At 47.0% G+C, this 71758-nt stretch overlaps 1 protein-coding gene and 1 pseudogene across 1 annotated transcript; one reads left to right on the top strand and one right to left on the bottom strand.

The window, feature by feature from the left end:
- The first annotated feature begins 16574 nt into the window (after positions 1–16574).
- On the top strand, positions 16575–31106 carry LOC130493427 (class I histocompatibility antigen, F10 alpha chain-like). The gene is made up of 8 exons (XM_056867162.1): positions 16575–16644; positions 20637–21230; positions 24059–24328; positions 25766–25975; positions 28057–28317; positions 28749–28829; positions 29525–29557; positions 31102–31106. The coding sequence occupies exons 1-8, from the start codon at positions 16575–16577 to the stop codon at positions 31104–31106; spliced, it is 1524 nt and encodes a 507-aa protein (XP_056723140.1).
- Positions 31107–35117: 4011 nt separating this feature from the next.
- Positions 35118–45597, bottom strand: LOC130493432 (zinc finger protein 420-like; annotated as a pseudogene).
- Between the last annotated feature and the right edge of the window lie 26161 nt (positions 45598–71758).

The following is a 71758-nucleotide window of genomic DNA, read 5'->3' on the forward strand; positions in this document are numbered from 1 at the left end:
TGTTAGGAGTTTACAATATGCAAGTAAAGTCTTTGGGAGCCAACCCACCATGCTCTGTAGCACGTTCTCCATTTGTCAAGATGCAGCACACTAGATTTAATTATACACAGAGACATATTCTGTTTACTTAAGAGACTCAATGCGAATGGACACTGCGAAATTCTTCTCGTCCTCAGTCTTCCCAATTTGCAGGGAAACTGGTTTCACCCGACAGGTACTTGAAGCTCCCATTCCGACAAAGGAAGCTTTGACTCTCAAAAGCTCATACTTCACCCCCCAAATCTTGTTGGCCTCTGGACTCAAATCTAGCTCTTCCACGGCAGACCACCATGGCTACCCTCCGAAACCTATGATGCGTCAAGGACTTTCCCTGATAGTCTCCTAGCACTGATGTGCAGCAAAAAACTTGTGTGTGTGCGCCTTCTCCTATGTCCCCCTTCCTGATTTGGTGCTCCAAAGCAGCTCCTTCAGTGGTTTGGGCATCAAACTAGCCTGGCCTTGACTGGGTCTCTCACACCAACCCATGCTATTCTGGTGGGGGGAGAGGAGAGGAGAAGTACAGTGGGCTAAGAGCCAAAAAATGATATATCAGTATCAGGCAGAGTGGCAAAACTGCTTTATTTTTTTTCTGAAAGGTGTATGTCCATGTATTATATTTTAATTTGATAACCCTCTCTGACTGGGAGTTTAAGCTTTTTATGATGTCATCAAGATGGCTGAAGACACTTTCCTGCCTTTTCCAATTTGAGCTCCAACTCGTGGGTCCACCTTCAACTTTTAAAGCCTTGTTGGATTGCTAATTAATCCCCCTACAAATAAGCATTACTAACAATGCCTCTATCCATTCCTGTTTTTGTGATGTACGGCAGAAATCAAAGGAAAAGTCGATGTTGACCACATTTTTATGGTTTATGGCATATGATGCTTCACCTAATCCAGTCATCACCGAGAGACAGAGTGGTGTAGTGGTTAGGAGTGGTGAACTCTAATCTGGAGAACCGGATTTGATTCTCCACTTCTCCACATGAGCAGTGGACTCTAACCTGGTGAACTGGGTTGGTTTCCTCACTCCTTCACATGAAGCCAGTTGGAGGACCTTGGGCTAGTCACAGTTCTCTCTGAACTCTCTCATCCCCAAAATATTGTCGAAGGCTTTCACGGTCAGAGTTCATTGGTTCTTGTAGGTTATCCGGGCTGTGTAACCGTGGTCTTGGAATTTTCTTTCCTGACGTTTCGCCAGCAACTGTGGCAGGCATCTTCAGAGTAGTAACACTGAAGGACAGTGTCTCTCAGTGTCAAGGGTGTAGGAAGAGTAATATATAGTCAGAAAGGGGTTGGGTTTGAGCTGAGTATTGTCCTGCAAAAGTATTGTCCTGTAAGTATCAAGATAATGTGCTAATGAGGGTATGGTATGTTAATATGGAACCATTGTATCCTGAAGTGATCTGTTAATGTGTGTAATCCAAAGCTAATCTGTATGGCTATTGTTGAATGTTGTCTTTGTCTGGAGGTTTTTCAGGGCAGGAAGCCAAGCCTTATTCATTCTTAAACTCTCCTCTTTTCTGTTAAAGTTGTGCTGATGTTTATGAATTTCAATGGCTTCTCTGTGCAATCTGACAAAATAGTTGGTAGAATTGTCCAGTCTTTCAGTGTCTTGGAATAAGACCCTGTGTCCTGTTTGTGTCAGTCCATGTTCAGCCACTGCTGATTTCTCAGGTTGGCCAAGTCTGCAGTATCTTTCATGTTCTTTTATCCTTGTTTGTATGCTGCGTTTTGTGGTCCCGATGTAAACTTCTCCACAGCTGCAAGGTATACGATATACTCCTGCAGAGGTGAGGGGGTCTCTTTTGTCTTTTGCTGATCGTAGCATTTGTTGTATTTTCTTGGTGGGTTTAAACCCACCAAGAAAATACAACAAATGCTACGATCAGCAAAAGACAAAAGAGACCCCCTCACCTCTGCAGGAGTATATCGTATACCTTGCAGCTGTGGAGAAGTTTACATCGGGACCACAAAACGCAGCATACAAACAAGGATAAAAGAACATGAAAGATACTGCAGACTTGGCCAACCTGAGAAATCAGCAGTGGCTGAACATGGACTGACACAAACAGGACACAGGGTCTTATTCCAAGACACTGAAAGACTGGACAATTCTACCAACTATTTTGTCAGATTGCACAGAGAAGCCATTGAAATTCATAAACATCAGCACAACTTTAACAGAAAAGAGGAGAGTTTAAGAATGAATAAGGCTTGGCTTCCTGCCCTGAAAAACCTCCAGACAAAGACAACATTCAACAATAGCCATACAGATTAGCTTTGGATTACACACATTAACAGATCACTTCAGGATACAATGGTTCCATATTAACATACCATACCCTCATTAGCACATTATCTTGATACTTACAGGACAATACTTTTGCAGGACAATACTCAGCTCAAACCCAACCCCTTTCTGACTATATATTACTCTTCCTACACCCTTGACACTGAGAGACACTGTCCTTCAGTGTTACTACTCTGAAGATGCCTGCCACAGTTGCTGGCGAAACGTCAGGAAAGAAAATTCTCTCATCCCCACCTACCTCATAAGGTGTCTGTTGTGGAGAGAGGAAGGGAAGGAGATTGCAAGCCTGTTTTATTCTCCTTAAAAGGTACAGAAAGTTGGCATATAAAAAACCAAACTCTTCTATACTGACACAACTAAAATTATAGAATCATAGAGCTGGAAGGGACCTCCAGGGTCATCTAGTCCAACCCCCTGCACAATGCAGGAAACTCACAACTACCTCCCACCCCACACACACAGTGACCCATACTCCATGCCCAGAAGATGGCCAAGATGCCCTCCCTCTTATTAACTGCGAAGGTCATAGAATCAGCATTGCTGACAGATGGCCATCTAGCCTCTGCTTAAAAACCTCCAGGGAAGGAGCACTTACCACCTCTCGAGAAGTCTGCTCCACTGAGGAACCGCTATGTTAGAAAATTCTTCCTAATGTCTAGACGGAAACTCTTGATTTAATTTCAACCCGTTGGTTCTGGTCCGACCTCCTGGGGCAACAGAAAACAACTTGGCAGCATCCTCCATATGACAGCCCTTCAAGTACTTGAAGATGGTTATTATATCCCCTCTCAGTCTTCTCCTCTTCAGGCTAAACATACCCAGCTCCTTCAACCTTTCCTCATAGGACTCTCCAGACCCCTCACCATCTTTGTTGCCCTCCTCTGAATAAGCTTGTAGGTTCTTCTTTTGCCTTTCCAATCAGCCATACCATGAACAACTAGATTCGAGTCCAGTAGCACCTTAAAAACGAACAAGATTTTGGGGATGTCTGAGGGAGATTGGACTCTCAAAAGCGTATACCCTGAAAATCCTTTTGGTCTCTAAGTTGCAACTGGACTGAAATCTAAATTTTTAACTGCAGACCAACACTGCTGCCCTGTGAAGTATATTAGACATCTAGTCTGGCGGATGCACTAAGGCCAAAGGAGACTTTTTTGTGTGCTGGCAGCTGGTCATTTCCACAAAGCAACAAAAAGTTCTATCAGGGCACCAAGAACCACCTGAAGGTTGAAGACCACAGCTGTCTTACTGTATTAAATTCCAGCGCTCCTTCATCTGCTGAAGTGCAGATGTCGTAATATGGGCCGCTGGTAACACCCAGTCTTCAATGTGGGGCTCTTTATTTAATCTCAGAGTTGGAAGAGACCACCAAGGTCATGAACACCCAAGGACACAGGAAGATGCCTTATACTGAATCAGACCCTTGGTCCATCAATGTCAGTATTGTCTACTCAGACCGGTGGTGACTCTCCAGGGTTTCAGGCAGAGGTCTTTCGCATCACCTACTTGCCTAGCCCCTTTAACTGGAGATCCTGGGGATCGAACCTGGGACCTTCTGCATGCCAAGCAGATGCTCTACTACTGAGCCACAGCCCCTCTACAAACATCTAGGTCATCTAGTCCCACCTGCTGCCAGTGCAGGAGCTGCATCTATAACATCTCCCACAAGTAGGTCTCCAATACTTACTTTTAACAGGGGACTACATGACAGTGCGGTCAATTAGGGTTGTCATGTCCTCCCTGGCCACTGGCAGCCGATGGGGGGGGGATAGGATTGCCAGATCCAGAGACCTTTTGCCTGTCCAGCACATGTTCTACCACTGATCCACAGCCCCTCCCTGCATGGTGCAAACCACGGCTGGCCCCACAATGCCACAGGATGGCTGACTTGGATCCTCTCCGTCTCAGGTAGGGTTGCTAGGCCCCCCCCTGACCACTGGCAAGGGTGAAGGGGTAGGGTTGCCCGATCTAGGTTGGGAAACTCCTGGAGATTTGGGGATGGAGGGGACCTCAGTGGGGTGCAATGCCACGGAGTTCACCTTCCAAAGCATCCGTTTTCTCCAGGGGAACTGATCTCTGTCGTCTGGAGACGAGCTGTAATTCCAGAGGGTCCCCAGGTCCCACCTGGAGGCTGCCACCCCTTGCTGTCATCAGCATCCTCTCCAGTCAGGGTGGGGACCACCTCGCAGCCGGTCTGCTTTTCCTTCAACATCGTCTGCACTGGCTTGGCTTCCTCCCGCACCCCCCCTACCCAATTCCCCAGCCTTTCATTTGCACCCCAAATGCGCCACCAGAACTCACTAGATCGCTCCGAGGACGCCGATGCAGCATGCATGCATGTATGCATGCATGCATGCATGCATGCAAGCAAAGCAAAGGCCTCTTTCTCACCAGAGGAGGCGGGGCAGGAAGTGGAGGGGCCCATTCACATTGCCCCCCCCCTTTTCTTTGTCCTTCCCACCTGCCTCTCTAGGACTCGGGTCTCCCTTCCTTTAACCCTGTTCCCCCAAGGAGGGAGACAGACCCATGGAAGCGTTTGCAAAATGCTCGCTCCTGATTAGCATGGATCAGTAGGGAGCGGGGACGCATTTCCCAGGGCAACCGTTTCCAATTTGGAGGGGCTGGTTTTTAATCCTGATCCAGTGCCTTTAGGTTTGCCCTCCTCCCCATGAATTTCTCAAAGACTCACAATTGGCACTTGGGGAACCATCGTTTGTCACAGCTGTCACAGTGGCTCCTTAGCCTTTTTTTTTCCTCCCATCTTGTTCATTTCTTCATTCATGTGCTATAACAGTTCTGTTAATCTGATGGAACTGATCATTAGGGCAATAGATCATTACGGTGCTGTAGCATAAAATCTACTTGCAAACAGTATCCCTCCAGACATCTGGCAGCTTCCCTCCCCGTTCTTTTCCAGGTAATTAACAGAAAACATGTCTATGTCTTCAGCCCTCAAAAGGGCTGATGAAGCCATTATCTCAGTTTTGTTTCAATACTATTTTGTCACACACACATACACTCCAACTCACCAAGTATCCCTCTTTGTGATCCTGCTGTGAGCTCAAGTTTTCCAAGTCTCCATATTCCAGCTCAGAATGACCTGCATCCCACCTCTGTTCATTCTGGACCATCTCAAACCAAAACGCTCTCCCAGTGAGCATCTTCAGTTACAAGGACGCCAACTAGATGGGGGGGGGGGAGGGAAATGTCCCGTCCCGCTAATATCACCTGTTAATTGATGCATCTCAAGCCAGAGGCCAGCTAGGGGTACTGATGGCAACCCTACTACATATGTAAGTGCTGTCAAGTAATCAAGTTATGGCAACCCCAGCAAGAGGTTATCAAGGCAAGTGAGAAGCTGAGGTGGCTTGCCATTGCGTTTCTCTGCAGAGCCTTCTTTGGTGGCCCTCCCATCCAAGTACTGACCCTGTTTAGCTTCCAAGGTCTGATGAGACAGAGCTATACCATGCTACCTTCTCTCCACGGCAACCCTCCTAAAGACCCCATATTGTTGTTCCCTCCTTAAATGTTTACATTAAACTCCTTGATCATATTGATGGATTATGAGGGCTTCGTTATGCCCAAATCCATGTTAAGTTAGCAGAGTACACAAAGGCTATTGTGCGCAGAGAAGCCCATCTAAACCTTTTTGTGCCAGGAACAATTTCTCAGAGCCCTTTGTCTGTTCAACTAATATACTTCATTTATTGTAGGAAATCCATTTCTAGATAGGGCAGAATAAAACATAGTTATCCATTCTAATTGCCTAGGATGAAGGGAGATCCAGGACTTGCGTCCTTCCCTCATGGTAGCAAGATGGAGAAGAAGGCCTCCATGTGTGAGGAGGTGAGGAAGAAGCAGGAAGGAAGGAAGATTCCCTGAGAATAGCAATCTATACATCAGTAGATTGCAGTAGAGAAAGGATGCCCGAGTGTCTTGTCCCCTCTATCTCTCTGACTCACTAGTCTTGTCCCCCTCTGGAGTCTGAGGTAAGAGACAGCACAAAGTCCTTCACTTCCAACACATACAGCTACCCGCAGCTCACTAAGGAGAGCATGAGCTAAACCTTAGAAAAGTGCCTGCAAAGGAAATGGCTCTAGGTGACTCACACAAGTGAGCCCAGTTGCATGCAGAAAGGAACATAAGAAGAGCCCTGCTGGATCACACCTAAGGCCCATAAAGTCCAGCATTCGGTTCACACAGTGGCTGATCTGCTGCCTCTAGGAAGCCCACGTGCAGGATGTCTAGAACAGCATCCTCCTGCCCGTAATGGGAAAGGGGGAAAACCCTCAGTAGCTGGACTTCAGGGATGAAACTGCCTTTTGTGTAGCCAGTTTGGAGGGGGGAGTGAAAGATGAGTGTTTTGCTCACAGGTCCCATGCTGTGAGGGTTCCCAACCTCCCTGTGCAGGTTCCATAAAATCACTTGCTCAGACGGTCATGCAGAAACAAGGTACTTTATTGAAAGCTTCAGGTTTGACTAGGCCCTACAGTTCCAAAGTTGCAAGTGCTAGCAATTGCACAAAGGCAGAATTATAACCCCTACAGGAAAGCAGATGTCAAGTACATGTTATGGGAACTACAAGATAATTGTGCATGGCACAGGAACATCAAAGATCTCAGGAAGCTCGTTACTGCTATCTACACGCCAAGGCCAAAGCTGGTGGGAGGGGGTCAGGGAGAGCGAGGGAGGAGGATGGCGGGTAGAGACATTCCAACCTGGGGCCTGCTGGAAGCAGCGCCTGAACCAAGGAAAGTCAAAAGGCCTGGACTGCTTTTACGAGCCCAGGCGGGAGCACACAGAGCAAAAGCTGACAGGTCCTCACACATGCAAAGGGAGAAAGCAAAGCAGCGTTTGAACCAGCTGCAGGCATCAGCCAGTGACTGCATTCTGCCTGCCCATCTGGGGGCAAAAGGTCATTATAGAGAGGGAAACAGCACAGAAATGGCTGGTCCAGCAGCAGGTTATGGGCACCGTTCCTAGATGGAAAGGCTTAAAACATCTGGAGCTTTTTTTTAATTAAGGAGGGAAGACTAAAGAAAGACAAGTGTATAAAATTATGAACAGTATGGACAGAACAGATAGAGAGGTTCTGCCCCTTCCCGTAACGCTATGGCTTGGAGTCATTGAACAAAACTGATAAGCAAAAGATTCACAGTGGAGGGGAGGAGGTCATGGCTCGGTGGCAAAGCATCTGCTTGACATGCTGAAGGTCCTAGGTTCAATCCCCGGCATCTCCAGTTAAAAGGTTCAGGTAAGAGAGGATGTGAAGGACCTCCACCTGAGACCTTGGAGAGCTGCTGACCATCTGAATAGATAATATTTACCTTCATAGAGGGATGGTCTGATTCAGTATAAGGCAGATTTGTGTAAAATGGAATAGCTGATTCACACAGCACACTGTTAAACTTATGGAACTCCCTGCCACAGGATGCTGTTGTTCACTTTTCTTCTTCTTTAGCTATAATGGCTAAGAGTTGTTGACTGTCCTATCCTTCCATGAATTTATCTAAAACCTTTGAAGCCAGAGGAGAATACTTGCCTCTCATGCTTGCCTTCCTTCTCTGATTGTAAGCTTCCTGGGGACACGTGGCTGTCCACTGGTGGAAGTACCACGCTAGGCCAGGTGGGCCCATTAAGACCCCTCCTATGATGTTCTCAATTGAGAAAGGGTTGTGTCTTCCTTATGGAGAGAGAAGGGTGCTGCTTACACTTGATTTTATTTACTTCATTTATTCCCCATCTTTCTCCCCAAGTGGGACCCAAAGCAGCTTACATTGTTCTCCTCTCCTCCATTTATCTTCACAACAACCCTGTGAGGTTGGCTAGGCTGAGTGGTGTGACTGCCCCAAGGTCACCCAGTGAGCTTCCATGGTAGAGTGGGGATTCGAACCTGGGACTCTCAGATCCTAGTCCAACTTGTTCACTGCCAGTGGATGTAGTGATGGCTGTGCACATAGATGGGTTTTTTAAAGGAGGATTAGGCAAATCATGGAAGAGAAATCAATCAGTGACTACTAGCCATGGAGGCTAAGGGGAATTCCATATACAGTAGGGTTGCTAGGTGCCCCCTGACCACCGACGGGAGATGGGGGGATAGCATTGCCAGATCCTGGTTGGGAAACTCCTGGAGATTTGGGGATGGAGCCTGGGAAGGACAGGGACCTCTGTGGGGTACAATATCAGAGAGTTCATCCTCCCAAGCATCCGTTTTCCCAGGGGAACTGATCTCTGTAGTCTGGAGATGAGCTGTAATTCCAGGAGACCCCCAGTTCACACCTGGAGGCTGGCATCCCTAACATACAGAGGCAGCAAACTTCTGAATACCAAAACTGGGAGGCAACATCAGGGGAAGGCCTTGGACTCGATGCCCGTGCAGGGCAAGTAGTTGGCCATTGTATGAGACAGGATGCTGGAATAGATGGACCACTGGTCTGATCCAGCAGGGCTCTTCTTCTGCCTGTCATGTACAATTGGAAAGGCAGAAGAGTCCTCCTGTCCTTTCCTTCGCAAGCAGCCCTCTTCTCTCCCTAAGAAAGATGCATGGCAGATCCTTGGTAGCTGGCATCCATTCATTTTCAAAATGCCTCTTGTCTTGAAAGAAGGGAAAATGTAGGCACCGTACTGCTCAATTATACTGTTGAGATGGCCGCAGTGAACAGGAAGGCTTGGACCAAATTTTGGGGACCAGTTAGGTCACAATGAGTGATCTAGAGGGGTTGAGGAAGTGCTCTCCAGAAAGGATCCCAAGGGGGAAATTGTCCTCTTGCAAAAAGGCAGAAAAATGAGTCAGAGCAAAGAGCCTCAAACAACAGCCAAAAACAAAGCTAAAGTTGGTTCCGGGTTCCTTATTCACCATTCCTCTTCCCTTATTCTCGAATCCATTTTTTTTTCATTTAAAAGTTCAGCAGCCCAAGATATCATGTGTAAATTAAAATAATGCAGTGAAATATGCTGAGTCAACCAGTCACTAGCGGGCTAACCAACATACCCAAATTCATTGCTGGATCTACTTGTACGCAAGAGATAATGAGAGCAGATTTTCCAGAACATGTGGAAATTTCTTATCAATGTTTGGGCAGTTGATTACCCCTGCACTTTTGCTCTTTTAGGGCACATAACACGCTACATTTTTGAAAGAGATGCGTGTTCTTACTGAAAGAGCCCCTGAGGGGAAAAATTCCTCAGGAAAAAAGGCGAGAAATGTCAGCAGAGAGGGCAGCCAGGAGAAGAGCAGAGGATGGCCCGGCTGGGCCGTTCTCGCATGCCTCCAAGAGTCCCAAGGCAAATTCACAATGGAGTAAAAGAGCTTCAGAGCAGTTTGTGGGAAACAAAAGCTCCCTTCTGCTCTGCTGGAGTCTCCCCCCTTCCATCCCATACTGTAGGAAGCAAAGCAATCATGAAAGGAGGCCTGAATTTCATACCATGATTCTCAATAACCAGCCAGTTGTTGGCCTACCCACTTCACGTTTCCATATTAAACATAAGATTTTAGAGTGGCAGACCACAACCTTGCAGGGTTGTCATTCTGATAAAATGAGGGGAGGGGACTGTGGACACCACCCAGAGTGCCTCAGAGAAAGTCTGGTTTGGAAATAAAATCCAATTAAAAATGGAGATTCACAGGAGGATCCTGCCCAAGTGAGCTAGGAAGTATTGGAATAACCACCTGGACAGAGAGATCTTTGACCATTCCAGTTTGGTGCTAGTCTGAGCCTGAGAATAGGGATGCCAGCCTCCAGATGGGACCTGGGCATTCCCCGGAATTACAGCTCATCTCCAGACTACAAAGATCTATCCCCCCTGGAGATAGTGGATGCATTGGAAGGTGGGTTCTATGGCACTGTACTCCACTGAGGTCCCTGTCCTCCCTAGGCTTCATCCCCAAATCTCCAGGAGTTTCCCAAATTAGAGTTGGCAATTCTACCCACCCCATCCCCCACTAGTTGCCAGGGGGCACCTGGCAACCCTACTTGAGATGGAGAGGCTCCAAGTCAGCCATCATGCAGCATTGTGGGGCCAGCTGTGGTTTTGCACCATTCACCACGTGGAGAGGAGCTGGGCAGGTGAAAGATCCCAGATTCAATCCCTGGCATCTCCAGTTTAAAAGGACCAGGCAGTAGGTAATGTGAAACACCTCAGTCTGAGACCCTGGAGACCCACTGCCAGTCTGAGTAGACAGTACTGACCTTGGTGGACCCAGGGTCTGATGATTCAGTATAAGGCAGCTTCATGTGTTCATGTGTGTATTGATGTGTATTGATGCACCCAGGCAATAGACAAGTAAGACCTTCTTCTCCCATCACCAGGTCTGTGATTGGAAGGGGGCTGTTGCAACAAGCCACAGCCCTGGACCCAGACGGGGTGGCCTAAATGGAGATGGTTTCCCCTGTGGTATATGGAGCAGGAGAGGAACAAAGTCCTTTGCCTATGGCACCAAAAACCTTTGGGCTACCTTAGTTAGCAAATATGGAAGCACCGTAGGAAACATAGAACTGGAAGGAATCATAGAATCATAGAGTTGGAAGGGACCACCAGGGCCATCAAGTCCAACCCCCTGCGCCTGCACAATGCAGGAAATTCACAACTACCTCCCCCCTCCACACCCCTAGTGACCAGAAGATGGTCAAGATGCCCTCCTTCTCATCATCTGCCTAAGGAATGTCAAGGGTCATCCAATCCACCCCCTGCACAATGCAGGAAATTCACAACTCCCCCCACTCTCCCAGTGACCCCTGCTCAGAGGAAGGCAAAAAACTTTCAATCTGGCCTGGAGGAAAATTCCTTCCTGAGCCCAAAGTGGCAATTTGTATTTCCCTCGGCATGTAAGAAAGGGCCACAAGAGCAGAGCTCTGACTCATCCCTTCCTGCCCTCCCTCTCATGATCTGCCTAAATTCACAGAATCAGCCTTGCTGACAGATGGCCATCTAGCCTCTGCTTAAAATCTTCCAAAGAGTTGTTTTTTAACCTCTAAAGGGGAAGGAAACCTGTGGTGATTGAGAGTGCCGTCTCTCCATCATGTTTACCAGCTTCCTGGTGGGATCTGGAGATCTCCCAGAATTAAAAAAAAGATTTCCAGATTACAGAGATCAGTTGTCCTGGAGTAAATGGCTGGACTCTATGGCATTACACTCCCCTGAGATCTTTTCCCTCCCCAAACCCCATCCTATCCAGATAGTGGATGCTTTGTTATGTGGACTCTATGGCATTGTACCCCACTGAGGTCCCTGTCCTCCCCAGACTTCATCCTCAAATCTCCAAGAATTCCCCAGCCCACAGCTGGCAACCTTAGTCTCTACACAGAGCCATCTTTCCTAGTGGGTGAAAGGAGAGATCTATCCGTCGGTCTAGGCACAAGGGCTTCACTGATCAACAGAAGGAAACATCTGTTATGGGAAGGTCTTCCACAAAAATATGCCTGCTGTAGGGCAGTCTGCACAAGGGTGCACACATAGGGGTGGAATGGAGAGGGCAACAAAGATGGTGAGGGGTCTGGAGACCAAGTCCTATGAGGAAAGGTTGAAGGAGCTGGGTATGTTTAGCCTGAAGAGGAGAAGACTGAGAGGGGATATGATAACCATGTTCAAGTACTTGAAGGGCTGTCATATTGAGGATGGTGCCGAGTTGTTTTCTGTTGCCCAAGAAGGTCGAACCAGAAACAACGGGTTGAAATTAAATCAAAAGAGTTTCCGTCTAGCCATTAGGAAGAATTTTCTAACAGTTAGAGCAGTTCCTCAGTGGAACAGGCTTCCTCAAGAGGTGGTAAGCGCTCCTTCCTTGGAGGTTTTTAAGAAGAGATTAGATGGCCATCTATCAGCAATGCTGATTCTGTGACCTTAGGCAGATGATGAGAGGGAGGGCATCTTGGCCATCTTCTGGTCACTAGGGGTGTTGGGGGGGAGGTAGTTGTGAATTTCCTGCATTGTGCAGGGGGTTGGACTTGATGACCCTGGTGGGTCCCTTCCAACTCTATGATTATATGATTCTATCTATATGATTCTAGTTCTAGCCTATCACATGCAAGAGAAAGTAGGGTTGCCAATCTCCAGGTGGTGGCTGGAATTCTCCTGCTATTGCAACTGATCTCCAGCCGATAGAGATCAGTTCACCTGGAGAAAATGGCTGCTTTGGCAATTGGACTCTATGGCATTGATGTCCCCCCCTCTCCAAACCCACCCTCAGGCTCTGCCCCAAAAATCTCCAGGTATTTCACAACCCCGAGCTGGCGACCCTAGATCCAAGCATGGATTGTACCAACTGGTTTGGCATATTGGGACATTTTCACTTCTCTCCCTAAAACCTTGTGAAATGAAGTCTGTCTCATAAGAGCAGAACACCCCAACTTATATACAATTCCCAACCATCCGGAGCCACACCCCCAAGTCCATGGTTGAATGGCCAAAGTCCACAGTCCAACAGGAAAAACAGACGATGGAGCCTGGAGCAGGGGCCTCAAGCTCAACACAGTTCAGCACAGCTGAGTTCAACAGTTCAGTAGTTCAAATGTTCAATAGTTTGAAAGTTCAGCAAAGACCTTGCACCAACTAAACTCATTATAGTTTCCACATAGGAACAGACTTGTGTGGGACAGTGTGGAGGTACCAGGTCCACCCTGGCCACCGGCAGGGAATGGGGATAGGGTTGCCAGATCCAAGTTGGGAAACTCCTGGAGATTTGGGATGGAGCTTAGGGAGGACAGACACCTCAGTGGGGTTCAGCCCTATACACTCCACCCTCCAAAGCAGCCATTTCCTCTAGGGAAACTGATCTCTGTAGTCTGGAGTTGAACTGTAATTCTGGAGGATCCCTAAGTCCCACCTGGAGGCTGGCATCCCTATGTGGAAGGGACCAGAGAGAGAAGTCACCGAAGGCTGACTGAGGGATAAGAAAGCAAATTCTCTCCTGAAGGCTGAAACTCTTGAAATGAACCCCAAATACATGAATGTGTAAAGTGTATTGTTTCTCTGCATTGGCAAAATCTTTACCCCAATATTACCCATTGCAGCATCCTGGCTGTATCCCCAAGACCTGACTTTGTTTTGGGCTACGTGAACTGGAAGGGGTCAGAAAAAAGTCAGAGGGGTCTTTATCAATTTATTGATTTATTAAAATATTCATACCCTGCCTTGTGGCTCAAGGTGGCTTACAATTCCAAACATTAAAAACATACACAATAAAATAAAACACCATTTAACTCTCCCCTTTGGGTTGTTTTAGCTCCCTGAAAACAGGCTTGGCTTTAATGTAAAACATGTTCATAGTTTTAAACAGCCGTCTGTGTTAAATTTCAAAAACAATGAGATGTGTGGGCTTACACATTCTGGGAAGCCACATCCCAGGGGCTCAGGAGATCAGTTGCTTGATTCCAGATGTTTGTGTTTACATAAGAACATAAGAAGAGCCCTGCTGGATCAATCGGGCTAGCCTGGCCCATCCAGGTCAGGGCATACTTTGGGAGAGTCATAAAAATTTATTGAATATCCACCAGCTTGCATGTACTCTCATCAATGTTTATATTAATTTCTGATTTGGTCTGCAATAACTTGCTGGCCAGTTCTCTGATTAACAAACATTGTGTGCCCAATGTTTATCCTAACTCTGAAGGATATAAACCACTATTATGTTCTCCAGTCTGATGTCAAACCCAGCGTAGAGCTCGTTTGGGGGTGTAGTTGCCTCAGTTCCTTGTCTACCACAATTCAATCCAATGGGACCCCGTACTTCGAAGCTAGAGAACAATCTAAGTCTCTTAGCTGTACAGCTCCTCCATTGTGGGGGTGAGCGATACAGTGTGGCCTATTGCTTCTTTTGGGGTGCAGCGGACCCTAATATCTTAATCTTTTTTGCCCTAGGACACCCCATGTTGGAGCGGTTTTGTACTGACACCAGGTTTTAGGTCCTGTTCCAGGTCAAAGTCCCCAGAGTCTGAGGGGGTCTATGATTTGTTGCCATACAAAGCTATCTGGGGGCCCAGAGCATTTTGTTTGGGTTACTTATAGCCCCTTCCCTTTCTATTCTTATTTATTAGGAATTATATGGGGATTTCTGGCTGCCCACAGGCCCTGCTGCAGCTTATGTGTTGCTGTGGAGTGCCATCTGCTATTTCTGTTTTCATCTATATTTATATCTATGATTATATTTATTATGGATTTTTTGACTTTGTTTATGGGGCTGTTTCTTTTGTGATGTGCTGTTTTAACGATTTTACTGGAATTTTATAGAATTGCCTGTTATGACTTATGAACTGCCCTGAGCCCAGCTTTGCTGGGGAGGGCAGGATATAAGATTAATAAAATAAAATAAATACATAAAAAGGGCAATCAACCGGATGGGACATTCAATGAACAGTACAATAAGATTTGAACTGAAGAACCCTGAAAACAAGCAGAAATCTCAAACACAGCTGAAACAAAACATGAGCTTTTAAACATGATATGTTAAGTGGTGTAGAAACTACCTAGTATGAAGCATACTTATAGTGACAGGTAGTAGTACAGTGGTGTAGGCCACAGTATCTATCCCTTTACCAACCCAACTTTCTGGCTATTTCCATACAGTTCAGCCCCATTTACCTGTGCAAAAAAGCCCTCTTGAATAAATCTGTTTTGCATAGTTTGCAAAAAGCCAGGAGAGTGTCATCAGCAAATATGGAGGTAGGAACTACAGGTAAGTACCTGGGAACCCATTTCAGCCTCCAGGGCCTGGTGATGTAGAAAATAGTACATGTGATGGAATTAGGGTTGCCAGCTCTGGCTTGGGAAATTCCTGGACATTTGGGGGTGGAGCTGGGGAGGAGGAGGAAGAAGAAGAGGAAGAAGAAGAATGTCATACATTCCCCCCTCCAAAGGGGCCATTTTTGCCAGGGGAAGTGTAGTTCAGATATCAGTTGTAATTCAGGGAGATCTCCAAACCCCACTGGGATGAAATATTTGTAAGGAGGGCTCATTCCCCCCTCTTCTGTTCAATGAAATCCTGTATCCCCCCCATCAGAAATTAGAAACATTAACCCCTTTGACCTCACAACACTGAGTTATATTGCTAGGTTTGAGTCCAGTAGGATCTTAGAGACCAACAAGATTTTGGGACTATGAGCTTCGGAGAATCAAAGCTCCCTTGGTCAGAAACCAGCTTTGTTCGATGTTTTATATTTATCATTGGTCCAGATCCTTACTGATTTTGCTGGCTTTGGGTGCTTCTTCAGGTCTCCAAGCAGAGGAAGGTCAGACCAGAGCCAACAGGTTGAAATTAAATCACAAGAGTTTTTGGCTAAACATTAGGAAGAACTTCCTAACAGTTCCTCAGTGGAACAGGCTTCCTCGGGAGGTGGTGGGCTCTCCTTCTTTGGAGGTTTTTAATCAGAGGCTAGATGGCCATCTGACAGCAATGCTTATTCTGTGGAGGAGGGCAGGAAGGGTTGCATCAGTGCTTGGCTCCTGTGGTCCTTTCTTACATGCCCAGGTAGTGCCAATCGACACTTTGGGGTCAGGAAGCAATTTTCCTCCAGATTGGCCAGAGATCCAGAAGGGTTTTTTTTGCCTTTCCCTAGGCTGTCAAAGAGAGGACATTTTGGAGGACTTTCATTCATAGGGTCGCCATGAGTCAGAAGCGACTTGACGGCACTTAACACACACAATGGGGGAGTGAGGGGGAGAGTGAGTTGTGAATTTCTTGCATTGTGCAGGGGGTTGGACTAGATGATCTTAGAGGTCCCTTCCAACTCTATGATTCTATTATTTTATTTATACTTTGCTCTATCCCAGCCAAGGTGGCTCAGAGCAGGTCACATCAAACATTATTCGCATACAATCGGTGAAGGCTTTTCCCTGCTATCTGGAGACTCAACCCGGTACGGTGTTCATGCCAAGCAGGTCTTCTTCTGCCCCTGAACTGGGGCCTCTCCCCCCCCCTTTATCAAACCCTCTTCCTCATTTATTCTCCGATTTCCCCGAGGGGGGGTGGAAGGGAGAGAGAGGGAAACTCTTGGACGGAGGGGCTCTCTCGGAGGCACTGCGGAGCCAAACTTTCTCCTGCTCGGACTTTCTCCCCGCGCCTGTCCAACCCAAAGGAGATCTGCTCCGAGACGGGAGCGCGATGCTTCCTGTCAGCCCGCAACCGCCCCCGCCGTCCCAGCTTCATCTTCAGCCGATTCCCACCCCATCGCACCCCCCTCCGCCCAGAAGGCAGATCTGGGGCGACCAGAGGCGCTGGCTTGCGCTCCGGATGGCATTGGTGCAGCCGCCGCTGCTGGTCCTGGGGGCGACCGCCCTCCTCCTTCTGGGGGGCTGCTCTGGTGAGTGCCACCGGGGGGGGGTAAACCCCCCCTCCCCATGCGCTGGGGAGGTTGGGGGCAGAACTGGCACCCACCTGAACAAGTGTGTGCATGTGTGCATGCGTGTGTTCTGGGCATCGGGTTGGATGCAGCGACACCTGGGCGCAAGGATCGTGGATTTGAGCCCCCTCCCCGCTGGGCGGAAGGGGACTTGGGGCAGGTGAGCGGCAGGCACCCTTTTGCCTTGTGACAGCAAGGTAGACTTCCCCTGACTATGGAAGATCCACTGATTTAGCAATTTGTAATAATCTCTTTTCCTTTCTGTAAAATGTATTAGGACAGCCAGGGAATAGCTTGTTGCTGGGCAGAATCTCCCTGTATGTCTGTGTGCTAAGGAAGTGGGTTAAGAGTCATGGAGAGTCAGAGTGAACTATAAACATTGATAGGAGAAACTGGATAGAACTGAACTGTACTGCGCCGCCTCGATGTCTGGAGTGCTATCAGCCTACCCTGAATGTTGATGGGTTGTCAGATCTTGAATTTGGATAAATATCCCTTCCTCAGTATGATCGGGGCTCAGAGATTTTTACTCGATAGAGTGCTCTGGGTCGCAGCTGCCAGAATAAACTGTTTTCTTGAATATCGATCTGCAGGTCTCTCTCTCCCCCCCACGAACCCCCATTTTGCCATATCAGCCTTGACGGATGGGCACATCCAGCAGAGTGCGTTTGCTCAGCCTGGAAGAAGAGCAGGGTGAGGAAAGGGAGGGGCCGCAGCTCAGTGGCAGAGCGTCTGCTTGGCATGCAGAAGGTCCCGGGTTCAACCCCTGGCATCCCCAGTTAAAAGGATCGGGTAGCAGGTGATGTGAAAGACCTCCGCCTGAGACTCTGGAGAGCTGCTGCCGGTCCGAGTAGGCGATGCTCACCTTGGTGGACCGATGGTCTGACTCAATGTAAGGCAGCTTCATGTGGGTTCCTGTGAACGGCAGACCGGTGGCACTGTCACATATTTGTGATCCTAATCATATGTATGCATTTTGATCGATGCATTCTCATGCAGTTTCACAACCTCTCTAAGGTTTCGCAAGGGTTCATGAATAATACAGAACCACCTTTGAACCTGACAATTGGTTAGTATAGCTCAGCATTGCTCAACCAGGGTTCCCCAGAACCTAGGGTTCTGCGAGAAATCGCTTGGGGTTCCATGAGAAATAGTGATGAATAGGCTAATTATATGTAAATCATATATAGATAATATATAATCGTAAGTAGGGGTTCCCTGAGACATGAATATTCTTTCAAGGATTCCACAAGGGTAAAAAGGTTGAGAAACTGATGGTTGATCACCTTTTTGATAGAAAAAAGGTGCCAATTTGTGCCTTATAACTTTACTTTGAGAATTTAATGGGTCTGCTTCAGTATAAGGCTGCTTCATGTCTCCAAGGGCAGATGTGAACCCTCTTGTTCCAGACCAGACACCAGCTCCTGGGCCAGTCCTTTTCCCTCAGTATGTTTTTGCAAGCACAAGAAGAATTAGGTGAGTCGCATTATAGGAACTAGAGAGCGTTATGTCAATATATTTGACTTTCAACAAGGGAGTGGGCGTGGCTCAGTGAAGGAGCCTGTGCTTTGCATGAAGAAGGTCCCAGGTTCAATCCTTGTCCTCTGCAGCTAAAAGGACCAGGCGTTGAGTGATGTGCAAGACGTTTCTCTGCACATCCTGGAGAGTCCCTGGAGAGCCACAGCCAGTTTGAGTAGGCAGTTCTGGCTTCTGGGTTTGATGGACCAATGATCTGATTCACTATAAAGCAGCTTTGTGTGTGTGTGTGTGTGTGCGCGTGCTTTCCTGCTTATCTGAGCACAGTGCTGAATCCGTTCTGAAATCTTTTGAAGGAGCTTTGTAATATTTCCGTGATCGTCTCCTTCACCCCTTGTGGCCTTTTATGCAGGGACGTTACCCTGCAGTCACCCCACTGACTGCTTCAGGGCTTCCCTTAGATGATGCAGGCGTTTTGCGACTGTCAGAGGTCGCCTCGCTCTCCCCCCACATTTCCCCCCACATTTTCAAGATTCGGGCTAAAGCAGCATCTGGAAAATGCGGGCAAAATGTGGGGGGGGGGAGAGAGGCGACCTCTGACAGTCGCAAAATGGCTGCAAAATCTAAGAGAAGCCCCGAAGCAGTCAGTGGGGTGATCGCGGGGTAATGTTCCTGCATAAAAGGCCTGAACCTCTTCTTCCCCTGCTCATCTTGATGCCAGGGCAGTGCTTCATGCAGAAACTGTTGTGAGACTTTGGGAAAGATAGTAGAGACAGGAGAAGAGGATGCCTTCTTTCCCCCCCCCCTGGGGTGCAGATGTGATTGGGTAATAAATCACCATCCCATAAGCACAAATACACACTCCTATATTAAATCCCTGGTCTCTCTCTCTTTAAAAAAAGTTCTCAGGAAGCAGGTTTTGGGAAGTTCCTTGCTGTACCCAAGGGAGCTGCTGCCAAACATGAGAACCTCAGGAAAAAAAACCCTGCTGGATCAGGCCAAGGGTCCCTCTAGTCCCGCATCCTGTTTCCCACAAGCAGGGCTAAAGTCCACCCACACACCCCACCCTCCTCCTCCTCCTGGCAATTGACATTCTCAGGGTTTCTGTCTCTGAACAAGAAATTCCCACTCAGCCATCATGACTAATAGCCACAAATAATCCCCCTATGAGTTTTAAATCGAATAGCCACCACTACATCCCACTGCAAGTGAGTCCCACCAGTTAATAAACGTTTTACATTATTAATTGTATAATTGCATTGTATGATTGTATAACTGCATTGTATGAAGATGTATGCCCCTTTATCTGTCCTGCAGCACCTTAAAGCCCAAAATCGAGATTGACAGGGTACAAGCTTTGGAGCCTCTCTAAAGAGGGGTCCCCAACCTTTTTGAGCCTGTGGGCACGTTTGGAATTCTAACATGGCATGGTGGGCTCAGCAACAAAATGGTTGCCATAAAATGACTGCCACAGGAGGCAGAGGCAGCCACAAAATGATTGTCACAGCTTAATCTCCAATAGTCAGTCAGAAGTTGGGCAAAAACCCTACCTAGCCCACTTCCTAAAAACACTTGGCAGGCACCAGAAAAGGTGTCAGCACACGTCATGGCACCCACGGGCACCACATTGAGAACCTCTGCTCTAAAGCTTATACCCTGAAACTCTTGTCTCTAAGGTGCTGCTGGACTCGAATCTAGCTGTTCTACTGCAAACCAACATGGCTACCCACCTGAAACTTTGTCACTGGGGGTGTGGGGGGAAGGTAATCATGAATTTCCTGCATTGTACAAGGGGTTGGACTAGATGATCCTGGTGGTACCTTCCAACTCTATGGTTCTATGATCTCCTACTGCCTGGTCCTTTTAACTGGAGAGGCCAGGGATTGAACCTGTGACCTTCTGTATACGAAGCAGAAGCTCTTCCACTGAGCCACATGCAGGCATTTCAGAGTGGCAGCACTCCTGATGGTCTCAGCAGCAGTAGTACCAGTGGCATGCATCAGCCAGTGTTGTTGGGGAAAGGGCACGTACAGGAGTCAGGTGGCTGTGAATGCTGGCAGGTTGTAGGGCTTGTGAGCAGGGCAGTCAGGTGGGTGAGGCAAAGGCAGGTGGGTTTAAAGGGAGGCATGAATTGGGGCAGATCCCAGATTCTGGAAATGGCACTGTTCATAGATTCTTTTTTTAAAGGAGGGAAAAGGCCCAAAGTTGTCCATTTCTGATCTATTGGGTTAAGCCAAGCTGGAGTACAAGGAACAGTCACTAACTTGCAAATAATTTTTTTCCTGAACACTGATGAGTAAACGTCAGATTCTGAATCTAAAAGTTGTTGGGTGTGTAAAGTTGCTGCCAGCTTATGGCAATCCAGTAGGGTTTTCAAGGCAAGAGACTAACAGAGGTGGTTTGCCATTGCCTTCAAGTTGCTAGCCAGGCCATATTTATAAATGACTGATGGACTCATCTCCTCCTCCTGCTTCCAGGTGAAGACTGCAGGGATGAAGGAGATGAAGACCTCTGCAGCCCTTTCTGCTTCCTCAATGAATTCCAGTGCCAGAACGGGCAATTCGTCCCTGAGCTTTGGACCTGTGATGGGTATGACGACTGTGGTGATGACAGCGACGAAGCTGGCTGCCCTTGCCAGTTCTTCCAGTGCAAGAATGGGCACCGGGTCGAGGAGAGCGAACTCTGCAATGGAGATGACAACTGTCGGGACGGCAGCGACGAAGCTGGTTGCGCCTGCACTGACAGCCAGTTCCAGTGCACCAATGGGCGCTGTGTGCCCATCGAACTGAGCTGCGACGGGTTTGACCACTGCGGAGATGACAGTGACGAAGCCAACTGCAACTGCACCGAGTCCCAGTTCCAGTGCCGGAACGGGCGCTGCATTTACGAGTTTTGGACCTGTGATGGAGTTGACCACTGTCTGGATGACAGCGATGAAGCCAACTGTACTTGTGCCAGTGACCAGTTCACATGCAAGAACCAGCGCTGCGTCCCTGAACTTTCGGCCTGTGATGGGGAAGACAACTGTGGGGACAACAGCGATGAGAACAATGCCCTCTGTGCTGTTCAGGGTGAGGGTCTGAGTGGAGAAAGGCTGGTCATGCCATGCATTGGTAGGGCTGCCAACCACCAGGTGGGGCCTGGCCAGGTGGGGCTGCCAACCTCCAGGTGGGGCCTCAGAATTACAGTTGATCTCCAGATGACCAAGATCAGTTCCCCTGGAGGAAATGGCTGCTTTAGAGGGTGGACCAATGGGTGTTATACCCCAATGAGCTCCCTCCCCTCCCCAAACCCCACCCTCCCCAGTCTCCACCCCCAAAATCTCCAGGAATTCTCCCAGCTGGAGATGGCAGCCCTAGGAAATTGGTAAGTTCTTCAGAGGTCTGCACCAAGGAAGCATTCTAACCTCAAAACATGACCGTACTTTTGAGAGAAGGTTGCCAAATTCCTGGAGATTTGGAGGTAGTGCTTGGCAAAGGAAGAGAGCTCAGCAGGGATGGGATGCCATAGAGTCCACCATCTGAAGCAGCCATTTTCTCCAGGGCAAACTGATCTGTGTAGTCTGGAGGCCAATTGGAATTCCAGGAGAACTCTAGGGTCCATTGGAGGTTTGTTTATTTGTTTAAAAATCCTTTTATGCCACCTTGACATCTGATCAGGCTCCCCAAGGAGGTGCACCAAAAAAACATTAAAACATGTACACAATTAAAAATAGAATTGAAAATTTTAAGGTGTTTTCACACACACGTGTGCTTTAAATATACTTTCAACGCCCTTCAGCCATCAATCGCAAGTGGATTTTGCCCTTTCACACAGTCCAGTCCAGTTGAAAAGTGCAATGAAAATGCATTATTCGGCATGTGTGAAAGTGCCCTTAAGGAAACCTGCTCAGTTGGTGTGTCTTTCCTCATAAATACAATATTTGAGTTTTAGGGTAGTATTTAAAAAGGTAAAGGTCCCCTGTGCAAGCATGGGGTCATTCCTGACCCATGGGGTGATGTCACATTCCGACGTTTACTAGACAGACTATGTTTACAGGGTGGTTTGCCAGTGCCTTCCCCAGTCATCTTCCCTTTACTCCAGCAAACTGGGTACTCCTTTTACCAACCTTGGAAGGATGGAAGACTGAGTCAACCTTGAGCCGGCTACCTGAAACCAACTTCCGTTGGGATTGAACTCAGGTGTCAGCAGAACTTGGACTGCAGTACTGCAGTTTACCACTCTGCGCCACGGGGCTCTGTCAGGTAGTATTTAGCTCTTTCTTTTTCTTCCTTCACCACTTTTATCTCTCTCTCTTTTTGCACTTTGAACTCTGTTAGGAGAAGAAGGGAAGTTGTTTCATGATTGGCTGGCCCTTGCACCAAACATCCAATTTGTGCTTCAAGCCAGAATAAGGCTTGAACGCATCCTGTCTGTCAGAAACACCGTGAGTTTGCTTCCACCATGGTCTCCCTCCTGAAAGCATGTACTTCGCATGCACCCTTGAATGTCTTACTTACAAAATCCCATTTCTGTGAAACCAAAGAACAGGTGCTTAGGGCTTGTGGCTCAGTGGTAGAGACCATCCCAGCCAGAGACTCCAACTACAGCATGAATTCTTGCCACACCCCCGTACTTTATGAAGGTTTTGGAGTGAGGTGTCAATTCATTTTGTGTGTGTGTGTGCAGTCAAGTCACATCTGCCTTATCATGAGACTTTCAAAGGTGGTTCATCATTGCCTGCCTCCATGTCACGACCCTGGTATTCCTTGGAGCTCTCCCATCCAAGTACTAACCAGGGCTGACCCTGCTTAGCTTCTGAGATCTGACAAGATCGGGCCAGCCATTTTAAAAAGAAGCCATCCATTTTGGAAACTTGAAACATTTTGAGGAGCAGGTGGGGGTGAGGTATCTTCATGAGTGCCACAACAGCTAGCCAACCAGCATCTACAGAGCCAAACAATCAGCCACTTCAGGACAGAGGAAGAATGGATAACTCAAGTTCTGCTTCACAGTGGTTGTATACTGGAAGATGTCTTCCCCCCCTTTTGTTAACAACCCATCCACAGGACTCGTGCGGTGCTTTCTGTCTACCTCCTGCCCCACAATTGTTCTGAGTCTCTAGTGTGGTATAGGGTTGGCCTTCAGAGGGGAATGGGAGGGGGAATTCTTGTGGGGGGCAGCCAGGAAGGGTTCCTGCCCCCACCAGTGTCTAGTCCTGGCCTCTCTCTTTTCTTGCTTCTTCCTTAATTTCCTTCCTTTTTTCAGTTTCTGCCATCCCACACCACTTCCTTTAATGCTTAACACATCTCTATTACCTATCTCCAGCTACTCACAACCTGCACTTAATTTATGGTGGGACAATATGCCCTCTTTCTGCCATGATGGATAAGGCACAATTGTGGCTCAGTGGTACAGCACTTGCTTGGCATGCAAAAGGTCCCAGGTTCAATTCCCAGCATCTCCATTTAAAAGGCTCAGGTAGGAGGTGATGTGAAAGACCTCTGTCTGAGACCCTGGAGAGCGCCTGCCAGTCTGGGTAGACAATACTGACATTGATGGACCAAGGGTCTGATTTTGGATAAAGCAGTTTCATGTGTTCATGTGATCATCATATGAAGGGGGGTTGTAGATGATTTTGGGTCTCCTTGACTGTGGTGGAGAGTGCCACCAAGTCACAGCTGACTTATGGCGACCCCATGGGATTTTCAAGGCAAGAGACATTTGGAGGTGGTTGGCCATTGTCTGCCTCCACATGGTCTGGGAGAGTTCTGAGAGAATCGTGACAAGACCAAGGTCACCCAGCAGGCTTCATGTGGAGGTGTGGGGATAGAGTCTGCCACTCTTAACCACTACACCATGCCGGCACTCTTTCCTTGGATACAGGCTCCCTGACTCTTCCACCTCTCTTCCTTTTCAGGCTCCACCGCACTCTCTCTCTTCTATTTCCGCACAGTAGTGACCAAATTTGACCAGGGATTGCCCCGTTTCATAGAAGTGGGCTACATGGATGATCAGCCCATCGAGTACTTTGACAGCCACACCAGAAGGGTGCTCCCTCGGGCACCCTGGATGGAGGAGAATCTGAATGAGCAGTACTGGAACGAACAGACCGACCTTGTGCACGTTAACGAGAGGTGGCTCCGAGATTACCTCTTGATTCTGCAGAATCACTACAACCAGACTGGGGGTGAGTTAAAGGGGGGGTACACTCTTTGTGCCCATTCCCTCCTTCCATCGTGAGAACTGCCCATTTCTTCCTACTCTCTACTTCAGGGGTCCCCAACCTTTTTGAGCCTGCGGAGACATTTGGAATTCTGACAGGGCATGGTGGGCGCAGCAACAAAATGGCTGCCACAAGAGGCGGAGCCAGCCACAAAATGATTGCCACAGCTTAACTTCAGTAACAGTGCAGATCCTGTTGCCAAAGCAACATATTTTAAAAATCTGCACAGCCATTCAAATCTCCAATAGTCAATCAGAAGCCTTGCTGGGTAAAAACCCTACCTTGCCCAGCCCACTTCCTAAAAACTCTTGACGGCATGATAAAAGGTGTCTGAAGGCGCCAGGGTGCCTACGGACATCATGTTGGGGACCCCTGCTCTCCTTCCTATCATTTAACCAATTTTTAATCCATAAGAGGGACTGCCCTCTTATTCCAAGACTGCTTAGCTTACCAAAGACAACAAATGGCTTAACTTGATATTTTTGTAAGCTGCTTTGGGTCTTAATCAGGGAGAGAAGTGATATAACAGACATCCTTAATAAACATACAAACAAATAAACCTGCACTTCACAGGCATCTGGGTGATATTTGCATGCTAATAAAGAAATCATGCTGATAAGGCTTGCCTACTGCCTTATGAACCTGCACAACCACTAATCTTTGGAGGCTCTGCTTTGGATGCCCCCGACATCTGAGATTAGTTGGGTAGCCAACCCTGGAAAGATCCTTCTCGGTTGTGGCACCAAAGCTCTGGAACTCTCTCCCTAGGGAGATTCATCCATACCTTTCTGTTGCCGTCTTCTGCCAACAGGTGAAAACTTTTTTATTTCATTGCACATTCCCTCAGCGATCCCTGTTTTAAATTGTTAGCTGCCTTGTTGGCTCTTGTGAGGGCAGAAAGGTGACATATAAAGTTAGTAAATACTGTAGATACAATAAATTTTCTGTGAGTATAATAAGCAGGGGATGGATGCCCCATGTAACAGTCACTGCACTTCAAGAAATGGTCTTAAGTATTCCCATATTCTGGTGAACTGTTCACAGGGTACTGCAGAAAACTGTGAGTGTACTTTTTTTGGGGGGTGGGCATTTAAAGGTCTTGTCTTTTACTAGGTATTAGCTTAAGAATCTGAAATTTCATTCCCAAATTGCCAAAGCACAAAGCAAAAAACAAAAACCTTCTGAATGGCAAAAGAAGAAGAAGCAAAAAGCAAGAAGGGAGTATGTGATGCCTGCTCCATATACAAATGTGATTGCAATACATATTTTAAATTATATCAGCCTGGTCTGGCCTTAGCATAGACTGGCCTTTTGTGTGAATGGGGGATGGGACTGGGGAGTGTCCTGTATTCTTCAGTCCCATCCATGGCCACCCTCTGCAGACCCAACCTTCTTTTCCAGAGTTTCACACCTTCCAGTGTGTCCAGGGCTGTGAACTGAGTGAAGACCAGACCAAAAGGAGGTATTATCACCGGGAAGCTTATGACGGGAGGGACCTCGACAGAAGGGCCCATGAGGAGACGGGTCACTGGAAATACTTCCGCCACGAGGACTGCATCGAAGAGCTGAAGGAATACCTGGACTATGGGAGAAAAGCTCTCCAGAGGAAAGGTGAGGTAGGGTTGCCAGCTCCCTCTTCACCACTGGCAGGAGGTTTTAGGGGTAGAGCCTGAGGAGGGCGGGGTTTGGGGAGCTACTTCAATGCCATAGAGTCCAATTGCCAAAGTGGCTATTTTCTCCAGGTGAACTGATCTCTATCAGCTGGAAATCATTTGTAATAGCAGGAGATCTCCAGCTAGTAGGGTTGGCAACCCTACAGTGAGGGGAGAAAATTATAGTTCTTCTATAGTCTACCTATACACCCTTTACACAGGGGATGGAAGTTGGCGAATGTATTACCTAAGACCAGTGCCGGTTCCAGAGCAGGGAGCAGCATGGACTCTGAGCAATCTTCATCCTGTGCTAGCTTTCTACTTGCACGTGGGATTTCCCCTCCACTTACGGAAATTCTAGAATGTCATTCCTCTACCTGAAATCTGAAGTGGTGTGGTCCATTTAACCAATTTAGGAATGGATTTTGCTCCTGAAAGCTTTTTGGAACACACCAGAAACAGTCACAGAGTGAATGTCATGCTGGGCCGGACCATTTCAGATGACAGGAAGAAAGGGGTGGTAGAGTCTGAACATCCAAATGCCCCTTGCCAAAAAGAAACCCTCCTCCTGCCTTTGGTCTGCTCAACTCCAGTGACTGGCAGCGTCATTATGTTCCAGGTCCCAAATCCATCTCCTCTGTGCTTAGAAACAGAATCCTCTGGGGGCTCTCCAAGGGCTTTCTGTTCCACTTGAACTTGTCCAGCTACAAATCCCATTGATGTGTCCATCCCTAGTAAGGATGGGGAATATTTTTTATTTATTTAGGGGTGTGTGTGTGTGTGTGTGTGTGTGTGTGTGTGTGTGTGTGTGTGTGTGAAGTGCAGTCAAGTCGCTTCCGATTCATGGCGACCCTATGAATGAATGTCCTCCAAAATTTATTTTAGTTACTATATTTATAATAGCAGCCTCTAGCCCTGATTAGCCTGATCTCGTCAGCTCTCAGAAGCTAAGCAGGGCCGTCCCTGGTTAGTACTTGGATGGTAGACCACCAAAGAAATCCAGGGTCATGACTCAGATGCAGGTGATGGCAAACCATCTCTGCTCACCTCTTGCCTTGGAAACCATGAGTCGATTATGGATGGAGTTTCCGCAACCTGTGTCAGGTCAGACTATTTCCCCCCAAAGCCCTTCCATAAATCATTAACTCTTGTCAAACAAACAGTGTCTTGTATAAAATATTGTCGAAGGCTTTCACGGTCAGAGTTCATTGGTTCTTGTTGGTTATCCGGGCTGTGTAACCGTGGTCTTGGTATTTTTTTCCTGACGTTTCGCCAGCAGCTGTGGCAGGCATCTTCAGAGGAGTAACACTGAAGGACAGTGTCTCTGGCCTTCAGTGTTACTCCTCTGAAGATGCCTGCCACAATTGCTGGCGAAACGTCAGGAAAGAAAATACCAAGACCACGGTTACACAGTCTGGATAACCTACAAGAACCAGTGTCTTGTATAAATTATCTCTCAGATTGACAGCTCCCAAAAGGATTCCTTTACAATCCTTTGACTATTAAAATTAGGATTTAACAAATATACAGATGTTTTGGGGACTGATCTTCTTTAGACCACATGGGAGGAGGACATGAGTTTATCGGGTTCATAAAAGACTGTGCCTTATGTCTCCCATTTCCCTCAAACTTTAAAATGTCTCTTTTAAAATGCTAATTTTCATTAGAAATCTTTCTTTCCCTCCTCCCCCACAGCAAAATTTGATGCCCCTTTTTTGCTTCAGCTGTTCCCAGTTATTGCCTGTCTTCTGACTGTCTCCCTCCCCCATGCACACCAAATAAAACTGTCCCGGCACCCTGGAATCCTGCCCAGGCACTTAAACAAACATTCCAAAATCTCTGGGGTTTCTGCTTGAACATTATAATTCAGGTCAGCCCAGTCAGACACAGAAAATTCTTGTGTTGAGGTACTCAGACGTGAAGGCCAGGAATTTATGCAATGAAATATGTACGTCTAATACCTTCCCTTTCAAGCACAGTCCCAATCCTACCAACCAAGGGAGAGGTGCAGTCTTAAGGAATTGTTCCCATTTTTTGCAGAGTCCCCAATAGTGAAAATGATGCACAGAAAGGGCAACGCCAGTCTGGAAACCCTCGTCTGCCGGATCTATGGCTTCTACCCCAAGCGAATCAAGGTCACCTGGAGGAAGGACGGGGCAGTTCGGGAGCAGGAGACTCTCCGTGGGGGTGTCGTCCCCAACTGGGATGGGACCTTCTACACCTGGCTCAGTATCCAGATCGATCCCCAGGACCGGGACCACTACCAGTGCCATGTGGAACACGTTGCCCTGGAGCAGGCTGGTGAGAGAATGCAGGGCAGGGTTGCCCTTTTTCCTCAGGCAACTGGGGGAGATTTATCTTGCTGGAAGGGAGTCTCGCCAGTGACATAATGATGTCACGGGCAATGCACTGTCATTGCTGCCGATGTGCTAATTTCTCTTCCTGTGCTCTCGGAAGCGATGTCAGCATGTTTCTGGGGATGATCTGGGCAAAACACTATGGTTAAACTATAGGGGATTGGACTAGATGGCCTGTATGGCCCCTTCCAACTCTTATGATTCTATGAGCCATAGAGTTTTGCCCAAATGGTTTTCTTCAGGGGAACTGATCTCTGTAGTGTGGAGATCAATTGTAATTCTAGGAGAAAACCCAGGCCCTACCTGGAGGTTGGCACACCTAGCTGAAATTGTTTGGGGATTCACATCAATCACTTTGCTCTTTTTGCATTTCAGACTCAACATGGCCCATTGTGGCGGGCGTCTTGGGGGCTGTGGCTGCCCTTCTGCTCCTGGCCGGGATCCTTTGGTACATCAGTAAGTAAACAGTGCACGGGGAGTCATTGTGAGGTGCATTATCGGCAGCAGAAGCTGTAACCCCCTCCCCACAAGCACCACACCCGGCTGTGCCAACAAGCACTTCTCCCCTAAACAGTGTTGTGGACATCAATTGGAAATGTCATCTAGTCGTCTCTCTGCTTTTCAAGAAAGATTCTCCATGCATTGTGGTTAAATAATGCCCTGACCCAGATGGCCCAGGCTGGTCTGATCGCATTAGATCTCACAAGCTAAGCAGGGTCAGCCTTGGTTAATACTTGGATGAGACCACCAAGAAAGTCCAGAGTCTCTACACAGAGGCAGGCAGAATGATGAGGAAGAAGTGTGGAAGGTGTTGTTGTTGCCTGCAGGTGGCTGACATTATCCTGTGCCGCAGGTTAAATATGAATGTCCTTCACAGCCCTGCTGGAAGGAAGCTGCCCAGTCTGGATTCTCAGATCTTCCTCTGTGGTCCTGGTTTCCCAGCCAATGTATATGATAGGCCGGCTCTGTTTTTGGTTGGTTTATGCTTTATTAATATTTACAGTTCTAGTGTCTCTCTGTGTTGAGGGTGTGCTCAGCCTGTGGCTGAAGCAACCAGATTAATCTTCTCTGAAAGGGAGCGAGAGAAAGAGGAGGCAGGCACGCCTGTCTCTGCCCACCCACAAACTCTCTGTTTTCTCTCTCCCTTTCAGCAAGGGCCCGAGTGTCTGCCAACAACCTCAGAGGTAAGTGTGAGAAAAATCCCATCCTAGTAGCCAGGAATTTGGGAGGGGTCATGACTCAATGGTAGAGCATCTGCTCTCCACTTGAGAGGACCAGGCAGGAGGTGATGGGAAAGACCTGGACCTCAGACCCTGGAGAGCAGCTGCCAGTCTGGGTTGAGAATGCTGATCTTGATGGACCGATAGTCTGATTCAGTATAAGGCAGGTTCATGTATTCATGTTAATTCTGCCTCAAGGCTGTGGGGGAAAAGAGAGATGTCTGTCTTCTAAGAGACCTTTGGGGAGGACGATCAACACCCCCATCCCTACTACTAGCCCTCTGCCATTCCAATTCAACGTTTTAAGGGGGATGAAGGCCCCCCCACACACATATATACACACACACACACACACACACACACACACACACACACACACACACACTGAGAGCCAGTGTGGTGTAGTGGATAGAATGGTGGACTAAGACCCTGAGTTCAAATCCCCATTTCTACCATGGGTACCTTGGGCCCATGATGAACTCTCAGCCTGGCCTACCTCACAGGGTTGTTGTGAAAAAATAAGATAGGTTCTAAGCTTCTTTGAATCCCAGCACAGGAGAAAAAATATTATATAAATAAATGCATAAATGCATACGTGGGTTGAAGACCTCAACAGTTCTTTTTTCCTCCCACACAGGGAACAATCCTGACACCCAACAACCCTAAACAAGGTGAGTGATAGAGGATGGGGATGGGTGTAGGAAGGGGAAGGGGTGTGGCCAAGTCTCCAGCAGGAGATACCAAATGCAATCACAACATTTAGGGAGAAATCCCAGTTCTCACCTTCACACCCCATCCTTAAGCTGTCCTGCCCAGAAATGGTGCAGGGGGAATCCAAGAACTTCTGAATGGAGATCAGAGACATATTCCCCTCTGAGCTTATGGAACATACTGCCACTGCCACAAGTTTTAGCAATCTTTTTAGGTGGCTGTTAAAGGGGAACCTTAAAGAATCTAGATTCTGTGAGGTATCCTGTAACTCAGCAGTGATGACTAAGGCACTGGAGTAATTGCTGGTGGGGGAACTATTCCTTATGTACAATGGGAAAGAGATTCCTTACCCTAACAATGCATGAAACTGAGTTTCAGGAAGAAGATTCAGCCTACGAGTTCCTTGCCAACTTCCTCAGCTGAGCCTGCTGCCTCTGCTCCACTGCCCAGGGGTAGAGATAGGGTTACCAACCTCCAGGTGGTGGCTGGAGATCTCCTGGGATTACAATTGATTTCCAGGCAATAGAGATCAGTTCACCTGGAGAAAATGGCCATTTTGGAAGATGGACTCTATGGCATTACATACCATTGAAGTCTTTCCTCTCCCCAAACCCTGCCATCCTCAGGCTCCACCCCCAAAATCTCCAGGTATTTCACAGCTCGGAGCTGGCAACTCTACGTAGAGAAGGGGGCTGAGATCCAACCAGACATTTCCTCCTGCCGGTTGAAACTTGACTCCTGGATTTGTGTTATTGGAGCTTCACCCAAGCCAGGTTCTCTTTCTCTTAATTCTGCAGCGTGATCCCTCACACTACCACCAGTTCAAGAAGGATAGAGCAAAGAGGACCCATGTCTCTTCTAGTTCCACCACTCTTCTAGATTCATCAGTTGCCTTTTTGAGGACTTCACCTCCTCTGTGCTCTTGAGAAGAAGGCCACCAAGAGATCAAACTGCAGAGACTTTAGCTGGACTTTATGATTTCTTTCTGGCAGGATCAGACCAAAGATACATTGGAAGGAGGAATTCAAACAGATGCCTCCAGGGCTGGAGTGAATGTATTTAATTCAGATATCTGACAAAGGGAACTTTGATGCTCATACCACAAAATTCGTTTTGGTTTCCAAGGTGCTACTGGACTCGAATCTAGCTTAATTGTATTTAAATCACAAATAGCCGAAATGGAACAGAAACCAGCCTCCTCCCTGATATTGAGGAAAGTGGTATCCCTTGACACGAAAGGAAAATAACATCTCTCCCTTGCCCTCATTTAACATTACTTTCCCATGGAGTGTCTATCCAACATATGCAGAGTCAGGCAATGGCAAACCACCCTCTGTATGGCCTTTGTCCTGACCTGGATGGCCCAGGCTAGTCTGATCTCATCAGAGCTTAGAAGCGAAGCAGGGTCGGCCCAGGTTAGTACTTTAATGGGAGAATGTCAGGGAAGTCCAGGGTTGTTATGAAGAGGCAGGAAACGGCAAACCACCTCTTACCATCTCTTACCCTGAAAACCCTAAGAGCTTGCCATAAGTCAGCTGTGACTTGATACCATTTTCCAACACCACCATTATGTTTGCCATGAGCTGACATGAGACAAACAGCTTGATCTGATAACTGCATAAGACGATGCAGTGGGGGAATTCTTTCCCCTTTGTACTTCCCTCCTATGTTCAGTGGTGAAAAGTCAGAAATTTAAACTGAAAGGACCACATGTTCATACATATTCATTTCAGCCTTTTTAAACATTTCAAGACTTTCCATTTTAACCCTATATTATTCAAGCTATTGATTTTATTTTGCTATACTTTCACTCAGGATGGATGCTTTAGTCCTTCAATAAAATACACCGGTATTTCCCATTCTGGTTTTGGTTAATTTTTTTATTTTTATTTATTTATAAAATTTCCATGCAACCTCTCTGGAGAACATTTTACCACAGAGTTTTTAGAAGTCCTAGCGTATCCCATGATACGAGACATGATACTAGTCATGATGCATACCTATTCTCTCCAGGATCAGAGGAGCATGCCTATTATCTTCCCACTGCACAATGCAGGAAATTCACAACTACCTCCCACCCCACACCTCTAGTGACCCCTCCTTTGCAGTTTGAGCAGCTGTCAGGTTCTCCAGCCAACCTGGGCAATTCCCAATAAGCCACTCGCTCAGACAGCCAAGTCAGAAGCAGGTAAACTTTATTGTAGAAGCAACAGGTACAGCTAAGGTAACTTGCAGGTTCAAAGCTGCTAATGAGCGAGCCAGACTACAGAGCATAACTTAAGCATGGTTACATGATTACATCACAGGTGCAGTTTCTAACAAGCTTGGGAAAGGAACTGATAACGGTGTCTGGTGGTGGGAGAAGGGAGGATGAATGAAGAGTGAAGCAACCCTAACAAACACAGTCGCAAGGCCACGGCAAGGGGCGGGGGGAAACCAGGAGTGAGAACAGTGGGGCAAACATGTAAACACCCACGACCGGGCCTTTCCTCATGTCAAGAGCCTGACCGCTTGTACGGGCCAGCTCCAGCATGGCATCAGCGAAGAACCAAAAGACCACCTCTGACAGCAGCCCTCACAATATTATTAATTACAATAATTACTATTAGCTGGAGTCTTCCTGTATCTAACCCATTGGTCTTAAAATTAAATGTTGGCTTTTATTTTGTGTGTGTGTGTGCTGTTATTCCAGATTACCAGGAAATAAAATCCAGCCATGACTTTCAAGAGCAGTGAACAAAGCGTGTGATCTTTGTATCCGCATGTTGGCAACATGAGCCGGCTAATCAGGCAGTTCCCTGACTTGGAATAATGGCTGCTTGGGGTGGTCTGTTGTCATTCCCAAAGGGCATTTTACTCTTAATACCTCACAGGCAGCCAGGGGTGGCAGCTGCCTCAGCATCATTGTGGGTGTTCCAGATACAGTCATCTCCCCTGTGACCCACGTAGCTAATTAGGAGTGGATAATTTCTTGCAGCAGCGATTCTGCTGGGGATTCAGACCTGAGTAGGATTATATTAAATCTCACATTGGCAGATGAGTCCGGCCTCCTCTCCACCCTGGAGTCTTTTGTTAAAGAAAGGCAGGTTAAAAGTGTCTTTAATAAATAAATACCTTGTGGGTCAGGGGGTATTTACAAGCCCGCCTTTGGGGGCACGGCTGTTAGGGGTGACATCATACTGTTCTCCCCTCTGATGCTCCAGTTAGTGATCTCAAAGGGGTTATTTGGAGCAACCCCTTGAGGTCTGGTAAGAGGAAGAATAAATCACTATGATTTTGATAATTATATAGGGGATAATTACACCTCTGACATCCTAATCTTTGTGCATGACTCCTTGTGGACTGTAGAGGTGGAATGAAAATTGTTTATGCAGGTTCATACTCTGATAGGCTCAAGCGAGCTGAAAGGGTTGCTCAGCCTGAACTTTATTGACGAAACCAGGTCCTTAGAGTCAGAATCACAACCGCCACTTGGGATGCGTGACATGAACAATCCCTTCACACCCAAGGAGATTAATTATCTCTGAACAGCAGAAACTGCTTTCTGTTGAATCAAACAGTTGTCCCACAAGAAGCTGTGCTTTTCTGTACTCAGGGATAATTTTGTAAATAAGAGGGAGAGGGAGAGAGATTGATTTGTGGTGCAAGATGATTTAGCTGTTATTGGGCTTTTATACATGACTGTTTCCCTCACGGTCACCTCTCTGACAACGTTGGGTCTTTGTTTTGAATATGCATGCCGTTTCCAGCTGTCAGAGGTTGCCTTGCTCTCCCACTGTGTTTCCGTGTTTTGCTTGCGCTTTCAAATTTTAGATAAAACAGGTCCCTGAAATTACGAGCAAAATGTGGGGAAACACAGGGGAAAGCAAGGCAACCTCTGATGGTCGGAAACATTTAAGGCCCACGAAATCATTTGGCCTGCCCTTCGTGGGTCCTGGCAGATCTCTAGCTCAGGATCTAAAAGTGGTGATCTGCCCCCTACTGCAGACAGGAATAGCCTCTATTCAAGGCAGATGTGTTTGTTTTGCTGAAAAAAGGAATCTTTTCCCCCCTTGCAGAAGAGTCGTTAGCTATGGAGCTGCTAGGGCCACCCAAGAAACTGTGTTAACTCTTTCCCACCTGGGCCATGGAGAAATATATTCCCTCTATACTACAAGAGGGCTGGGGGTGGAAGTGGCAACAATGGAAGGGTTAAAGGAGGCAGGGCCAGAATGCGTGGGGGGGGGGGAGTTCTTAGCCAGTGTGTCCTCATTTCATCCCTGCAGATGGCGGTAACAGGAGCCAGCTGTAGAATCTGGCCCCGACCATGCGGAGCAGGAGCAACTCCGGTGTGCAGCTGGGTGGCTATGCCCGGCTGGTGCAACAGACCATCCTGTGCCACCAGGTGGACAAGTGCACCACTGGTTGGATGTTTGCCTGCATGTCCACGTCGGGGGGGGGGTCATCTGCCTGCCTGGGGCTTGGTTGGCTAATTTTTATGTTGATAATTTTGTATGGCCCGCAAATGATGTTATAAATATCCAAATGGCCCTTGGCGGGGAAAAAGTTCCCCACCTCTGCCCTGCAGGGTTGCCATATGTCAACTGCGACGGGACAGCATTTTCCACCATCACCCGTAATGACCTGGTAGAGCCAGTGTGGTGTAGTGGTTAAGAGTGGCTGACTCTAATCTGGAGAGCCAGGTTCGATTCCCCACTCCTCCACAGGAAGCCAGATAGGTGACCTTGGGCTCTTTCAGCCCACACAGAGGCATGCAACGGTAGCTCACCTCCGAGCATCTCTCGCCTTGAAAACCCTACGGGGTTGTTATAAGTCAGCGGTGGCTTAACAGCACTTTCCACCACGTGGACACTTCCAGCACCACCTTCTGGTTCCTGTCCTCCAAGAACAAGAGGAACTGATGGAAAATTGAACTGCACTGTTCTGAGCCAGCTAGGCAGCATTAGAGGCATACTGGGGTCATTGGCATCAAAAGGTGCTGAGATGTCCAGGGCAATTTATAGGGAAAGAGCCCCTCCCTGTGTGATGAATTATTTTATTTGCACCAATCTAGAAATGTATACTGAATTCAGATCTTAGAGAGTTAAAGCCTCATTAGCTGAACAACAGCTCTAAACACTGCAATCTGGTCTGTTTAAGTGTCTGAGAGAGGCTTCTCTTTCGCAGCTCAAAGATCTATTATGGGTCAGATGTCAGATCTTATGCCAGCAGAACAAATAGAGAACTATTATTTCATTGAAAATAAAAACATAACTCTTTTTCTTAGGCAAGAATAGAACAAATAACTAATTATGCAACAAGCTCTAAAGATAACAAAGTACTAATAATTCTTCTGTCATTTCCTAAATTTGAGTTAAATGCATAATGATTACAATTATGGCAAATTAAATCTTAAAGTGATAGGGAGAAAGCAGTGTAAAACAGGAAGCCCAACATGCAAGATAGGCTCTGCTTTGACTGGAAGTCACCAGCAGAAACCCTTATATGGCACTTTTTATACAGTCAGCAACAAGAACTAAATCTCTCTAACTTTAACACATGATTGGATTGTCCTCTAAATACAATGTCTAAAGCTAATTAATTCAAACGAATAATAAGAGGCAAGCTCTTAATAACCTCATTAAAACTCTCAAAGCAAAGTTATGAGGTTAAAATTAGAATTGTTTGTGGTTAAAGAATACTGTCTGTTATTTTGTCAGCTACACTGTCTTGCTGTCAGTCCTCAATTTGTGATCCATGAGAATACACAGATTGACAGGCATACAAGTTGTTTCAATCATGAATATGTGACACCTTGAGTACCAAAGGCCATTACACTCAGGCAACTAGGAGGTTTATCGCACCAACAATTTACAGCATATTATCATGATGCTTGGTGTGTGTGTTTTGGATGCATATTCTTCATTTCCAATCGTATTTATGTTTTGGATGCATATTCTTCATTTCCGTATTCTTCATTTCTGTGCCTGTTAAGACTGCTCCCAAGACGGTTTATCATCATATCACAAGGAGGAGCATTGCGTCATGTCTACGTCGCTGATGCTTCCCCACCTCCCCTTTTTTCACGCATGCGCAATATCATTGATCCGAAGGAGCGCTGTACGCCATTAAGAATTGCCTCATTTGCACGGCAGGGAAACCCTAATCACAACCTATGCAGGCATTCCCCCCCCCCAAAAAAAACAAACCAAAATGAGCCGTTCCTTGCACAGTGCTAATCACAGAGCTGCCGTCTTTTCGGGTATTGGTCCAACGATCTCGCATTTTTTTGTTGGGACAAGCACATTAAAAAAAATTTTTTTGAGAGCAGGAGAAAGGCAGAAACAGGCGGGGAGAAACTTTGTGCCGGCAGGAGAGCCCTGACACACAGATACACACACACACACGTGTGTGTGTGTGTGCTCTCTCTATCCCTCAGTCTCTCTCTCTTCCTCCTCCTGCTGCTTCCCCCTCCCCCATCTGCCGCTTGCAGCAATTTCGCTACTTTTCCAGCCCTCGCCCTCCTCTGCATTCCTTCCCCCTCAAGCCCACGAACCTTTTACAAAATCCACTTCAAGGACATTCCATATGAGGGAAATGTTTGATTGGGACCCTGCACCAATAAAAATGGTTGATGTAATGTTCCAACATTCCCATGTTCCTTTGTAAGACCACAAGCACTTGGGGGGGGGGAATTAAGTAACAATAATGATTGGTGGATGCAAACGGGAGGGGAGGGGGAAGGTGGGATGGGAGGAGAAAGGCTTTTCATTGGGTGATGCAAAAAGAGGAGAGGAGAACTGAATAGTGTATGTAACTGAACGCACCCCTTGGATTGCTGGTTTTGAAACGACATAACAAAATGTTATAGGCGGTATAGGCGTTTTGGGAGAAAACGGATGTCTGGCGCTTCCATAGCATTTCCAAGCCGAAATGGGAGGTTTGAGGCACGATCTAACCTGGATAACACATTTTTTAAAATGTAGTATATACTGAGTGCGTTAGGCCCCTTTGAGAGTTTTCATGCCATAACCAGTTTAGAAACCACTTTGAGAAAGCTCAAAACAAGTCTGTAATGCTTAAGAGACTCTGAAGAGGAAAGGCCAAAGGCAATCCCATTTTCAAGTACAGATTAACCTACATATCACAGGCATTAACAAAGCTGTACTGTGCATACTTCTAAGGGTTCCTTCAAGGGGGCATTTACACCTTTGAGGTCTACTTTGTTGGTTTCCTTGGCAGCTTTGTCTCGTGTGGATTGTTTGATGGGAAGAAAACCATGAGATATGCCTGAAGCTCTATCCACACTCTGAGCAATTATAAGGTTTCTCCTCTGTGTGGATTTTTTGATGGAAACTAAGGCTTGAGCTTCGACTAAAGCTCTTTCCACACTCTGTGCATTTATATGGTTTCTCCCCTGTGTGAATTCTTTGATGGGTAGTCAGGTTGCTCTGCTGATTGAAGCTTTTTCCACAGCCTAAGCATTTATATGGTTTCTCCCCTGTGTGGATTCTGAGATGATTAGTAAGTTGGGACTTTTTCTTGAAGCTCTTTCCGCACTCTAAGCATTTATATGGTTTCTCCTCTGTGTGGTTATTTGAATGGTTAGTAACGTTGGACTTGATAACGAAACTCTTTCCACACTGGAAGCATTTACATGGTTTCTCTCTTTTGTGGATTCTTAGATGGGTAGTAAGGCTGGCCTTATGACTGAAGCTCTTCGGGCACTCTGTGCAATGATATGGTTTCTCCCCTGTGTGGGTATTTTGATGGTCGGTAAGGTGGGACTTTTTACTAAAGCTCTTTCCACACAATGAGCATTTATATGGTTTCTCCACTACGTGGGTATTTTGATGGTCAGTAAGGTGGACCTTCTGACTGAATGTTTTTCCACATTCTGAGCATTTATATGGTTTCTCCCCTGTGTGGGTTCTTTGATGGGTAGTAAGGTTGGCCTTCTGATTGAAACTCTTTCCACACACTGAGCAATTATATGGTTTCTCCCCTGTGTGGATATGTTGATGGTAAGTAAGACGGGACTTCTTACTGAAGCTCTTTCCACACTCAAAGCATGTATATGGTTTCTCCCCTGTGTGGGCATTTTGATGGTCAGTGAGGTAGGACTTCTTACTGAAGCACTTTCCACACTCTAAGCAGTTATATGGTTTCTCACCTGTGTGGGTATTTTGATGATCAGTAAGATGAGACTTCTTAATGAAATTCTTTCCACATTCTAAGCATTTATATGGCTTCTCCCCTCTGTGAATTCTTTGATGAACAGTAGCATACTCCTTTCGACGGAACCTCTTTCCACACACTAAGCATTTATATGGTTTCTCCCCTGTGTGGATTCTTCGATGGATAGTAAGATGGCCATTCTGACTGAATCGCTTTCCACACTCTGAGCATTTGTATGGTTTTTCTTCTATATGGGTATTTTGATGGTTGGTAAGGTGAGACTTCTTACTGAAGCTTTTTCCACACTGTAAGCATTTATATGGTTTCTCCCCTTTGTGGATTCTTTGATGGTTTGTAACGTTCTCCTTCCGACTGAAGCACTTTCCGCATTCTAGGCATTTGTATGGTTTTTCCCCAGTGTGAATTCTCTGATGGATAGTAAGGTGGCCATTCTGAGTGAAGCCCTTTCCACACACTGAGCATTTATATGGTTTCTCCCTGGTGTGGATTGTTTGATGAGAAGAAAGTCCACTAAACATGAAGTATTTTCCACACTCTGAGCATGTACATGGTATCTCTCCTAGGTTGATTCTTTGATGGAAAGTGAGGTAGTCCTCCCAAACAAAGCTTTTTCCACACTGTATGTATTTATAAGTGTTTTCATCAATGTGAATTCGTTGGTGTCCAATAAGGTGGTTCTTCTTTCTGAAGCACTTTGCTGCAGATTCTTTTCCCCATTTGTGATTTGCTTCAGTTTCCCTTCTTTGTTCTTCCTCTCTCTTGCTCTCTCTCTCTGTAGGAATAAAAAGAAAAATCAAATGAGGGGGAAACAATGAATAATCACAGTTAACTCCTGTTTTGAAAAAGAGAATGGAAAAACCTAAATAGGAAGGCAGATCCTTCAGCTTTCCATGCGGAAAGTCATGTAAACGTTTTGCTCCAGTGGCTGCATGTCATGGCCATTCAGCACTTAAAGTCTTCTGTTCAAAGAGCTCATATACCAAGGCTGGATAAGACACATTGGAAGGTTAGTGCCAGTCAGTGAAGATAGTACAGACAAAGATAGTACAATGGCAGATTCGAATCTTAGAGAACAATCCTAAGCAAGTCTACTGAGACTCCTACTCAGGTCTATTGCTCACAGGAAAGTGTTCTTAGGATCACTATAGCTGTTGTATAATCAGGGCTGTTGTCACAAAGGCATCTGCCCCACATTTTGGGCACCAAAGATAAGTTTGACATGGTGTGAAATTCCATCCTTTTCAGCAGCAACAGCAGGAAGGAACATGAAAACTCCTTTTCCTACCAGGTCCACCATAATGTTTATCCTGTGTGGGAGAGGAGACCTTCCCAGATCATGGAAACAGTGGAATACTTGTGTAACACAACAATTCAGGTGATAGAAAACTATTAGAGGAAGACAATTTTGGCCAGAGAGCCACACTGAGATCTATAAGTTATGTCTCTTTGGAAAGGCACACCAGGAGGAATGGCAGCATGGTATACTATAGCCCAATCTCATCAGATCTCGAATGCTAAGGAGAGTCAGCCCTGGTTAGTGTCAAGAAGTTGAGGCCTCTCAATTTCTTGGATTGCATGATTTTTTGGTTCAGGCCTGGGAGGCCTATGAATTTTGTGTTATTGGGATTTTAGACCAGCAAAATAAGTTTCCTTTTGAAAACTGCTTCTGTGGAGGGAGTAAGGTAAGCCCCAGCTGGTGCTAGTTAACCTCTCCCCTTTCTGGAATGCAAGGCCGTGCATTGCCATGGTGATTGGTCAGCCATCATGACGATGTCCAGGTGTCAGGGATTCTGCAGGCTTCCTCACCTGAAAACATCTGAGTGAGTCAGCATTTCTGACCAAGCGATTAATTAACAGCTAAGTGCTTTCATTTTCTCAATTGGTCTCTATGAGCTCATCCCTTTGAGAAAACGGATATAAGGACAAACCAGCCCTAAGCAAACTATGCACACTTTGGGGTACAGCAGGAGAGCTGTGCTGGCAGCATCAGAACCCATTTGATTTTGGCCCTTGAGGGGGAACCTCTGGTCAAGCTGACCTGCTTGGAGAAATCTTTGGACAATCTTTTGAAACTTGAATGCTGGAAGCATCTTTGGGAAGTTGGTAACTATAAAACCTGATGCAAGAAACCTTTGCCAATCCTTTTGAATCAAAAAGGCTTTTTGAATGTATTAGTTAGCTAGGCTAAATGGTTTGTTATTTTCTTGCTTAAAACTTCATGACTTTTCTTTCCTGTAAACCAGCATAAACCTTATAAATAAATTGTTAGCCTTTAAATAGATTGTGTCTTTTGATTTTGGGATTCCAAGCGCCTTGTGTGAGTGTAAAATCCACCTACCAAAAGAACCTAAGACATTTTGGGAGTGTAATCTTTCCCTGGCAGGCCTCTACCTTGCAGGGTAAGTGTTGCACTTAATTTTGGAGTGAGTTGGGAGAGGATTGCCCTTATCTTCCCCCTGGAGCTCAATCTTTTGAAAGGGCTGGTGGTAGCTACTCCTTGGACTTGGGGTGAACGCCTGGAGTTCAAGGTTTTGTCTTTTGGAAAACTTTTGACCAAACCAAAGCAGCCTCCAACTGGTGGAGACAGTTTGGGGAGCTTTTTGACAGTTAGTATTTGTATGGGAGACCACCAAGGTATAGCACGGTTGCTATGCAGAAGAAGGCACTGGCAAACCACCTCTGTTAGTCTCTTCCTTGAAAACCCCATAAGGGGTAGCCATAAGTCAGCTGCAACTTGATGACTCTTTACAGACACACAGAAGGCACAGCTGAGAATCTCCTATACTGGACAGCTTCTCAACAGACAAGAAATAACCTTTGTGCTAAGTCCAACTTCTCTTTTTCCTTTAGTCCCATGACAGCACACGGTAAAAAGATGTTCTGTAGCTGACCCACAACCCAGGTGGGACAGAGTAGTGAGCCTCTGCCCTCGTAAAACACAGCTTTTTAAACTCTAGCCAAAGGCAGCATCTCTCAAGGAAAGAGAATATTTATTCAAAAAAAAGAGTTGGTTTTTATACCCAGCTTTTCTCTATTGTAAGGAGTCCCAAAACGGCTTACAATCACCTTCCCTTCTCCTCCCCACAACAGACACCTTGTGAGGCAGGTGGGGCTGAGAGAGTTCTGAGAGAACCGTGACTGGTCCAAGGTCATATAGCAGGTGGAGGAGTGGGGAAACCAACCTGGTTCACCAGAATAGAGTCCACAGCTCTTAACAAATACATGACGCTGGCTCTTGTCCCTCTTTCTCCCATGGCAGGGACTTATTGTGGCTTAAAAAAACAAATACTCATTTAAAAAACACAATTTAAAAACCAACAGACCACCAGGAAGACCACCCTTCAAGTTAGCGCTTTCAGAAGGGAAGAACAGATACAGGGATTCCTGTGTAGGATCTGTGTACCTCTAGAATAAACTGAAACCATATACTCAGAAAAGGGGGTCCTGATGTGATAGCAGGAATCACTGGAGAGGTCAGGAGGGAACACATGAAGGTAGTACATAAATTAGTCAGTATTGTCTATTCAAACTGGCAATGGCTCTCCAGGGTCTCAGGAACAGGTCCTTCACATCACCTACCACCTAATCCTTTTAACTGGAGATGCCTGGGTAGAACCTGGGACTTTCCACGTGGAAAGGAGACGCTCTACTACTAAGCCCTGGCCCCACCCCAGAGGAGGGAAGATCAGTTGGAAAACCCCACTCCCTCTTGCAGAAGGATAGAAACCACATGAGCTCTCCTGATGACAACATATTCTCAATAGGGTTGCCAAGCAAGGCCTGGCAACTGGCACAGGGGCTTGCAGGGGACATCATGACATTGTTGGCAATGTGCTGATGTCACATCCTGTGCACCCAGAATGACATCAGCGCACTGCCAGGGGATGTTCTAGCAAAATGCTAGAGTGTCCTCTGGTGACGCATTAATGTAACTTCCAGGCCCTCAGGTTGTGATGGCAGCATGTTGGATCATGCAGCCATTTCCCTGGACTTTCCCATCCATTTTCCCTCTGCTGGCCTGGTGAATGGTGGTGGGGAGTGCCCGCTGGCAGCAGGGAATCTCCCACTCCCTTAGAGGGGGGCAGACCTAATTCTCAAGGATTCCAAACTAGCCTCTCTCCATGGCCTCACCCTATTTTATGAAGAGAAGAGAATGCTACTGGAAGGGAGATACTTGCATATCCCCTATTCTCAATGTCTGTGTTCCTGCTGGTTAAACACAGTCAAAACAGTGGAACATGTTTTAGGATACTGTCCATTTTATAAAGACATTCGTTCCACATACCTCACCCCTACTCTATCAAAGTTCCCATGCAGATGTGGAAAATTCGACATGAATTTCCTCCTTGTGGAAATGAAACCACCTCTAAAGTGGCCAAATTCCGTGCTGAGACTTTGTCCATAAGCAAGCAGATATTCCAGATTTGTCCATAAACAAGCAGATTTTAATAACTTCTATGTATAATTAATTATAGCACAATAAGGTTATGAATTTTAATCTGTATATTAATTTTATAGCTGTATGTAAATTGTGCTGCTAAACTGACGCTGTGATCTTTTGATCATAATAGCGCTTGGCTCTCATGGCCCTTTCTTACATGCCCAGGGTAATGCTAATCGCTAATTTGGGGTCAGGAAGCAATTTTCCTCCAGGCCAGATTGGCCACGGATCTTGGAGGGTTTTTTTTTTTTTTTTTTGCCATCTTCTGGTCATGGAACAGGGGTCACTGGGGGTGTGGGGGAGGGAAGGAAGTTGCGAATTTCCTGCATTGTGCAGGGGGTTGGACTAGATGACCATGGTGGTCCCTTCCGACTTTATGATTCTAAATGCTGATTGATTGAACTTTGCTCTGGAACTAGTTGCTTGAGTGGATGGGTAGGCTGGAAGGGGCTGAGCAGTATCAACCAAACCTTTAGCTGTCTCTGTAATGCTTCCCATCCCAGGTGCATTGAGAAGCTGGAAGCACCTTGATGTCCAGGATCCCTCTCTTTGCACTGTTCCCACTGGCATTTTCCCACACTGCTTCCCTGAATCCACACTTCTGCCCACCATATAACAGAATCATAGAGTTGGAAGGGACCGTACAGGCCATCTAGTCCAACCCCCTGCTCAATGCAGGATCAGCCTAAAACACCCCTAACAAGTGTAAGGATTTGCTGTACGGATTACTGAGATAAGCATTTTGAGCACATATGAAAAGGGCAATATAAACAAAAACAGATTTCTAGTCCTAACAGACACAGTCTTCAGGGAAGCAAAGTTTATAAACTGGTCTGATACAGGAATTACTAAGCAGAAAGTTGGCACAGCTAATGTTGCTATTTCTCTGTATGTCAGTGATTAGCAATTTCAGACACAGAACAAGGTCACACAGTACAAAAGAAATGAGAAGTGCTGACAGGGAAGGACTGGGGAGGGGGAATTCAGGTCTCCAATAAATGGATCTGAAATACTCCCCACGCTGCCGGGCTGCCCTCACTTCTGACTTGTGCAAGAGAAGGTCGGACCAGAACCAATGGGTTAAAATTAAATCAAAAGAATTTCCATCTAGACCAGTGGTTCCCAACATGGGGCACACGCCCCACGGGGGGGCAATTTGATTTTTATGGGGGGCAATTCGAGAATGAATTATTAACAGTGATTTTTTTGCATTTTTATTTTATTGTATAGTAATTACTTCAGAAGGAAAAGAGGAAGACCCTACAAGAGATGGATTGACTCAATAAAGGAAGCCACAGCCTTCAATTTGCAAGATCTGAGCAAGGCTGTCAAAGATAGGACATTTTGGAGGACTTTCATTCATAGGGTCACCAGGAGTTGGAAGCGACTTGACGGCACTTAACACACACACACACACAATTACTTCAAGTGCCCTTTCGTTCTTTTATTTTTCTCTTTCATGGATGCCATGTTCTTTGGAATTTTGTTTAGACCAGGTTAATGGCCTTTTAGACTTCCTCCACGTGAATACGAGTTCATTTTTTGAATAATAAGAATTATATGTCACAGGGGGGGGGGCATCAGGATTTTAGAGATGCTTAGGTGGGGCATGGCCAAAAAAAGGTTGGAAACCACTGATTTAGACATTAGGAAGAGTTTCCTAACAGTTAGAGAAGTTCTTCAGTGGAACAGCCTTCCTAGGGAGGTGGTCAGCTCTCCTTCCCTGGAGGTTTTTCAGAAGAGGTTAGATGGCCATCTGTCAGCAATGCTGATTCTATGACCTTAGGCAGATTATGAGAGGGAGGGCATCTTGGCCATCTTCTGGTCACTGGGTGTGTGGGGAGGAGGTACTTAGTTTCCTGCATTGTGCAGGGGGTTGGACTAGATGACCCTGGTGGTCCCTTCCAACTCTATGATTCTATGATTCTAAGCAAGCAATCCCCAGCCTTACTCAGAAGCTAGTGTGTGAGGGCTGTTCAGTTGAAAACAAATCATTCATGATGTATCACCTGAAAAAGGTAGCCGAGAGTGCAGCCATTTCCAGCTCTCCATCTGGATGTATTGGCAATTGGGCTGGTAGACAGTTCCACAAAGATGTCCATTAACTTATTTTTTACAAAGAAAAAGAAGGGGCCTGTCTTTCTTCGAAGAGGCCATACTACGACCCAGGAAGCGCTGAAATTTGTTTTTTAATGTTTCCAGATTGAGCTGCCTCTAGCTAGGAGGCCAGAAAAAATATTTTAAATAAATGAAAATGATTACCCAGAGAGGACAGATTGTTGTAATTCTCCTCCATGACTACCCTGTACAGATCCCTTTGGGCCAGATCCAGCAGAGCCCACTCCTCCTCTGAGAAGTACACAGCCACGTCCTCGAAGGTCACCAGACCCTAAAAGAAGAAGGAACTCTTTACACTTTACATAAAACCTGACAGGCCAAAGTGAAAGTCCAATGGCAGAGGAGTGTTCTCTTCTAGGATCCAAATCTGCCTTGGGTATGTTCAAAGCCTTCATAGTGGGCAGATTTCAGAGAAGGAAAAAGAGAGGGATTCCTCCACCCTCAACAGAGAAACACAGGTAACAGAGGCACAAGGGGTGTCCTCAAGCTTCCTTCCCTACCTCATCCTGGTGCATGGAAGATGTTCCCACTGCAACAGAAAAAGTCCAGGAATCTCCTGCCTGCATCCTTCCACTGTCTGTGAGGGAAGCAAAGGAGATGGGAAGAGATTACCCTGTTCACTGCCTGGCCAAGTTCAAGCCCTTTTCCTCCTATTTAAAACCCAGAGTTTTGAGATCAGGTGTGGCATAGGGATAGTGTCAGACTAGGGTCCTGGTAGACCTGGGTTTAAATCCCCTATTCTACCATTGGAGCTTGCTGGGTTGACCTCAGGCCCATTAGAAGAAGAAGAGTTGGTTTTTATATGCCAACTTTCTCTACCTCTTAAGGGAGAATCAAACCAGCTTACAATCACCTTCCCTTCCCCTCCCCACAACAGACACCCTGTGAGGTAGGTGGGGCTGAGAGAGTTGTGACTAGCCCAAGGTCACCCAGCTGGCTTCATGTGGAGGAGTGGGGAAACCAGCCCAGTTCTCCAGATTGGAGTCCACCACTCCAAACCACCGCTCTTAACCCCTACACCACATCTCAGCTCCACCCACCTCGCAGGGTTGTTGTTGAGACAATGGAGGAGGGGAGAACAATGTTCTAAACTGACACCAGCGACAATCACATATCAACCAACTATACTAACAGAAGATTTGTCCCTCAACACAGGCATGACCCTTCCTTTGAAAAGGAGGAAGGGAGCAAATCCTCCCAGGCCCTGGGGAAAAAGAATTCCACATCTATGGAGCCACCATCCAAAAGGCCCTGACCTTTGTTAAAGGCAATCCGACTGCCAGCAACCACTTATATCGAGATCAGGGATTGGTGTGTGTGCGTGTAAAGTGCCATCGAGCCACAGCTGACTTACAGAGGGCTTGGTAGGTGGGTGATAACTCTTAACAGGGAGTAAAGGAGGAACAAACAGTCTGAGAGAATATACAACCAATTCTGCCCTCAACAAAGCTAATAAATTATTTTTCTGGCACATTTTAGATTTCATGTGGGATCCCTCCCCCTCCAGCTGCTTCTTGGCTAAAACCTCTAGCCTGGGCTCAAAGGGTGGAATTACTCACGAGAAGGAAGCACAGCTGAACTGGTGCTCATTAATCCTTACCCAGGGAACAGGCAGCTCTGTCACCCTCCTGCTTGATCCCTTGGAAGAAGAGATCCGGTCTGGGGGCTGAGGGAGACTTCTCTGCCCCTTTGGATGCCCCCTGAAATGGCAGAGAAGGAGTCGGGAGAGGGATGAGGAAAGGAACTGTGCAGCCAAAGGCCTCGGAAGGGGAGGGACATAAGAAGAGCCCTGCTGGGTCAGACCAGTGGTTCATCTAGTCCAGCATTGTGTCTTCAGCTTTTCCTAGCATTATTGTCTTTTCCAGTGAGTCTTGTCTTCTCATAATGGGACCAAAGTAAGATAGTCTCTATTTGTTCATTTTAACTTCTAAGGAGAATTCTTATTCAGCTTGTATGTTTTTGGCACAGCCAACTTGCGGACGCTCACTGAAATGTTAATAGACGTTTTAGTGAGTTGTAAGGAAATCTGCCCTGAAGCTGTTGCTACCACAATAGGCAACAAAGGCAGGGGATGGAAGGTTTTAGCCATAGGTGGGTTCCTATGGAGGAGCCAATAATGCTGTAGGGTGGGATAAAAAGGGGTGGGGGTGTGGGAATCCTATCTGTGACCTTTGCCCAGGGCTTCAAAGTCACGAAGACCGCCCCAGAATCATCTTTCATATTTTCTGCCCTTGGGACCTCCCAGGAAGGGTTGCTCTCTCACCTGCCATTCCTGCATCTTGTCCTCTGCCTGGCTCAGGAGGAAACCTTCTGCCAGGGCCACTGCCTGGGAACTGTTCTCCGGCCTGCATTCCCTGACCCAGTTCCCCATCTCCGGGGGCAGGACGTCCAGGAACTGCTCCAGGATCACCAGGTCCAGCACCTCCTTCTTGCTGTGCCTTTCTGGCTTCAGCCACTTGTGGGAAAGATGGTAGAGCTGGCTGCAATTCTCCCTGGGCCCCTTGGCCTCCTGGTAGCAGAAATGCCTGAAGTGCACATTTGAGCTGGTGGTGGCCCCATCCAGAGCCTTCTGCACCGTTCTTTCCAAGAATCCCCCGTTTCCCATATTCTCTATGGCCTCAGGGATTCTTTCTGCTCCATGGCAAGCAGAGTCTTCCTCTTCCATTTTCAGGGGAAAGTCAGACGATGCTAAAAGGTTTTCCTTCCTTCCTTTCCAAGAACAGCCAAATGGGTGGGGACTAGGAAACCCTGCAAAGCCAAAAAGGTGTCTGTGAGCAAAATATGACAAAGGCAAAGCAAAAGAGGATGAATCTGACCAGCATCAACGATCCTCTCTGTCGGAAACGAGGCAAAGACAAAACTGAGACTTCCTTCCACTGTAGCCCACAGTCTGAAGTTCCCCTTGTGTCGAGAGTCCCAGGGTGAGAACATCAGAAGACCTTCTGGAGTAGACCAAAGGCCCCTCTAGCGCAGCTCTTTCCCTCACAAACAAGAAGCAAAGGGCCACACTATGCTGCTGTCCCCACAAGTGGTCTGCACAGGTGCATTGTATCTCTGCACATGGAGGCTCCATTGAGCCATCCCAGCTCACAGCTGCTGAAATATCTCCGCTCCTACAGTGAATTCCATACAGCGGTTACACAGAAATACTTCAGAGGCACTGGGAGGGGGATGTGGAATTCGCTGCCAGAGGAGGCCGTGGTGGCCACAAGGATAGACAGCTGTAAAGGGGGCTTAGACAGATTCATGGAGGATAGGTCTATCAGTGGCTACTAGCCATAGTGAATAAAGGGAACCTCCACATTCAGAGACAGCCAACCTCTGATTCCCAGTGCCAGGAGGCAACATCAAAGAAACACCTTGACCTCTATTGCTCTGTGGTTAGCTGGCCAGGTTGCCTGGCTGGCCACCATATGAGGCAGGACCCTGCTGGACTAGATGGCCCACAGGTCCTATGTGGGGCAGGATCTGGCCAGGAGAACTCACATCCAGACTGCAACATTCTCCATGGTGGGAGGGGGGGGGAATGAGACTCTTTGTAAACCTCTGGAAAGTTCAGCCTACCCAAGGCTCTGTGCGAGGATCACATTCCCCTCCCTCCATTTATTATTAACAGAGTCCCACTGGTATCCTCTGGAATACAGCTGCCAACCTCCAGGTGGAGCCTGGAGATCTCCTGCTAGTACAACTGATCTTCAGATTACCAAAATCAGTTCCCCTGGAGAAAATGGCAGCTTTGGCAGGTGGGTTCTATGGCATTATATCCTTCTGAGCGCCCTCCCCACCCCACAAAAATCTCCAGGTATTTTCCAATGCAACGTTGGCCACCCTGGGACCTAATCCTCATCTTCGTCTGTGCCTTGTGTTTCCACTTGCTGCCCCCCGATCTTGCCTCTTTCCATTATCTATCTATCTATCTATCTATCTATCTATCTATCTATCTATCTATCTATCTATCTCCCTCCCCCATTCAGCTACCTAGGGAGGTGGTGAGCTCCCCCTCGTTGGCAGCCTTTAAGCAGAGCTGGACAAGCCCTTGTCAGGGATGCTCTAGGCTGATCCTGCATTGAGCAGGGGGTTGGACTAGATGGCCTCTATGGCCCCTTCTAACTCTAGGATTCTATAAGTGCATTTGCAACTCACCAGACTTGGGGGGAGGGAGCGGCTTCTCCCCCTGGGAAAACACAAGGCTACTTTTCCAGGAGCTGTTCCCAGGGGCCTCCTTCCTCGCTGCCCTTATAGGTTTCCAGACCCTCCCCAGAAAGCCCGAGAAGGGAGCCCCCCATCCCGCCCCACGCTTTGCCCCCCACCCCCATGCAAGCTGGAGGCGGACGGGAGCGTTTCGGGGGAGCGAAGGGGCCCCGGAGCTCGGCCGGGCTGGCGCTGCTGCAAATGCTATATATGCATTCACGAATCCCCTCCCTTCTTCCGCACGCACACACAGAGACAAACAAAAACCCCATACCATACTGCAGAAAATGCAACAACAACTAAAGCAGCCCGGAAACTACAACCAAAGCTTACCGGAGTCGGCAGAGCAGCAGGACTTGTTAAGAGTTACAAAGAATCCGTTAGGGGGGGAATGGAGGGGGGAAAGACACATTCCGGATCTTGCCAATCCCCGGCAATGGCATGGACCTCCGTCCCCCGCACCCCAAAAAGAGTTAAGCCAGGGGAGCTTCGCTTACTACAGAGGAAAGAACGTAGGCAGGAAGGAGCCGCCTCTCCTGATCCCCCTCTTTCTACGCTATTCCCCACCCCCGGAAAAAAATCTTTGCAAAAAGTGATTTGCATTTCCTTTGGGGGGAAAAGCCGTAGGCTGATTCCCCTGGAGGGGAGGGGAGGGGAGGCTAAAAGGGTTTTTTTTTTTTTTTTTAAGGAGGGGCCAGGTAGAGCAAGCATGGAAGAAAAAGTGTTTGGCCAAGCCAGAGAAAAACATCCCCTGTTGTGTACAGACACAACATCCCCAAAGGTCCTTCTCTCCTTTCTATCGCCTTTCCAGACCTAGCTAGCAGCCCCCCCCCCGCTATTGGGGGGCTTGTTTTCCCCATGCAGGGGGGAATCCCATCCTCACCGCAGTCCTGCTCCTCTGCAAGCGCCACCCCCACCTCCACCTGCGGCCTTTCCAAGAAAAAACTTTCACACAGCCCAAATAATGCACTTTCAGTGCACCTTAACGACCGTTTGCAAGTGGATTTTGCCAAATCACACTGTAAAATCCACCTTCAATGTGCATTGAAAGTGGATTGAACATGCGTTATTTGGGCTGTGTGAAAGTGCCCAAAAATAAGACGAAGGTAAAGGAGGTGATCTCTCCCCCCCCCCCCGAACTTTTACTCCGAGGATTCTGCTATAGCAAGAATAAAACCCCAAAGAACATCTAGAATCCGTTTTTTGCAGACTGGCAGGTGGGGAGGAAGGGTGACCAACTCCAGGTTGGGCAATACTTGGAGATTTTGGGATGCAGCCTGGGTGTGAGGTACTGTCATGCCTTTCTTTCGGTTTCGCCCGTACAAGCGGCTAAGGTCTGGCACGAAGGCTCTTGACATGAGTCAGGCCTGTGCCGGGATGTTCTCACTCCCAGTGATTCCCTCCCCCCATGTCCTTGACTGTTAACAAGCAACTGCTAACAAGCAAGTCCAAGTCTGTGTTTTGATGTCTGCTTCGCTGCCCTGCCTTAGACGCTGTTATCAATTCCTTTCCCAAAACACTGAACTGGGCACCTGCTTTGTAGACATGTTTATAACTTTGCACTGTTCTCTAAGTAATCACTTGCAGCTTTGCCTCTGCAAGGGCCTGGCTGAACCTGTTGCTTCTTCAATAAAGTTTACCTGCTTCTGACCTGACAGTCTGAGCGAGTGGCTTTTTGGGAATAGCCCAGGGTGGCTGGAGAGCCTCACACTGGGGAGGGGATTAATGCTCAAGGAGATTAACCCGAATAACGTCTCTGTGTGACACTTTTTGTAGATAAAAGGGACATCCACCACCTTAGAAAAAGCATTAGAATTTTATCATGTGATGGTTCTACAGATAATCAATTGGCTCTCAATACAATTCTACAAAACCATCTGCAGATGTGCTGAAATTATACCTGATAATGCTCATCAACTGCTCAGCAAGATTAAAATTCACTTTATTAATAATTAAAAGACAATAATTCTCCCCCCCCCTTTCAACTCAGCTGTCAGAGATAAAAAGTGGGGTTTGGGGAGGGGCCTCCGTGGAGTATAAAGCCATGGAGTCCACCCTCCAAAGCAGCCATCTTCTCCAGGGGAACTGATCTTGGTCTGGAGATCAATTGTAATAGTGGGTGATCTCCAGGTGCCACTTGGAGGTTGGCAACCCTAGTTCCAGCCTGTGTTGGTCAGCCACTGCCTCCTGCTGGGGCCTTTTATCTCCCTTCTGCCTGCTCCCAATACCTGCCTCCTGTAACTAACTCTTGAGGAGTCTGTTTCTCCCAAGGAGGCTTCTAGCGGTAGGGTTGCCAGCTCCAGGTTGGGAAATACCTGGAGATTTTGGGGGTGGAGCCTGAGGAAGGCAGGGTTTGGAGAGGGACTTCAATGCCATAGAGTCCAATTGCCAAAGTGGCCATTTTCTCCAGGGAAAGTGATCTCTGTCACCTGGAGATCAGTTGTAATAGCGGGAGATCTCAAGCCACCACCTGGAGGTTGGCAACCCTGCTTAGAGCAGAGGAGGCCTTTCATCTAAAGGGAGCTAAGTACTGGCTGTCACTCTCTGTCTTCCTCTTCTCCACTAGGGTCAGGGTGCTCCGGGGTCTGGCACACCAGCTCCCTATCCCTTCTCCCCTGGGGTCAGAGTGCACTGGGTTATGACAGTTAGAAAAGCTTCGTTGAGTACTACATGGATTATGGAACTGTACTAGATGGATTATGGTGCCACATGGATTATGGAGCTGAAATGAATATTTATTTACTGGTGTGTGTGTGTGTGTAAAGTGCCATCAAGACACAGCCAATTTATAGCAACCCCGTAGGGTTTTCAAGGCAAGAAAATAAGAGATGGTTTGCCAGTGCCTTCCTCTGCATACAGATGCTGGTATTCCTTGATCTCCCATCCAAATACTAACCGGGGTCAACTCTGCTTAGCATCTGAGACCTGATGAGGTTAGCCTGGGCTATCCAGGTTAGGGCACACCTTAGCACAATACAAATAGGGATTGGCCCTCTGCCTTGTTTGGGAAGAGCCAAGGGGTCACGTTGCAGAATCAAGGGGCGGAGGCTCAGTGGTAGAGCTTCTGCTTGGCATGCAGAAGGTCCCAGACCCTGGAGAACTGCTGCCGGTCTGAGTAGATAATACTGACTTTGATGGACCAAGGCTACCCTGGGCCATCCAGGTGAGGGCCTTTATTTATTTACTTAATTTATATCTTGCCTTTCTTCCCAGTGGGGGACCCATAGTGGCTTACATTCATCTCCTCCCTTCTATTTTATCCTCCCTTTCAGAGCTGCAAAGTCGAGGCAGGTAATGCTAAATCATCTGTTTGTCCCTGCCCTGAACTGGATGGGCCAGGCTAGCCTGATCTTGGAAGCTAAGCGAGGTTGGCCCTGGTTAGTATGCGGATAAGAGACCACCAAGAAATACCTGGGTTGCTATGCAGAAGCAGGCATTGGCAAGCCACCTCTGAACGTCTCTTGCCTTGAAAACCCTACGGTTTTCAAGCTGGGACTTGACAGCAAAAAAAAAACAAAAAAAAAACAAGCAAGCTTACAGGGCAAACATATATACCATATATGTGTAAAAGAATGAATGAGATTGTTTGTGTGAAGTTATCTGGGCAAAGGGACAGGCCAGAGTATCTCAGAGCCTGTGTTCCTAATAATCATAGGCCATTAGGGCAACAGACCGTGAGGCTGCAGAACACATATTTGATAGAAACTCCCAAATTCCACCAAACCAGTGAACCAAACATGTTGAAACAACGTGAAGGAGATAAGAGTGACAGTCATAGATTTATTTACTTACTTCATTTATCGTTCACCTTTCTCACTGGGACTCACAGCAAATTACAGAGAGAATCAGTATAGTCGTCAAGGTGGGACAATCAATAAATAATGCATAGGACTGGGATTGTAGAAATCTAAACAGTAGAATTGAAGCAAAGCATAAGTATTAACATGGTCATCTGGTGCAATGGAGGGATCACCCAGCCTCTCTCTAACAGAGCAGTTCCTCAGTGGAACAGGCTTCCTCGGGAGGTGGTAAGCTCTCCTTCCCTGGAGGTTTTTAAGAAGAGGTTAGATGGCCATCTGTCAGCAATGCTGATTCTGTGACCTTAGACAGATAATGACAGGGAGGGCATCTTAGCCATCTTCTGGGGATGGAGTAGGGGCCACTAGGGGTGTAGGGGGGAGTTAGGTGTGAATTTCCTGCATTGTGCAGGGGATTGGACTAGATGACCCTGGTGGTCCCTTCCAACGCTAAGATTCTAAGTTTGTTATAAATAACATGTTGGATAGTTTGGCAAAAAAGAAGTGATTTCTCTGGCCATAAGTTCATCCAGTATAGCTACTGCTCTTCTGGCAGGAGGCCAAAGCACCCATTTAGCAGTCAAACTATCAGTAAAAATGGTGTGAGGCGCAAGAGGAGCTAAGAACCTAGACCTCAACCAGATAATCTATTAATCATAAACATCTGTGACTCCCCTCCATAGAATATCTTTCTTGGGGTAGGACAAATAACTCACATTTTATAGTAAACTTTATTCCAAATATTGTGGCTAAAAATTGAACAAAACCAATACCAGTTCAGAAGCTGTATAATTAAGGCTTTATTTAGAAGATGTATAATTAAGGCTAAAATTCTAGATGATGATGTTCAGAAAGGGTTGAAGCGGGTCAGTGCCTTTCAATGACTATGCTCTTAGAATCAACCCCTTCCTGAGAAGTGTTATCTTATTCAGTTAGCCACCTAATAAGCAGGACTCAACTTATTGTACTTTTTACTGAAGTGCTTCAATTAAAAATATATATAAATGTATGTATGTATGTAGATGGATACAAAGTTTTTAAATGTTACAAAAGTTTAGACATAAGTCTTAAACATATTTCATGTTACATGCAATGTCTAAAGCAATCTATCTTAAATCTTCATTAGAGTTTCAAACCTTAAAACAGTAATATTACATTTAAAAAACACAACAGTTACAGAAATCTGTAAAATGGTTAGAGGTACTTTGTTCAGTGAGATCTGATTTAGTTAAAAGTATCTTAATTCAAAATATCTAGGATATCATAAGAGTAAGTAGACATACTTTACCCAATCATGTCTTTCATGAAATCCTTCAGTCCATAAGGACTGAAGAGATCTGTGACTCCCCTGTCTATGTAAAGACAGGGTAGACCTTTAAGAGCCTCCATTTGTTGGAGAAATCTGAGAATCTCTGGTATATGCAAAGACCAGAGAAATGTGTGTGAACCCCTAGTTCATGCAAGAACTAGGAATCTATATGAACCTTTAGTCCACGCAAAGACTACAGAGTTCTGTGCGAGACCCCCTAGCCCAAGGATCAAGGAAATCTAAGTTCTCTGCCTTTCTGACCCTCTTATGTTTTCAATATTAATTAAATATGGTTTGTACTCTGAACTGTGTTCAATTGCACCCAAATCCATTGCAACATCCCTATACTTTGGTACTCCTTGTATGCTCCTCATATAAGGACTTCCTTTTCCAGCATAACATTTATAGAGTATGCTCCTGCTGTTCAGGAGAAACACGCTGAGGTCACACTAGAGTATAAATGCTTTGAAGTTTACAGGCATTCCTTTTGACCACAGACTTGGCACATCCTCAAGATCGTCAGCATTAACTATAGAAACAGGCAGAAATGCTTCTTTGAAGGCAAAAGATTACTCAAATGTGTATTTTAAATGGAATTAAAGAGTCCAAACGAAAAGGCACATCTTGCCAGTCCTTCCATACAGAAAGTGGTCTAGCCTTTACAAGGGAAAAGTGTTCCTTGAATGGATTTCAAATACGAAAATTCTACAAATTCATCTGTTCTATTTGCTTCTATATGTTTTATGTGACTTATAAATGAAAGCCCATAGCAGGGTGGGCTTGAGGCTGAAGATTCTGCAACACTGGAAATGTTCGTAGGTTTCTCTTCTGGGTGAATTCTTTGATGCAAAACATGGCTTAACATTTATATGTTTTCTCCCATGTGAATTCTTTGGTGTACTTTAAGGTATGCCTTTTGAGCAAAGCTCTTTCCACACTCCAAGCATTTATATGGTTTCTCCTTAGTGTGGATTCGTCGATGTCTAGTAAGGGATGAACTCAAAGCAAAGCTCTTTCCACACTCCAAGCATTTATGTGGTTTTTCCCCTGTGTGGATATATTGATGGTCAGAAAGGTGTGAACTCGAACCAAAGCTCTTTCCACAACCCAAGCATTTATATGGTTTCTCCCCAGTGTGGATTCTTCGATGAGTAGATAGGTTACCTCTCTGAGCAAAGCTCTTTCCACAATCCAAGCATTTATATGGTTTCTCTCCCAAGTGAATATGTTGATGTTCAGTAAGATGTTTCTTGTTAGCAAAGCTCCTTCCACACTGCAAGCATTTATATGGTTTCTCCCCAGTGTGGATACGTTGATGTTGAGTAAGCGGCGAACTCGAAGCAAAGCTCTTTCCACACTCCAAGCATTTGTATGGTTTCTCCCCAGTGTGGATACGTTGATGTCTAGTAAGGAGCGAACTCAAAGCAAAGGTCTTTCCGCACTCCAAGCATTTATGTGGTTTCTCCCCTGTGTGGATATGTTGATGGTAAGTAAGATGTGAACTTGAAGCAAAGCTCTTTCCACATTCCAGGCATTTATATGGTTTCTCCCCAGTGTGGATACGTTGGTGTCTAATAAGCTGTGAACTTGAAGCAAAGCTCTTTCCACATTCCAAGCATTTATACGGTTTCTCTCCTGTGTGGATTAGTCGATGAACGGCTAGGAGGCAATTCTTAGCAAATATCCCTCCACACTCCAGGCATCTATGTCTCTCTCCGTCATGGAGTTGTTGATGGCCAAAAGAGTTTCTCTTCCAACCCAAGTTCCTTCTACTCTCCAAGCATTTATCAGCTTTCTCCCCTATGTTAATTCTTCCGTGTGTATCGAAGACCTGGGATTCATCACCCTCAGAAGCAGAGCATTCATTCCCCCTCTTCTGGTTTGTTCCAGTGTTTCTTTTCTGCCCTTTTATGTCGAATAGGAGCTGTTTTGGTTCTTTCTTGGATTTCTTCCGTGGACAGTCAGGCTCTGGAATAAAGAGAAAAGGCTGGTAAGACCTTCAAGCAATAGCAGAATCAAGAACAGAAGGCCATTAAATGCACTTAATAATGACATAACAAAAATCCCTTGAAGGGGAGACAAATCCCGTCCTGTATTAATCTGTTGCTGATTTTTCTTTTGGAGGGTAGTTGCATCAGAGACCCGGTGGCTCAGTAGAACCTCCATGTTTACAGGCAGTCACTCGCTAAAGAGGGATGTTTTGGATCTGCTCCTCCAAGGAATCTTGTTGACTACAGTGTGGAAGGGAAGGCTGGACATCAGGGATCTCTGACCAATCTCTTCCTGGATTCAAACACAAAACTGATTGCATTCACTGAAGAGTTTGGAGCAGAGCTATACTTCTGAATTATGGAATCCCAATCTGAGCTCCAAACTTATATAGCTCACCATACTCTCTATCCCCAGGTAAATTCATGCTCCCATGCCCTGTGTTCTGGGGTCCTGCTTGCAGAGCTGAGGCGGATGGTGTCTAGAGACTTGGATTTTTCAGTGTTGGCCCCTCATCTGGGGAATGACCCTCCTTTTAAAGCTCAGCTGCAGCTTACCTTTCTATCAATTAGGAAGAATTTAGGATCTTATGCTAACATTTTTATTTTTGTGCCAACTTGAGGAGGGCTGTGGAGAGGCAGCATACAAATAAATCAAGCACTATAAATATTTATTGCCAGGCTTAGGCATAAACAAGACAGCATCCCCCCCCCCCAATTTTAACTTCTCTTTCACCCTTCAGAAAGCTTTCTTGGCCATTCTTGGGCTGTTGCCTCTTGAGAAATTCCTCCAGCTGGTGAGATTTAGCTCAAGAGGAGTCCTACCCATTTTCACCACACAAGTAAGCAGATACCTGCTGATTTCTCTCTTTCTTCTGCATCTTGGAGAAGTGGATCTCCTGCTTCTTCCAATGATATGCAGTCTGGTTTCCAAACCAGAAGTCCTTCTTTGGGAGAAAGAAACAGACCGGTGACTTCCAGACATTCCAACTCCAAGAAATAATCAGATTTTTAAAACCAGCCTGAGCCCATATATAGCCACCAGGACACGGTATCCTAGCCCCCTCCCAAGGCAAGCAGGATCCAACATCCCAGTCCACTGTGGCTCTGATGAAGGGCAACTGTCTAAGGGCTCCTCTCCCTTTGAAGAGACCCCACAGTCCTCCAAGATGGGAATAGGTGGTGATGGGATACCCCAAACTCCCATTTACATTTTCTTAAAGACTTATACTCCATCGTCTGTATTGAGGACATTTTTCATACCACTCAACCTGAAAAGTGCTCAGAACGGTATACATTCTTTTCTCCTTCTCTCCAGCCCAGAACAGGGAAACAGCACCTGCCCAATTGAACTCAAGAGAAGCCAGGCAGGCAGAAATTCAGCAAGTGAAGCTCATCATGACAGAGCCAAACTTCCCCTGGTAAAATCTCAGTTTCTTACTATGCTCCTCAGGGATCTGCAGCCTCATTTACTCATTCTGTGAGCCATGCCTAAGCCTACAGTGGCACAAGTAAAATGAACAAAGCAAAGGGACCCCCAATCACCCCCTCTGCCACCCCACACTTTTCCTCCCTCAATTCCTATGCGAGGCTGTAATGTCCTTGAGGCAAGCACATTCTTTGAACTTTGTAAAATGCATACTGAGGGCCCTGTACCAATACAAATCTTATTTTATGTGCTCACTTCCATAACCGCTCTGAAAGGCCAAAGAGGATGACCTGTTGACATCCCATAAACTGTTGTTGAGGACAATCCCCCTCCTGCCCTGCTTTCTGTGGATTTTCACCTGCACTGATAATTTTGTTCCCCCTGAAGAACAATGAGCCCTCTCAGTCCTCCATGGGCAACCAGGAGTGGGCCTTCCTCCTCTGCTGTGTTCCTTTTCCTTTACAAACTAGCTTACCCACGGACATTTACGGACTCCAGTACATATGCAGAACAACTTTCCTTCCCTGCCTAAGGACTTTCTAGATTTTTTTAACAACAACAAAGCCTTTACTGGCATAAAGATAAAATGTACAAAAGCAAATACATAAAAACCATACTACACAAGGATCTCCATCGTTTTTACAGTAAAATCAATTTAAGCGCATTATATAATTTTACAGTATTTGGCCAGCCTTATTTGGTACACAAGCGCTCACGTTCTCGGATTGCAAACTGTAGAAATCTTGCCACCGATTCAATTTTTATAGGGTCCTGAGTGGTCATAAGGAGAGACACCTTGATTTTGGCAGGTAGCCATTCCCTGTCCACAAATAACGTGTCTATAAATTGAGAGCGGCCCCTAGAGTAAAATGAACAGTTAAGAAGGACGTGAGAAACTGATTCTATTACGCTCTCCCCACAAGGGCAGGCCCTATCAATATACCGTATATACTTGTGTATAAGCCGACCCGAGTATAAGCCGAGGAACCTAATTTCACCCCAAAAAATGGGGGGAAATGATTGACTCGAGTATAAGCCGAGGGTGGGAAATGCAGCAGCTACTGGTGAATGTCAAAATAAAAATAGATACCAATAAAATCACATTACTTGAGGCATCAGTAGGTTAAATGTTTTTGAATATTTATTTCAAAGAAAAACAGTAAACTAGCTCTGTAAGTGGAAAAGAGGGTCAACAAAAACAATATGGTATCAACAATAACTTTAAAAGTGCAAAAACCTTAGCTCAATCACCAACCAAGCTAAAACACAAGAGTTAACATCCTTCAAAACTAGATTCCTCATCATCATCTGTATGTCCAAATAGAGCTTCAGCTGTAGCTGGTGTGAGTGTATCAGAATAGACATTGTCATCATCTCTGAGTTCGCAGTCATCACCATCACCGCTGTCGTCCTCATACAAAGCGCAGTCTTCACTGCCATCCATAGCATTACTAATGCCACATTTCTTGAAGGCGCGTTGCACCATGTCCTCTGGAATCTCTTCCCATGCATCACGAACCCACTTTGCTATCAATTCTATGTCGGGCTTTATCAGATTTCCAACTTTTGTCAGTCGGGCTTGACCAGATGACATCCATTCATGCCACATCTTTTGCACACGGTCCTTGAAAGGTTTATTTAAACACACATCTAGGGGCTGCAATACAGATGTAAGCCCACCTGGAATAACGGCCAAAGTAACTTGAGAAGACTTTGCCAATTTTTTTATGTCATCAGATGTGTGGCCTCTGAACATATCCCAAACTAGCAGTGATGGTTTTTTCTTTAAGGCTGCTCCTGGTCGTCTGTTCCAAATTTCTTCCAGCCATTTTTTTGTTCCGTCTTCATCCATCCAGCCTTTAATATGTGCACGCACTGTAATTCGTGATGGGAATTTGACCTTTTTAGGCAAGGTCTTTCTTTTGAAAATAATGACAGGGCGCAGCTTAGTTCCATTAGCCAAACATGACAGAACGACTGTAAAATGGTTTTTTTCATTTCCTGTGGTTCTGAGTAAAATAGTTTTTTCTCCCAAACTTGCCACAGTTCTATTGCTTGGAAGATCAAAGGTCATAGGTGTTTCATCCATATTCCCAATATCTCCCAGGTCATAGTTATGGAGCCTTCTTTGTTTTATGATGAATTCATGGAATGACATCACTTTTTCATCAAGGTCTTTTGGCAACTTCAGTGAAATCTTTGTTCTTTGCCGCAAACATAGGTCAAACCTATTCATGAAGCGGGTACACCATCCTGCTGACGCAACAAAATTTTCAATGCCTGGTGCTTTTAATTTGTCATCTTTAGCCATTTGAAGGGCACGTAAGCGAATTCCCATGCGTGTTACGCAGTAACCATTTTGACGACGCTCCATAACCCAGTTATGCAATTCAGTCTCTAGAGCCCCATATGAAGTCATTGAACCACGTTGAGCTTTTTTTGCCTTTGGAATCTTTTCCAAGTCAGCTTTCATTTTCCGCCACTCCCTCACTTGTTTTTCATCAACACAAAATTCCCTACTTGCAATACTGTTATTGCTTTCTTCTGCTCTTGCCACAACCTTAAGTTTGAAACCAGCTTCGTATGACCTGCGTTTTTGTTTTGGTCCAGGATTACCGGTAGACATACTGGGCTCCATTTGTAAGAGGATAAGAAAAAGTTCTAAAATTCAACAGGGAAATTAGAGGATAGTCAGTAAATGAGTTTGCTACCAGCATCCAAATGCCAATAATTCTTGTTCCAGATGACTAGAGAACAGAATGACACGTGAAGCCTGCTGGGTGACTTTGGGCTAGTCACAGTTCTCTCCGAACTCTCTCAGCCTCACCTACCTCCCAAGGTGTATGCTATGGGGAGAAGAATAATAATAGCCCACTCCTGCCTTGCAAATGAAAGTCCTTACATTTAACTTTTTGGGGGGTGGGGTTGGTCACACAGTAAATAAAACAAATGTAAATGGAATCCCATCTGGGGATTTTTTAAATATATTATCCAACTTTCTAGACGAATCCTAAATATATTATCTTCCTTGAGCTTTTTTTAACTGATTCAAAAGAACCAAATACCTTCCTCGTTCTTTAATTTAAATTCTAGCCTGAAAGGATTTGCCACAAATTTGCTCCGGCCAGTGCGGAGGAGAAGCCGGGGAAGGGGCGGTGGCGGCCGGCGTGGAGGAGGAGCCGAAGCAGCCGCGGCCAGGGAAGGGGTGGCAGCGGCCAGCACGGAGGAGGAGCCGAAGCAGCCGCGGCTGGGGAAGGAGCGGCGGCAGCCAGGGCGGAGGAGGCCGAAGGAGTCGCGGCCGGGGAAGGAGCGGCGGCAGTGGCCAGCGTGGAGGAGGAGGACGAGGCTCCGGTGGGCGGCGTGGAGGCGGCCCCGCGAGCGGCGCGGCCTGCCTAGGCGGTGTGGCCGGGCGGGTGCGGCGAGGCCTGCCTGCGGTGGTGGTGGTTGCTACTCTCGAGCAGCAAGAAGTCGGGCGGCGGATCGCTGCTGCTGCCGCCGTGGGACATGCCGGGCAAGGAGAGAAGGGGAGGAGGAGGTAAGTTTCCAACTGAAACCCACTCCTTAGTGGTGCCTCTCCCCTGGGATGACTCAAGTATAAGCCGAGGGGGGATTTTTCAGCCCTTTTTTGGGGTTGAAAAACTCAGCTTATACACGAGTATATACGGTATGAGACCTTATTGAATCTTCCATAGAGCAAGGCGGAAGGAAGGGCATTAAATCTAGCGAGCATGTAAGCCCTTCTCTGTTGGGGATCAGTTAAACATGAGAGGGAGTATGCCAAGGACTGATTGTATGGACAGGGCTCCCAATGTATAGGGGAGCATCTACTGCAAGAAGCTCTTCTAAGCTCCTGCAGATATATATCCAAAAGCCTGTTCTTGATGAGCTCAAAAGCTGATTTCTCTGTAAGACAGAACAGAGAGTCCAAAGGGATTCCAATTGATCTAATTTTGCTTTCGATATAGTATGTCCAACTAGCTCGTTCAAATTCTGTTAGCATATGATGGGCAAGGCTATTGAACTCTGTATTTGAAATGCCAGTGTAACCAGAATTTGGTTGTCATGAGCCAGGCTCTGGTTTTCAAACGTATTTTGTTTGTTTCTAAACAGAGCGATGCATAGGGGACACAGGATGGTAATCCTAGAATTTTCTTTAGGAATTTGGATTGTATTTTTTCAACATCCTGGTTTAGAGCATGGATCCAAATTGGAATTCCGTATAAGAGCTGAGAAGTTGACTTAGCCTTAAAGACCATGAGAGCTGCTGGGACTTACTGATGGCCCTTGGTATAGTAAAACCGGGTGATTGCTGAAATGCTATTTAAAACCGCAGTTATTGCAAGTTTCCTGTGTGTCACCCAACTGGCTCTATAGTGAAAGTGAATACCAAGGTATTTAAACCATTTCACTTGCTCGATCTCATTTCCTCTTATCCTCCAATTAAGGGGGGGTCCATGATTTAGCAAAGACCATGATTTTAGTGTTTTTAAAATTCACTATTAGTCTATTTTGATCACAATACTCCAGGAATCGTGATAGCAACCGTCTCAGGCCCACATTTGTAAGGGAAAGGACTACCGCGTCATCCACATATAGGAGTCATGGGACGTATATTGAGCCTAGTTTAGGGCTATAGCAATCAGGTGCACTCAAAAAGGTCACAAGGTCATTTATAAACAAGTTAAAAAGATGGGGTGCCAATAAACAGCCTTGGTTTACCCCTTTGTTAATTGGAATTTTTCCTGTGAGCTCTCCTAAATGGGAGTACCTAACTTGGCAGCTTGTGGAGGTATGGAGCCTTCTTATCAAGAACAGTAATCTCCTATCCCCATTTTTGAGTTTATCCCAGAGCAAATCTCTAGATAGAATCGAATGCTCCTTTTGAATCCAGAAAAGCCGCCAAATGTTTAGGGCCCATCCTACCACTGTATTTATTAACCAAGTGTGATAGGATGATACAGTGATACTTTCTAGATATCCCTTCTGAGAATATGCATCAGAAGAGCCCTGGAAGTTGGGGAAAGTACCGTCAAGTCACAGCTGATTTATAGCAACTCGGTAGGGTTTTCAAGGTGAGATGTTCAGAGGTGTTTTGCCGTTGCATGCCTGGAGAGAGTTCTGAGAGAACTGTGACTGGCCCAAGGTCACCCAGCAGGCTTCATGTGGAGGAGTGGGGAATCAAACCCGACTCTCCCAATTAGAGTCTGATCTTAACCACTACACCACACTGGCTCTATCAGGGTCCTTTATTGGTGGAGGTAGAAAGTGCTGTCAAATTGCATAGAACTGGAAGGGACTACCAGGGTTATCTAGTCCAACCCCCTTCACAATGCAGGAAATTCCAAACTAGCTCCCCCCACCCCCACCCCCCAGTGACCCATACTTCATGCCCAGAAGATAGCCAAGATGCAATTGACTTAAGGCAACCCTGTAGGGTTTTCAAGTCAAGAGATAGTCACAGGTGGTTTGCCATTGCTTGTCTCTGCATGGTGACCCTGGACTTCCCTGGTGGTCTCCCACTGAAATACTAAACAGGGCCAACCATGCTTAGCTTCCTTGATCAGGCTAGCCTGGGCCATCCAGGTCAGAGCTGGAGCCCTTCTTAGAAGGAAAGATATTTGCCTTCATCATCTGTGAATCAAGGGAAAGGAGAGCCTTACCAAGAGAGGCCACATTCTGATAATTGTCCTCCATGACTTCCTTGTGAAGCATTGTTTGGTCCAGATCCAGCAGAGCCCACTCCTCCTCAGTGAAACGAACACACACCTCTTCAAAGGTCACCGGACCCTGAAAAGAGAAACAAACAAATATATCTCTGTTGTCACAGATAACGTAAGAATTCTTCCCCTTCTAAGTGCAATCCAAAAGGACGATAATAAGACATTGATGTTCAAGACTCAGACCTCCATCAGACGGTTTCATTTTTTATCCAGCAAGCAGCAGAAATAGCATGCGAGGAAAAGAGACGGAGAGATTCTCCCGGGCCAACGGAGGGTGGGGGAAGCACCCAGGGGCGTGAGCCATATTTCCAAACTTACCTGATAAGGCCGCATGGAAGCTGCTTTCCCTCTGCCAGAAAGAGACGGCAAAGAATCCATCGTTGGTTTTAAGGAACCACCTGGAAGTATAAAAAGGTAGCTCTATGGCACTTTATGCTTTCCTAGTACTTTGCCTTTCAGTTCCTTGAGGGGGGCATGGAATAAGGTTCTCCCTGTATTGGCTCAGGGTTGCAACTATCCTTGCATCCCTATTTCGGATAATTTTTTGCTTTCACGCTTTTGACAAATCTAGTCTTAATCATTATCATATACAAATTCGTGGTCTGTCCAGAATCCACAAGGAAGAACTAACAGGCCCTATTAAACCCATGGGCAAATCCACAGGTACTAAATCTCACAATGGTGGGCAAGAAGAGAACATATGGGAAAAGGCAGCCTTACCAAACACTTCCCCTCTTGACTTCGCAGCTGGGCGACACAGTGAAAAGAGGCCACTGACACATCCTCTCCATTAGAGTCACCTCACTTCTTCTGAATTTCCTCCCAGTCTACAATTCTAGCCCAAATACATTATTGCATCTTACTGAGAATCTTTGTTAAATTCAAATATAGAATCATAAGATCGAGTTGGAAGGGACCACCAGCGTCTTCTAGTCCAACCCCCTGCACAATGCAGGAAATTCACACCTAACTTCCCCCCCCCACACCCCTAGTGACCCACACTTCATGCCCAGAAGATGGCCAAGATGCCCTCCCTCTCATCATTTGCCTAAGGTCATGGAATCAGCATTGCTGACCGATGGCCATCTAGCCTCTGCTTAAAAACGTCCAGGGAAGGAGAGCTCACCACCTCTCGAGGAAGCCTGTTCCACTGAGGAACTGCCCTGTAAGAAAGTTCATCCTACTGTCTAAACGGAAAATCTTTTGATTTAATTTCAACCCATTGCTTCTGGTCAGACCATCTGGGGCAACAGAAAACAACTTGGCACCACCCTCTATGTGGCAGCCCGTCAGGTACTTCAAGATGGTTATCATATCCCCCTCTCAGTTTTCTCCTCTTCAGGCTAAACATACCCAGCTCTTTCAATCTTTCCTCATACGACTTGGTCTCCAGACCCCCCTCACCATCTTTGTTGCCCTCCTCTGGACACGTTCCAGCTTGTCTACATTCTTGTTAAATTGTGGTGCCCAAAACTAAACACAAAGCTCTAGGTGAGGTCTAACCAGAGCAGAGCAAAGTGATACCATCACCTCACATGATCTGGACACTATACTTCTGCTGATGCAGCCCCAGATCGCATTTGCCTTTTTAGCTACTGCATCACACTGCTGGCTCACGTTCAGCGTTTGACCTACTAAGATCCCAAGATCCTTTTCGCGCACACTACTGCTGAGACAAGTCTCCCCGATCCTATAATTATGCATTTGATTTTTCTTGCCTAAATGCAGAACTTTACATTTATCTCTGTTGAAATACATTTAATTCCTTTTAGGACAATTCTCCAGCCTGTCAAGATCATCCTGTATCTGGGCTCTGTCTTTTACCGTATTTGCTACCCCTCCCAATTTAGTATCATATGCAAATGTAATAAGCATCTCCTCTATTCAACCAAATCATTTATAAAGATGTTGAACAAAACAGGGCCCAGGACAGTTCCCTGAGGAACTCCACTAATCACACCTTCTAATCTGCTGATTGCCCGACATTATAGTATCTTGTCGAAGGCTTTCACGGTCAAAGTTCATAGGTTCTTGTAGGTTATCCGGGCTGTGTAACCGTGGTCTTGGTATTTTCTTTCCTGACATTTCGCCAGCAGCTGTGGCCGGCACCTTCAGAGGAGTAACACTGAAGGACAGCGTCTCTTATTATAGTATACCATTATAGTATCTAATTTGCTTACCGAATAATATCTAATCTTTGGTTCTTGTAGGTTATCCGGGCTGTGTAACCGTGGTCTTGGAATTTTCTTTCCTGACGTTTCGCCAGCAACTGTGGCAGGCATCTTCAGAGTAGTAACACTGAAGGACACTGAAGATGCCTGCCACAGTTGCTGGCGAAACGTCAGGAAAGAAAATTCCAAGACCACGGTTACACAGCCCGGATAACCTACAAGAACCAATGAACTCTGACCGTGAAAGCCTTCGACAATAATATCTAATCTCTTTATTCAAAAAGGGCAAGAGTCCAGTAGCACCTTAAAAACTAACAAAAATATTTTCTGGTAGGGTATGAGCTTTCGTGAGCCACAGCTCAGAAGTGAGCTGTGGCTCACGAAAGCTCAAACCCTACCAGAAAATATTTTTGTTAGTCTTTAAGGTGCTACTGGACTCTTACCCTTTTTGACTACTGCAAACAGACTAACACGGCTACCCATTGTGAATAAGCTCTTTATTGATTGACTTTTAATCATTTGTATATTCTGCTGCAAGTCCCAGATAGAAAGCTGGAGTATAAAGAACCTATTATATGTATTATTAATAATAAATATATGAACATTTTATTGATGATAAGGATTACAAAATATCATGTCCACTTTTGGACATGACTTTCTGTACCCTGGCACTCAATTCCTAGTCAGATGAAAGGGAGTTTTGAAAGCACCCGACTGCCGCCTTCCACAACCCTGTTTTCAAGGTTTCTCAACTCTGGACACTCCTCGCCTAGTTGAAAACTGGGAAGCAAAAAAGTCTTTCTCTAAAAGTATCGGAAGCTCTTATAGCCTAAGAGCTCCTGAAATCTTAAGATATCGTCCCCTTTTTTTATTGGCTCAATGCAGTATTTTCACAATTTTTGACATTAACCTTTTAATTTGAGTTTGGAGCAAGTTTTAACTTCCTGACTGTATTCGTCCAATTATCTTGCAATGAAATTAAATCAATTCTAGGTTTTTACTTCCCCAACCAGAATTTCTAAACTAAGAAGCTGGAGCGAAACATCTTTCCCACACAGGACAAAAGGGGGGGTATCAGAGCACCTACACTCGAGAAGGCCGTGCAGTGGGCCTTTCAACCTTACCCAGAAAAGCTGCTTTGTGGAAACGTTCTTTCCGGATCTTCTCCTGCACCTGAAACAGAAGTGGAGATCCCAGAAAGGGGAGGCTGATGAGAAAAGGAAAAGTTTTATAATATACAATTTACAATATATTACTGAGCTTACTTTTTATATAATATCTATATTTACTGTTTTTATATTTACAACGCCTATCCCTTTCCCTTTTTTTTCCCTGTACCCCTTCAATTATATATATATAAAAAAAGAAAAGAAAAAAGAAAAGGAAGAGGAAGCAGGCTAGGAGGGGTTCCAAAAAGGTGGGGCAACCCATGTCGATTTCGGGGATATCCTGGATCTTATCCTGTTTTTCTTGCCTGCTGGGCAGTCCAGGCGGTGTTGCTCGGTGGGGTCTGCAGGGAGGGCCGCCGCCGCTATCATCGGCATGAAGGACTGTGAGTACCGGCAGATCCCGCTGGGCACCCCGGCCGCGCCGCCCTCCTCGGCAGAACCCCTGGGGCGGCCACGGGGGTGGCCGCCCCCGCAGCCGCCCCAGCCGGCCTCCAGGGCTGCAAATGGGAGGCCTTCCTTGGGCACAACGGCTTCTACTGTGGCGGCCGCCTCATGCTGGCCAGGTACAGCGGCGTCTTCCTCCTCACGCTCGGCTCGTCATGGTCACCAGCGGCCTCTTCTTCGCCTTCGAGTGAATGGAGCCACCGAGCCCGCCCCCACGGGTGGAGGCGGAGGGGGGTCTCTCTCTCTCTCCCGCTGCCATTATTTTATTTCATATTATTTTATTTTGATAGTTATACTGAGCTTTCCTCCCCAGTGGGCACGCCAAGCGGCTTACAGCATCAGCCTCAATTTTATCATAACAGCAGCCCTGTGAGGTAGGCAAGGATGAGAGAGAACATGTGGGGAGGGGCCGTGGCTCAGTGGTAGAGCATCTGCTTGGCATGCAGAGGCTCCCAGGTTCAATCCTCCGGCGACTCCAGTTAAAGGGACTAGGCAGGTAGGTGATATGGAAGATCTCCGCCTGAGACCCTGGAGAGCCACTGCCGGTCTGAGTAGACAATACTGACTTTGATGGACCAAAGGTCCGATTCAGTATAAGGCAGCTTCATGTGTTGGGAGGGACTCAGAGGTAGAGCGCCTGCTTGGCATGCAGAAGGTCCCAGGTTCAATCCCCAGCATCTCCAGTTAAAGGGACTAGGCAATGGGTGATGTGAAAGACCTCTGCCTGAGACCCTGGAGAGCCGCTGCCGGTCTGAGTAGACAATACTGACTTTGATGGATTGAGGGTCTGATACAGTATAAGGCAGCTTCATGTGTGTTCATGTGTATCCCCCCAACACTACAAAGATGAAACCCTCTCACCTGATTCTTGTCCTCTGCCTGGCTCAAGAGGAAGCCTTCTGCCAGGGCCACGGCCTGGCAACTGGTCTCCGGCCCACATTCCCTGATCCAGTTCCCCATCTCCGGGGGCAGGACAGCCAGGAATTGCTCCAGGATCACCAGGTCCAGCATCTCCTTCTTGCTGTGCCTTTCTGGCTTCAGCCACTGGAGACAAAGTCGGTGGAGTTGGCTGCAGACCTCTCGGGGCCCCTCTGCCTCCTGGTAACGGAGCTGCCGGAATTGCTGGCGTTGCACATCTGGAGGGAGGAAGTTGTCTTCTGGGCTCTTTTGCATGGTTCCTTCCCACAGTTCCTTTCTGCTCCCAGCCTCGGAGGCATCGGGACCTTTTCTTGATTCAGGGATAGCTGAGTCCGGCTCTCCCCTCATCCTCTTCAAAGAGGCTCCACCTGGACCGACAGATCACCTCCCTCCTCTGCCAGATTCTTCTGTTCAGGCAAGGGACGGATCTCTGACCACCTGCGAAGCCAAGATTGATATTTGGATTGACATTTGGTGTGTGTATACATACATGCGCACATGTGACATCTGCAACTGAAGAAGTGAACTCTGATTCACGAAAGCTTATACTAGAATCAAGGTTGTTATTTTGCTACCACAGCCTAACTCTGAAATGAATGGATAAGTAGCAGAAAGGGACAAGCAGTGTAGTGGTGAGATTGTCAGGTTAGATCTGGGAGACACAGGTTCGAATCCCCACTGTGCCTCAGAAGCTTGCTGGGTGACCTTGGGCCAGTCACACTCCCTGAGGCTGACACACCTTACAGGGTGTTGTGAGGATAAACTGAAGAAAGGGAGAACGTGGCAAAAGCCCCTTTGTCCCCACTGGGGATAAAAATCGAGTGACGATTTGAGAAACATTAAATAAAGATGACTGAGGCCAGGGGACTGTGGTCCCTGAGAGTTAAGTGGTGCAGAGAGGGAAGACAGCTCAAGGTGGACTTGACCTTCCATCCTTCTGAGGTTGGAAAAATGAGCACCCAGCTTGCTGGGGGTAGAGTGTAGATAACTGGGTAAGGGAATGGCAAACCACCCCGTAAAACAGAGCCTGCCTCCCTGTGGGTCAGTAACGACCCAGTAATGACCTTGGAAAGCTACAGACAGGGAACAAGACGCAGGGTGGTGCCACTTAAAGAGTCCCGCAGGTGCCGGATGGCCCTAATCCGGCCCTAATCCTGCTGCAGACAACTGCGAAGGATCCAAACATCAGCTGGGCTTGTTCACAGAAACCAGCAGAGCTGTGGAGGAGCCGGAGAAGAAGCAGGAAGACACACGAACACACGAAACTGCCTTATACTGAACCTTGGTCCATCAAAGTCAGTAATGTCCACTCAGACCGGCAGCGGCTCTCCAGGGTCTCAAGCAGGGGTCTTTCACATCACCTATTTGCCTAGTCCCTTTAACTGGAGATGCCGGGGATTGAACCTGGGAGCTTCTGCATGCCAAGCAGATGCTCTACCACTGAGCCACAGCTCCTCCCCTGATTTTGAACTCTGAAGGGTCCCAAGCGCATGACAGAGTCCACCCTCCAAAGCAGCCATTTTCTCCAGGGGATCAGATGATCTCTGTCATCTGGTGTCCAGGTGTAATTCTGGGAGATCTCCAGGTCCCACCTGGAGGATGGCAACCCCAAGCCTGGAAGCAACCTCTGGGTGACTTCATACCACCCAACTTGCATGACTCAACTAGGTTTGGCTACTTGCTACTTGCAGGGACTGCGAGACCCAGATTTGAATCCCCATCATGCTACAGAAGCTCACTGGGTACTTTGGGAACAGACACATACTTTCAGCCTATCCTACTTCACAACGTTGTTGTGCAGATACAAAGGAGAGGAGAATGTGAGCTGCTTTGGTTTGCGCTGTGGAGAAAGGTGGGATATAAATGAGGCAGGGAAAGGGGAGAGGGGATTGGAGGGGGAGAGGAAAAGGAGATAGTGTGGGGAGGGCGATGCAGGGGAAAGTGAGGTGCCACCCCACAAGTGGGCCTGGCCCAATGGCAGACACCAAACAACCGGGCCACAGTTTTCCTAGGTGGAGGCTGCAGGGTGGGGGGTGGGGGGCTGAAGACAGAGGGGCAGATAAAGCTGAAGGCTGTTGGGTGGGAAGGAGATGGGGTTGCCATCTCCAAGTTAGGATTTGGGGGGTTAGAACCTGGGGAGGGTGGTCGATGAGGTGGGAAGGAGATCTAGATTTTTGCCCTACAAGGAAGCAAAGCGAGGCAGTTTGAGAAGCCCGAGGCTGACTTCTGAGATCTTGGTGGCTCATTAAGAAGGGGTTGGGCTGCCCCAGGCGTCCGTGACCCCAAGAGGAGAGGCAGGTTTCCAGCCAGGAGAGATCCTGCACCACTGAAGGCCACCCAAGGGGGCCCAGCTGCCGAAGTGGAGAAGGGAGCCTTTCAAAGAAAAAACAACCCTGCTCTTCCGGAACCGCAAGAAGAAACCCCTGCAGGCCTTTTCGGGACCCCCGCCTGCCCCGCCACCAAGCCAGGCGGATGGGCGAGACCACCCCCCAATGCCAAAAGGGAGCTGGAGCTTGCAGACCGCAGCCGATGGCGCAGAAGCCAAGAGCCGCCCGTGCAGCGACCGGATTGCAGGGAGGAGCTCAGCTCAGGGCCTCCGGGGAAGAGCAGCCCTTGCAGAGAGCAACCGGGGGGAAAAGGGCTTTGGATAATGGAGTCCATTCAGGGGAGGGGAGGGGAGGGGGGGTCTTCTTGCTGCACTCTGGGGCCCCCGGGGGATGAACCCTGCGGGATCCCCTTCGCCAGACCCCCAGTGCAGCTCCCCCTCCCCCTCCTCCTCCTCCTCCTCCTCCTCCTCCCCCTCCTCCTCCCCGCTGGGGACCAGGGGGGCGCTTTTTGCCCCCTTCCCGGGCTCACCTGCCGCTCCCAACCCTCCGGCGGGCCTCGTCCCCTCCTCGCCGGAAGGAAGAGCGCCGGGAGGCCGCGCGGGCTTCCTTCCTTCCTTCCTTCCCCTCGGGGGAGGCCTCTCTAGGAGTTCGGACTCGCCCTCCTTAACCCTTGGCCTGACTCCCTGCCCTGGGCCGCAAAGGAAGGGACCCCCTCCTGCCTTCGCCCGGCCGGGGGCGGCGTCGTTGGGCCCAGCGGGCCTCGCTCCGGTTTGAGGGCAGAGGGCGGGGAAGACCCCTCCTCCCTTTTCTCTCCCACCCGTCGGCCCTCATTCTTGTCTCTGGGAGCCTTAAGGAGGGGTCCTGAGGCTCGGGGGGGGGGGGGGAGGGGGCATGCAGGTGGGGCGGAGCCACCGATAAGCCTGTCTTATTGTACCAATACCCAATAACAATAAAACAGTAGGAGGCTGAAGATTCAAAGCAGTTTGTTTTATTGGCCAATGCACAAAACGCCTGGTGAAAATTGCCCAAAGAGCCAGACAATTCACACACACACATCAAAGGTTTGCAAGCATGAATCTAGACTTCGATAATGGGTGGTTACAGAGGCGTCATACACATGTAAGACCCAAATGCCCTATCCAAACTAGAAGGCGGTTACAGAGAAAGTTATGATCTCATGCTCACTAATGAGCCAGAAGATCCTATAGTGCCAGGTGCTGCTCTGTTTGATCCTAAGCTACTGTAGTTCTTATC

Source organism: Euleptes europaea, chromosome 1 (genome assembly GCF_029931775.1).
Source record: "Euleptes europaea isolate rEulEur1 chromosome 1, rEulEur1.hap1, whole genome shotgun sequence".
In the NCBI taxonomy this organism is placed as follows: Eukaryota; Metazoa; Chordata; class Lepidosauria; order Squamata; family Sphaerodactylidae; genus Euleptes; species Euleptes europaea.

Excerpts from the sequence above, each read along its gene's own strand:
- LOC130493427 (XM_056867162.1), top strand. The coding sequence starts at position 16,575 with ATGGCATTGGTGCAGCCGCCGCTGCTGGTCCTGGGGGCGACCGCCCTC. Across the intron at positions 28,318-28,748 it reads CGTTGCCCTGGAGCAGGCTG|ACTCAACATGGCCCATTGTG; the intron begins GTGAGAGAATGC and ends TTTGCATTTCAG. Across the intron at positions 28,830-29,524 it reads CGGGATCCTTTGGTACATCA|CAAGGGCCCGAGTGTCTGCC; the intron begins GTAAGTAAACAG and ends TCTCCCTTTCAG.